The sequence below is a fragment of the Arabidopsis lyrata genome (genome assembly GCF_000004255.2).
Source record: "Arabidopsis lyrata subsp. lyrata unplaced genomic scaffold ARALYscaffold_6, whole genome shotgun sequence".
NCBI lineage: Eukaryota > Viridiplantae > Streptophyta > Magnoliopsida > Brassicales > Brassicaceae > Arabidopsis > Arabidopsis lyrata.
The window spans coordinates 20,394,999-20,446,505 of NW_003302550.1; the positions used below are offsets into that span (position 1 = coordinate 20,394,999).

Below are 51,507 nucleotides of genomic sequence, written 5' to 3' on the forward strand. Positions count from 1 at the left end.
AATTAATTAATAATTTTAGTTTTATTATAATTTTTATCCTAAACTGAATTGAACTGTAACCTTAAAACCGAAACAAAATTAGTATCTATTTGGGAATTCCAAAACTTAAAAACCTAGAAATCCAAAAACCCATACCGTTTGAAACCAAAAGTACTGAATTCCCATGTCTAAACTAAATCGAGGACTGATATGTAATGACATTACTGTTGATGATCTTAACTATTGAAGTAGTACCAATACAAAACCCTGCTTTGTTTTCTTTTTGTTTGTATATAATTGTATCATAACTGTCTAGTTCTCTTGAAAGCTTTTAACCAAAAAACAAAAACTGTCTAGTTCTTGTGTTTCTCTATCTTTTCAATTTTATTTTATAAAAATTTGCATACTCCGAAGTGTAAGTAAGTATCTAAGGATTCAAAAACAAGAATACACAAATTAATCTTAATTAGTAGTTAGTGTTTTACAAATTTTTTTATTTTTTATCATTCGTATTATATGTTTTTACTGTTATTTTTCTTATTGTAGGAAAAGAAAAAAAATAGTAAGATTAGAGGTCAAGAAAAGTAGTTACAACTTTAGAAAGAAAAAAAGTAAAATGTTGTCAAAAAAAAAAGGAAAAAAAGTTGTAATTATAACTTAGATTCTACAATTTCCATATATGACACTGATACGGCAGTTTGTTCTCTATATAAACAAACTTACAGTATTTTCTTCTCTTCTTCATTACGAAAACCCACAAAGCTTTTCAAGTCAAGTTTGATTATAGAATAATGAGTTCGTTGTTCAGTATGTTTGATTCCTTTTGTGCAGAGATTATGAGGAACAAATTTACATCTAAGTCATCCTCTCATGGATCATCTACTTCTTCCTCGGGTGTTCAAGCCGTGTCGATTAAGAAGACAACAAAGAAGGTTTTGGTGGAGAAAGAACTGAGGTTTGCGCCGGAGTTTGACGGGCTTCATTGCTTCGAAACCATAGTTCCTTCTTGATTATTCCAATACGGTTTTTCCCTTTTTATTTAGTTTTTTGGTCTTGTGTTTGATAGATTTTGTCATGAAATACTTACGAATGTGTTGCTAAATGGTTGGATTGGTTCACAAGTTTCTTTATTTGCTCCTACTCTTCGTTAATTTTTTTTTAAAATTTTTATATTGGTGACGATGTTCTTCCAGATTATTTTGTTCACCTTTTTTATGCAACAATGAACAATCGATTTACGGTAACCATCTAAATGCGAAACTAGGTAAGGTAACTAAACTTTGCAAGAGATTAGATATTTTAGTTTTACAATGTACTAGGGTTGGGAATGTAAACCTAACTTAGTTTGGTTTAACCAAACCAAACCAAACCTAAGTTTGGCTATTTCAGTTAAGATTCGGTTTATTTGGTGACCTGATTGGCAATAGGAAGAATGAAATTCAGTAACCGATTTGGTTCTGAACCACCAAACCGAAATATCCCATTTTATTTTTTTTAACAAATATAGCCAAAATACCAAAGTTGTTCTAAATGAAATCCAAATTATCAAAATTTTATCCTAGTATAATCGAAATTAATTAGATATACTAAATCTAACTGAAACTATTGACGTTTTCGAAAAAGAAGAAGCGAATTTTGTTTTCAGTTAGAAGTGTCAGACAGGCCGGCCCGCATCCATCTGGGCCGGCCCGTGATGGGCATTTAAGTTTGTGAGACCGCGACGGACCGGCCCGCTAGGACAGCGGGCAAAAATGATATGTCCAGACCTAACCCGCTAAGCCCAACAGGTTTGTCCACGAGGCCCGCTATTTTATAGACATGAAAAATTATGTCCAAGCCTGCCCCACCATAGAATATTTGGACAAAGCCCGCAGGCTATCGGCCCGCTTGACACTTCTATTCAGTTCTATTTCAGCATTAATCTTTTACTTTCAACCGAACCAAAATTTGTCCTTCCCAAACCGAACCTATCTTTTTTTTTTCCAAACTCAAACACCTAAATTCGATGAAAAAAAAGAAAAAAAAACCTAAATTCCAAAATTGCCGAACCAAATTGGACAGATTCTTTCTTCCAGGATATGCAATATGCTTAGAAAATCAAAGCCCAACTTTATATCATAGAAAAAGCCCAATAAACTTCGGCCCAAAGACACTCTCTTTCGCCTGACAAAATCTTGGAGGTTGTTGTAGGCTCGACTCTTGAGTCTTGAAAAGAACATTGTGTAGCAAACCTTGACCGATAAAATCTTTTCCATTATTTATTTTTAAACCATAATCTGCATACGAGATTCTTTTTTACTTTCTGATTTCTTTGGAGCTAAGGAATCAGCATGAAACATACTTTGGTTTGCTCTGATGATGTGTTTGTTCAATACATTGCAATAAACTAGATTTTAGTTGACTAAGCACACTATGTTTGATATATTCCTTAGCCATTGTGTGTTGGATTAAATTAAAACTTTGTGACTCTGACGATATGACGAAAGATAAGAAATTCAAACAAGAAAATCTTACAACAATTCCAAGAAATGGAAACATTCTTGGTCAAGCTCATCTAAAGGCCACATCTGTATAAATGTTTAAGGTTCCCCATTATTAGTCCCGAATTACATTCTCTTGTAATGAGGAATCATAGAACATCAATCTTTTTGGTGCTAAGTTTGGTTATGATTCTCGATGGGCAGAGCGGTTTCTTGGCGCGAGCGGGTGCTGAGAGAAAGGTACTCGATAGACAATTATATATTTTCATAGTTTTAGTAAGAAACATGAACAGAGACCAATAAACTAACAAATTTGGTTCTGGTGTGATAATCAATAGGTTCATATAGTGTATTTAGGTGAGAAACAGCATGATGATCCCGAGTTGGTCACGAAATCTCATCATCGGATGTTGTGGTCACTTCTTGGAAGGTATGTAAGTGTAGTTTTCTCCATTGCTATAATGTCTCAATTTATATACTCATGGTTCTTGGTTTTGCTTCATCATTCATGTTAACAGTAAAGAAGATGCCCATAATTCAATGGTGCATAATTTTCGACATGGCTTCTCAGGTTTCGCGGCCAAACTTACCGAGTCTCAAGCCAAGAAAATTGCGGGTACTCGGTCCTAATCTCACATTTTCTTGGCCTTTAAGGAACCAGACACATATATGTACATGACATATTGACTGTCTCAACATGCTAACCTGATTTTGTTTTCATTGCCAATGCTTTTTGGAAACAGATTTACCTGAAGTTGTTCATGTCATACCGGATAAATTCTACAAACCGGCAACAACTCGGACTTGGGACTACTTAGGCCTTTCTGCCACCAATCCAAAGAATCTTCTAAGTGAAACTATTATGGGTGAACAAATGATCATCGGTATTATCGACACAGGTATGAGTGTATATGTGTACATTTCTTAACTTTCCTATTCCTATTAATTCCTTTGAGGCTCTGTCTTAGTGTTTCAATGACTAAACTGTTTTGTGCCAATGTAGGAGTATGGCCAGAATCTGAAGTATTCAACGACAATGGGATTGGACCGGTGCCAAGCCACTGGAAAGGAGGCTGTGAATCAGGAGAGGATTTTAATTCCTCTCACTGCAATAAAAAGCTCATAGGAGCCAAGTACTTCATCAACGGTTTTCTTGCGGAGAACGAAAGCTTCAACTTCACAGAATCACTTGACTTCATTTCCCCTAGGGGCTATAATGGTCATGGAACACATGTTGCAACCATCGCGGGCGGCTCATACGTGCCCAATATAAGCTACAAGGGCCTAGCTGGAGGGACTGTGAGAGGTGGGGCACCGCGTGCTCGTATAGCAGTGTACAAGACTTGTTTGTATCTTGATGATTTAGACATAACGAGTTGTTCATCCGCTGACATCTTGAAAGCAATGGACGAGGCAATCCATGATGGTGTTGATGTTCTGTCTCTCTCTCTAGGCTTTGAACCTTTGTATCCAGAAACCGATGTTCGAGATGGGATAGCTACTGGGGCATTCCATGCGGTCTTAAAGGGTATTACAGTTGTTTGTGCTGCTGGTAATGCGGGTCCAGCGGCACAGACCGTTACAAACTTGGCTCCTTGGATCATCACAGTGGCTGCAACTACTCTAGATCGGTCCTTTGTCACACCTATGACACTTGGGAACAATAAAGTGATATTGGTAACAACAAGATATTCGCCATATATATTAATGATCCTCCTCAAATTAGATGTTTCAATGCATTTACTTTGCTAATGTTTTGATGAACTCTTTCTTAATGCAGGGTCAAGCAATATACACAGGTCCAGAAGTTGCCTTTACTAGCTTGGTTTATCCAGAGAATCCAGGGAACAGCAACGAAAGCTTTTCTGGGTAATATCAACTCTCTAGTTTTTTAGTGTTCACCAAATCTTGAACTATAAAGAAGATCGATTCTCTATATTCACCCTGGTTCTTGTAATGCAGTACCTGTGAGCGTCTTCTCATTAATTCTAACCGTACAATGGCGGGGAAAGTCGTGTTGTGTTTCACAGAATCACCTTATAGTATTTCTGTATCAAGGGCTGCACGTTATGTGAAGAGAGCCGGTGGTCTCGGTGTAATCATCGCAGGACAACCAGGCAACGTTCTCAGACCATGTCTAGATGATTTCCCTTGTGTTTCTGTTGACTACGAGCTCGGGACCTACATACTTTTTTACATACGTTCAAATGGGTATGAAAAAATAGACTAACATCATTACTACTTCGAGAAGTAAGAAAATAAGCAACATTTTGTTGTTTGGCAGATCACCTGTAGTGAAGATACAACCTTCTCGGACACTCATTGGACAACCAGTGGGTACAAAGGTAGCAAGTTTTTCATCAAGAGGACCTAATCCAATTTCAGCAGCAATCCTTAAAGTACGTCAGAATCTTTACATGTTCTGTTTTGTTCAGACTCAAGATATGATCTTGCCTTAGATGTTATCAATCATATGAATGCAGCCGGATATAGCAGCACCGGGAGTGAGCATATTAGCGGCTACAACCACCAATACCACTTTCAATGACCGAGGATTCATTTTCTTGTCAGGGACATCAATGGCAACTCCAACTATTTCAGGAGTTGTTGCACTTCTCAAAGCTCTGCACCCTGATTGGTCTCCTGCTGCCATTAGATCAGCCATTGTCACTACAGGTTCTTATCTTCTTCATTCAAGATAAATTAGACAAAACAAGAACATACTAATCCCAATAATCGTCTTTACTCTGTGTAGCTTGGAGAACAGATCCATTTGGAGAACAGATTTTTGCGGAAGGGTCACCTAGGAAGCCAGCTGATCCATTCGACTATGGTGGAGGTCTTGTGAATCCAGAGAAAGCTACAAAACCAGGTCTTGTATATGACTTGGGACTCGAAGACTATGTTCTCTACATGTGCTCTATTGGTTACAATGAGTCATCGATCTCTCAACTTGTCGGTAAAGGAACCGTCTGTTCGAATCCCAAACCATCTGTTCTTGATTTCAACTTGCCCTCCATCACTATCCCAAATCTCAAAGAAGAAGTCACTCTCACCAGAACCCTCACGAACGTTGGCCCACTCGACTCGGTCTATAGAGTAGCGGTTGAGCTACCTTTGGGCATTCAAGTGACTGTCACACCGGAGACTTTGGTGTTTAACTCTACAACCAAAGGGGTCTCTTTTAAAGTGAGAGTCTCGACCACACACAAAATCAACACTGGTTACTACTTTGGAAGCTTGACTTGGAGTGACTCTCTGCATAATGTCACCATTCCTTTGTCTGTGAGAACTCAACTTCTGCCATACTACTACGATGAGAATTGAACAAACAAACAAAAACTAACCATTTGTGACTTGTGAGTTTGTACTTATGAAAGCATATACATTGAAGTTATTAAACATTAAATTTGTGGAGCCTATAATTGAATAAGAGTGAAATTTCTTTGTTCTTTCCACGGATGAATTATTTCAGACTTAGCCACATAAAGAAAAATTACCTAAAATCAACAAGTATTAACAAATAACCTACAAAACAGAGGTTGGCTCTGTTTCTTCGTATACAAAATTTCCAGTGTTTGAGTGTTGATTTTTAAGCTGAACTAACTTAATATTTGAAACTCAGTGTTTGACACTATTCTAGTGTTATTAATATCAGTAGAGAAATATTCAGTGTTTATTAATAGGGTATTATAACTTTAAGGTTTGAAGTAATTAAGTAAAGAGCATACTTTAGTGTTCTTAATCTGATCAATTAGAAATAATTTAGCAAAGAAAACTATTCTGTATTCTTAATCTGAATAGTTGTAATCTTTGTAGAGAACTATTCAGACTTGCTTACTATATTAGAGTCAATGTTTGAAGTAGTACTCTCAATTTGATAAGTTCTAATGTCAGTATATTAGCTATTCAAAGTTACTTATATTTAAAATAATGTTTGAAATAATATTAAGACTTTTTAATGCAGGTCTTATATTAGAGTCAATGGGGCTAATTAATCGAACAAGGCATAGCCTTGACGGCTTATCCATGACAACCCAAACGAGATCAGCGGGTTAATAACTCATTGCACAGAAGTTGGAAGCTTCACCTTGAATACTACTTCATACTTCGTGACAGAAACCTCCAAGTTTGTTTTAGCCTAGCGATGGAATGACCGTGAGAGAAACGTCCGGAGATACCGAGAATAGAGTCGACGTTAAGGTCTCTTTAATCAATACAAACACACAGAATAAACTTCTTTGGTCCGCTCGAACTTTCCCCCATTCATGTGAATGTGATAGCCCATATCATCTTTTTGAAAATAAGTATAAGTGGAGGAAGAAAAATGCGTTTGTTAAAGATGGCGGTAAGAGCCCAATGGAATCTGTGGAGAAGGGTTGAGTCCAGCAGAGGCATGTCTTGGAGAAGAAGAACAAGAATATTAATAGTTACTAGTTTTGTCGTATTTCCATATTGATATATATTTATTTTTGAATGAATGTTAAATTTATTCCCACCAAAAAATACTATTGTTTACAATAAATACATCCTTGTTTGAATTAAATTGAAAGATATTGATGATGAAAGATTTCCATATTGATATTCTTTCTTTGTGTTTTGCTTGTGTATCAAGGTCGTTTCCTATTTAACGGAGGCCTTGAGCAGCTCCAACTGGGCTTCTCATCATGGGCTCTTAAGGTTTATTGAACCAAAAATAATCATAAATGGGTAAATAGGAGAAGAATCGAGTCTTAAATAAGAGTCGGTGTCGGTGTCGTGTCACATTGTGGTTGGTCGAATGATTTATTTAAGAGAGGGGAAAAAAAATGCCTGTGTTTCTCTCTCCATTTCTTCGACATTTTTTTTTTTCGTTTCGCGATAATCGACGAGATCAAAATTGGAAGAGATTTCGATCAAATCGGAAGCAAACAATGAAAAATCGGAGGGGTTTATGTACCAATATCATGATCTGCATGAGTATCAGCATCTGGGATTCTCTCCATCGTCTCTGGTGATTTGGTGTTTTGATCATAAGAACTTGATTTCCAGCGTTTCTCCATTGAATTAGTGATTCCTACTTCATCTTTCTCAAAATTTTCATTGATGAATCTCATCTAATTTTTTTCACTATTTTTATTTGCAGCCTTATAAATTGAACACGGACTATGAGTTATTGGTTCCCTGACTCTGCTGATGTTTCATAGACTTAGATGACTTGGGAGGTTTGATTTGTGAAGCTTATCGTTGCAATGGAATGATAGCCATATATATGTGATGTGCATTCTTTCTCCTTCTCACGTCTCTTTCTCTCTTTCTTTGGTCAAAGTTTTGATTTTATGGTTTTGTTATTGCAGCGTGTGTTGCAGAACAAGCTTGGTCTCCGTCGTGAGCAATGGCTTTCTCAAGGTAATAACGGCAGTGGCTTTTGCTCTTGAAAATGTAGATGATGATGATGGGTGTGTAGATGAGGTACATCTCTGCTTTTCGATTTCAGATTTCTCAGTTCCCAATTGATATTAGAAATTACCATAGAAGATCTAATACACTTTGTAGATGATTATAGCTCTTCGTGGTTTCATCTTCTTGATGTGCACATATATAGAATTCAAATACACTTTGTTTCTGAAAACCAAGTGGCGACTTATTGTGATCTTCAATGTGGTTTTGTTTGTTGTCTTGGTAAGCTATCTTTAACATACATAAAAAAAAATCCAAGCTTTATCTTCTTAGAACAACAGTTTTGTTCTTTTTAGAGGTTTGATGCAAATAACTACACAACCATTTACAGATTGCTCAACCACAACAATCATTAAACAATTTTCTCGACTTTGATCTTGAATTGTTCTTGTGAGAACTGATTTATTTGTTTTCTTTGTTAAAACACCTAACAGTCAATGGTTTTCTTAGTTTTATTTTCGTCTTTTTTGAATGAGTTTGATGTTCTCTTTTCAGGTTTGGAAATGGACTAGGACTCTCTATTCTTGTCAAACATAGCATCTTGTCGGTCTTGTATAGAATTGGAGTAGGACTCTCTGTTTTGGTATATTTGTACCTTGTCGGTCTTGTATAGAAATGGAGCATTGCATCTTGTTTCACATTCTTGCAATTGGTTCTTTTTTTTTGTCAATCACTTGCAATTGGTTCTCTGTTTTGGTTTATATCTATTGTAACAAAACCATATATTGCATGATTGTACATCTTCTTTTTGTTTTAACACATTGTTTAACAAAAAAAAAAAAAGTATTTCTTAAGAACCCCATTAGCTAAAGATTCTACCATTGGAGGAGAAAAAAGTTGAAAACTTCTAATGAAGTTCTTAATTTTGAACAAAGCAAAATTTAAATTAAAAAAATGGTTAAGAATCCTTCATGAGAATCTACCATTGTAGATGGTAATATAGATCATCGATTAAGATCATAAAAGAAAATGAGTGTTTCGGTTTCTCGAATTACCGAAGAACGACCTGAACGGAGATTGGTTAGTGTTCTCGAATTCAGTTACACTTTGGTACACGATTAGTCGGATTTTTTCATAAGAAAAACTTAAAAATTTAATAATTTAATAAAATTTAACACTACTCTTAATAGCCTAAACAATGATTAGATTATTATCTTCAAAATTCCTAAAATTTTATAAAATTATCGATACACAGTTTTGGGTACCGTCGAGAATTTGTGATATTTTAAAAGATGTGCCAAACGACCAAAAACAATACTTATCTACATGAAACTAAGATTACATCTTTTTTATTTAATTGCAGCTGTTATATGTTTTTTTTTTTTTTTTTTTTTTTGAAAACGCAGCTGTTATATGTTTATGCTAATACATTTGAGCGTGAATGCGAGCTATGAACTAGTCATAAACATTTCATTAAGTTCATATGTGTTTGTAAAAAGATTTTCCTAAAATTAGTTAAATTTCATCAATATCCCCTATATATTAATAGAGAAACATTTTTTTAAAAAAACCTTACCATCATGTGTTATGAACAAGATTGCCACGCTGATGTGTCGTTCTCACAATGATTTGGCTTCTATTTAGATAATTACCCAAGATTTATTAGACTATTTACAGAATTTGCCATTAGTCTCATACATCCTTATATCCTATTAATAATTAAAAACATACACTTTTTGTTTATCTTATATTACTATATTTTTATATTTATATTTTTATTTATATATATTTATATAAATTTTCTTTAGCGGATGGGTAAACAATATTTTTATTTATATTTATATATATGTTTATATTTAAATGATAAAATATATACATTTGATTAAAGAATCTCGAATTCAAAACTACAAAATCTTTACATCTTTCATAATTTTTTTAATTAAATAAATAAGATAATCTTCATTCTATATATGTTACGAATACTTAAAATCCTATTTTTTGGAGGAGTTCTAAATTTTCAAAGAAAAACATTATAACCACATTTGTATATAAACCAAAATCTGGCCACATTATAACCATTTCGTAAATAATCCATTCATAATCTAAGAATCTTAGATTGGAACACTACAAAATCTTAGCTTGGAAACTATCAAATCTCATCTTTGCTAAATTTTGGATTTCTTATACTTATTAAAAAAAAATAAAAAATTCTTTTTATACTACAAAATCTCGAAATCTTTACATACGGAAAGACATATTGCCATAAATGGTAACATTTCGTCAATACTTTTTTATCACGTTGAAGCTTTATTCAAGGTTCAAATATTTCACGGGTAAAACATATTCTTATATGAAATAGTCCCAAATTTGAATAAAACAAAAAAAAATTTGTAACATGTTTCGTTTTACACAAACGGATCTTGGATCCCGGATAATAATTTTACTTGAATCACTTCATCCCGCTCATAGTGCGGGTTGTTATCTAGTTTTCTATAATGAAGAGCCATCAAAATTAAGTCTTATTAGCACAATAAACAATATATTGTAGCAATCTAAGTGTAACTATGAAAATTGTGATTTCATAAACATTTAAACAATTTTGTGTAAAAGCTTCAAAACATACAAATTCTTTCATTTCTCATAAGCCACATTTATTCTTATATTTTCTGAATTAAATATATTAGTAAGTTATTTTGCACTACCAATTATATTATAGTTGTATACACATTTGTTATTTGAACATATAAATAAATATACATGTATATTAATGTACACATATATCATACATGGTATAAGTGTTCAAAGATTATCTAAGAAATTTGCACAAAAGATGCTCAACATCTACCTAAAACATATATAGAACATGCAAAATGCAAAAGTAAGTTATATCTTTTTATCTAAATTCTAATCCATAATTTTTATATCTAAGATGAGACAATAAATCAAAATTCTCCATGAAATAAGTAACTCAAACACAAAATTAAATCACAAAATCAGAGAATCTTACCTTAAAACTTATATATATATATATATATATATATATATATATATATATATATATGTAGGCAAGGATTTTTTTTCTCCAAAAATTACAACCGCGAAACTTTCGAAAGTTGGAAGTAGAGTCTGTATTTGTTCTACTCAATCGATGTTCTTATGTATCCAATTCCTTGCATCACAAAGTTGTTTTTGTACTTAAGATCAATAATCATTTTCCTTACAAAACAAATCTCACATTTCACATCAAAATATTATAAGGAAAAAGAGAAATAACCTATAGATGCCCAAATGAATGAGGATAATTGTCTTGGTTAAACTTGAACCCAAACTTGCATCATTATCACCTTAGGCCCTTATAAAACTTGTATAACCATCAAGTGACACATATAATACCAAAGTGTATCCTTTAGTTGGAAATCTTGAAAAGTGATCACACGTTGAAGAAAGCAGCAAGTCTCTAGGATAGCTATTTTATCACTCTAAACTTAATATTGGTATGCACAGTACATTACAAACAATATCTTTTTTCTATTTCTTTTATTATGGATCTTGGTTCAGTTCTTTGACATAGACCATATCCCAAGTTCATTCGATTTGTTGTCTCATCTTGCACATGATACTTTTCACACTACTCATCTTATTTTGGTATCTATTTTTATTTATATAATCTAAAAAAACAAAATAGCATAAATATTGTTTTTACTCTGTTGAGTAAATTTTTCAAATAAATAAAAATTCTGAACTTTTTTCTGAGAAAATTTCATAGCGAACTAAATTATTAACACACTACATAAACAATAGTTTTATATATTTTTATAAATAGTTTTTGTTTCTTACAAAAAATTGAATTTGAAGAACATATATACATGGTACTTTTAGTTATAAAAGTGCGGTTTGATTTAATTAGATTTAAAATTTTGATTTTTATCCGGTATAGTGAAATTATTCTCCCATGATTAATGTTGTATTTTATAAGCTAGGGATCAATTTTTTTATATAAATGTTTTAGAGGTTTTGATCAAAGAGGTTTACAATGTATGATTCTACAAAAAAAAAAAGAGGCTGTATATGGTATCATGTTCTCTGCCTCAATGAGCTTCCCAAGTTGTGAATCCATCATGATCCACATATGCTATTCTTTAAGAGAGTCGGCTTCTTTTACTTCAAGACATATAAGATTGAAATATGTGTGATGTTAACTTTAATTTGCACCTGTTATTGACCAAGTTCTAACATTTTTTTGTTGTATCCTACTGTTCGGCCAAAATTGAACCTGAAGTTTTTTTTTTTTTTTTTAAAGCATTAGGACTGTCTTCCCCTATTTCCTCAATAAAAACATATATTTAAAAACAACTAATGTACTCTTTTTTTTTATAATATTCCTTAGTTCCAAATTATAGACAACCAATACGATCTCATGATATATAAATAGTTGTTTACACTTAAAAAAACTACAACTATTTCGAAACGTATAATAGTCGACTATATATGATATAGATATATGAAGATTGACAAACTATTTCGTAAATAATACTATATCATCATACAATAAAAAGTCTACATCGAATCATTTAATAGTTGTCTATTCTCTGGAAAAAAAAAACAATCTACTACCAAGTTGGCCTACCAAACTAGAAGTAATATATAATCTGGCTGCGATGTTTGTGTTTCAAATCTTTGGTTTGAACCGCCTTTTTTAGTTTTCTTCCAAATAGAAGATTATTTTAAGTGTGTATATGTTATTGAATCAAATGGTCGTCTATGTTCGTTTCTCCAAAAATTATTTTTTTTGCCATAATTTGCGCCGTACCACATTTCTTGACATTCTTCCTATACCCATAATTCATCATTGGAGGAGGTATAATAAATTAGAGGTTTAGTATCAAACAAAAATGCAATATGAGTAAAGCTAAGAAGCTAAAGGAACATGGTTCTGAGATATGAATTACAATCCATTCAATAAGAGAGAGCGCACTGGTTCAAGATATGTTATCTCCGAGATTGGAGTCGTTCAATAGTATTACTTGTATTAAAATAGCCAGGAAACTAGTCTAATCTTGGTAGAGATATTTGGAGTTACTTTATATTTAAAATTCAGTATTTTAAGTAATTTAGCCAAGAACCTAGTCTAATCTTGTCTAGTGTTCATAATCTGACCAATTCTAATCTAGTCATTTCGTCAAGATACTTCTTTACTCTTTTTAACACGAGTTTTAATCTCTGGTAGAGAACTATTCAGAGTTTCTTAATATTTACAAATATTAATAGAAGAAATTTAGCCAGAATATCAATTCCAAAATTAAAAAATAAAATAAAAAATATTTAAAACTCGATGTTTTGAAGTAGTAGTATAGCCAAAGAAATAATTCTAGTGTTCTTAACCTAATCAGTTTTATTTTCAGTAGAGAAGTATTCAAAGTTGCTTAATATTTTTAAATTCAGTGTTTGAATTAAGTTAACTTAGATACAACTCTAGTGTTCTTATTTTGATCAGTTCTAATCTTATTAAGAGAACAACTCAAAGCTGCTTAATATTGAAAATCCAATGTTTGAAATAATTATAGATTTTTAATTTGAACTATGTCAAGATTGAAACCTTGACTCTCAAAAACAAAGCAACCACATGACACCACCATACCTCTTCGGAGAAGGAGTCCTCGAATGTTATACCTTATATAAAGCCTTTTGCTTCATTGCTAATCTTAAACATCGAATCATATTTCTTTCTAGAGAAAAAAAATGAGCAAAACCATAATTCTCTTTGCGTTATTTCTGTCTATAGTTTTGAATGTTCAGATCAGCTTCGTCGTCGCTGAGAGCAAGGTAATTGGTATTTATGAAAGATCTGTCTTAATCATGAAATATAACAATATCTAACATTGACTATTGTTTTTGCTTTGTGACAAAATAGGTTTATATAGTTTACTTGGGAGAGAAGGAACATGACAATCCTGAGTCTGTCACTGAATCTCACCATCAGATGTTGTCGTCACTTCTTGGAAGGTATCATTTAGTACTTCTACATAGGAACTTTTGGAAGACGTATATATATATATATATATCGAAATATCGTAGATAGTTTACTTTCTTGATTTTCACGTTACAGCAAAAAGGCTGTCCTTGATTCAATAGTGTACAGTTATCGACACGGCTTCTCAGGCTTTGCAGCCAAGCTAACAGAGTCCCAAGCTCAGCAAATTTCTGGTACTTTTAGAGTTGAAATCTTCTCTGTTTCTTGACTTGACTTAAACGAAGTATTTATTTTCCTGAACAAATCAATGCCCTCTCTTGAGAACAGAACTGCCTGAAGTAGTGCAAGTCATACCAAATACATTATACGAAATGACAACAACAAGAACTTGGGATTACTTAGGCATATCTCCAGGAAATTCAGATAGTCTCCTAGAAAAGGCCAGGATGGGGTACCAAGTAATCGTTGGAGTCCTCGACACAGGTATGTGCATATCGAAAAAATGTTTGATTCTCTTCAAAACAAGTTTACTAATAGAAAGCATAAATTATGATTACAGGAGTGTGGCCAGAGTCTGAAATGTTTAATGACAAAGGCTATGGACCTATACCAAGCCGTTGGAAAGGCGGCTGCGAATCTGGAGACCTCTTCAATGGCTCAATTCATTGCAACAGAAAGCTGATAGGAGCAAAATACTTTGTTGATGCCAACAATGCCGAATTTGGAGTCTTGAACAAAACAGAGAACCCAGACTACCTTTCCCCAAGAGACATTAACGGTCATGGCACGCATGTTGCCTCGACCATCGGTGGTTCTTTTCTACCTAATGTAAGCTACTTAGGCCTCGGACGAGGAACTGCAAGAGGTGGTGCTCCCGGTGTTCATATAGCTGTTTATAAGGTATGCTGGCTTCAAAGAGGGTGTTCTGGAGCTGATGTCTTAAAAGCAATGGATGAAGCAATCCATGATGGTGTTGATATTTTGTCACTCTCTTGCAAACTAGTGTTCCTTTATATCCAGAAACCGATTCGAGGGAGCTGACCTCTGTTGGAGCATTTCATGCGGTCGCAAAGGGAATTCCTGTTGTAGCTGCAGCTGGTAATGCTGGTCCCACGGCTCAGACCATTTCGAATGTAGCTCCTTGGGTTTTGACAGTGGCTGCAACCACTCAAGACCGTTCCTTTCCTACAGCCATAACACTTGGGAACAATATAACAATACTGGTATACATATTATCCATGACAATAAAACTATAAGACAAACTGTTTTTTTTTAAAGATCTAATTAAACCTCTTTGCTTAATGTAGGGTCAAGCCATCTTTGCCGGTCCAGAACTCGGTTTTGTTGGTCTTACTTACCCAGAGTTTTCCGGGTAACATTGAATTACATCATATTTCATCTTTTGATCATTTGCTTGTTGAAGACGTTAAACCCTCGATATTGTGACTTTGTGACATGATATATCCTTCAATTTGCAGTGACTGCGAGAAGCTCTCTTCTAATCCCAACAGTGCAATGCAAGGAAAAGTTGTGTTGTGTTTCACAGCATCTAGACCATCAAATGCTGCTATAACCACAGTACGCAATGCGGGTGGTCTCGGGGTAATCATTGCAAGAAATCCGACCCACTTGCTTACTCCAACTCGTAACTTTCCATATGTTTCCGTAGACTTCGAGCTCGGGACCGACATTTTGTACTATATACGCTCCACAAGGTATATTTTCAAAATGATCACAATATCTTTAACAAACACATTCAACTGAACATATTGGGTTTTGTTTTTGTTTTTAGATCTCCCATTGTAAACATACAGGCTTCAAAAACACTTTTTGGACAATCCGTGTCGACAAAGGTTGCAACTTTCTCATCAAGAGGACCTAATTCAGTCTCTCCAGCGATTCTTAAGGTAGATCATACCATTTCATACATTTCTAACTTCTAAAGATTCTCTGTTCCGCCACCAGGGTTCGAGGCACGGCCACTGGCAGGTTTACATAGGGGAATTGCCAGCCTCGTGAGATTAGTCTTTGGGCCTAGGAAGCCTTTGGGAAACTCGCGGTTATTCAAAAAAAAAAAAAGATTCTCTGTTTTGTAACCGCTTCTCGATTTTATAACCGCTTCTCTGTTATGGCAGCCGGATATAGCAGCACCTGGTGTGAACATACTAGCAGCTATTTCTCCAAATAGTTCTATAAATGATGGAGGATTTGCTATGATGTCAGGGACATCAATGGCTACTCCTGTTGTGTCAGGAGTTGTTGTACTCCTCAAATCATTACATCCTGATTGGTCTCCTTCTGCTATAAAATCGGCTATTGTTACAACAGGTTCTTGTTATCTTCAAATGTGTTGGTTATAACAGTTTTATTATCAGAATAACTTAAATAATCCGAAGTAACACATTTTAACATTGAAGCTTGGAGAACTGATCCATCTGGAGAGCCGATTTTCGCAGACGGGTCAAGCCGCAAGCTAGCTGATCCATTTGATTACGGAGGAGGCCTCATAAATCCCGAGAAAGCTGTAAAGCCAGGTCTCATATACGACATGACCACAGATGACTACGTTATGTACATGTGCTCTGTTGATTATAGTGACATTTCAATTTCTCGAGTCCTCGGAAAAACAACAGTCTGCCCTAATCCCAAACCTTCTGTTCTTGATCTCAACTTGCCTTCCATCACAATCCCAAACCTCAGAGGCGAAGTCACTCTCACAAGAACAGTCACTAACGTTGGACCCGTTAACTCAGTATACAAGGTTGTAATCGATCCTCCAACTGGCGTTAATGTGGCTGTTACACCAACAGAACTAGTGTTCGACTCTACAACCACAAAGCGATCTTTCACTGTTCGGGTCTCGACTACACACAAAGTAAACACTGGTTACTATTTTGGAAGCTTGACTTGGACTGATAATCTTCACAATGTAGCCATCCCAGTATCTGTAAGAACACAGATCTTGCAACGGTACTACGACGAAAACTGATTTAAGCTAAAAACCAGATTTGTTAAGGAGAACTGCTCAAATACTTTTTACTATATTGTTGTGATGAAGAAATATGTAAAGCATCATGCTAATGAATAATAATATTATCTAAGTTGTGTTATATTGATTTGTTGACGAATATGTAAAGCATCATACTGATAAATAATACTATTATCTAAATTGAATCTTGTTAAAATACTTTAGTGTATCGACTGATATTCACGGATGATGTGCGTCTGAGCAAATGACTTCTTGCTGGTGTTTAGGCCACTAATTCCTTGATGATCAAGAATCACTACTAGGGATGTTAAAAAGGGGTTTTCTAATCTAGGAATATTTCATGAATATAAATAGAAACTGTAGAATGTTCTTTTCTTTTGGACCTTTAGCTTATAATCTCCCTTGGTACCAGAGCATGCGTTGTTAGTGCATTTGGATTTAAAGAATGTGTCTCTGTCCGAAAGAGAGTTTGAACCGGCCCACAAGATAACAACCCCCTTGTACTAACTAGGCCACCACCCTTTGTTAACTACAGAAAGTTTCAATAACATACCTAATGAAAAAATCTGAAAAGTAGGGATTGGAGGAAATTTGGCAATAAGAATACAAAAGTAGATTATTCATCATTATTAATCATCAACGTTACATAATGTTAAATAGTTTGATACATACAAGTATATAGTATAAGTACAATTTCACGAAAGGTTAAGTCTTTATAGGTTCAGTTTTCATCATAGTAGTTCTGCATGAGTTGAGTTCTCACAGAGAGAGGAATGGTGACATTATGCAGAGAATCACTCCAAGTCAAGCTTCCAAAGAAGTAACCTGTATTGATTTTGTGTTTGGTCGAGACTCTCACTTTAAAAGACACCCTTTTGGTTGTAGAGTTAAAAACTAGCGTCTCTGGCGTCACAGTCACTACAACTCCCAACGGTGGCTCGATCACTACTTTATAGACCGACTCAACTGGTCCAACGTTAGTGAGGGTTTTGGTGAGAGTGACTTCTTCTTTGAGATTTGGGATTGTGATGGAAGGTAAGTTAAAATCAAGAACAGATGGTTTAGGATTCGAACAGACCGTTCCTTTACCGACAAGCTGAGAAATCGATGTCTCGTTGTAACCAACAGAGCACATGTAGAGAGCATAGTCTTCAAGTCCCAAGTCATATACAAGACCTGGTTTTGCAGCTTTCTCTGGATTTACAAGGCCTCCACCATAGTCGAACGGGTCAGCTAGCTTCCGAGGTGACCCTTCCGCAAATATCTGCTCTCCAAATGGATCAGTTCTCCAAGCTACAGAGTAAAGACAATTATCGAGATCAGTATATGTTCTTGTTTTTTTTACAGCAATGGAAGAAGAAGGTAAGAACCTGTAGTGACTATGGCTGATCTAATAGCAGCAGGAGACCAATCACGATGCATAGCTTTAAGAAGTGCAACAACTCCTGAAATTACAGGAGCAGCCATTGATGTTCCTGACGCCATAATGAATCCTCGGTCGTTGAAAGTTTTATTGGTTGATGTAGCCGCCAATATGCTCACTCCTGGTGCTGCTATATCCGGCTGCATTGTAACATTCACATGATCATAAACATCTTGAAGCAAAATAATCTAATATATCTGAAAAACAGAACATATTCATATACTTTGAGGATGGCGGGCTCAATTGAATTAGGTCCTCTTGATGAGAAATCTGCCACCTTTGTACCTACTGGTTGTCCAAAAAGTGTTTTAGAAGGTTGTATCTTCACAACAGGTGATCTGCAAATTACAAGTCCACAATGAGTGGTGTGTTGATTATATTTTTTTTCTCATAGTTCATATTTTCATTTACCCTGTGGAACGTATGTAGAAAAGTATATCGGTCCCGAGCTCGTAGTCAACAGCAACACAAGGGAAATCATCTACACATGGTGAGAGATTGTCGCCGGGGTTTCTTGCAACAATTATGCCAAGACCACCAGCTTCCTTCACATAAGACACAGCACTTGCTACAGTGGTGTAACGTTTTGATGTTGTGAAGCACAACACGACTTTCCCGGCCATTGTACGATTGGAATTAAAGAATAGAAGCTCACAGTCACTGCAGAGAATGTGATGTCAGAGAAATGATGTCATCCATATAGAAAAGATTTGGTAATGAGAAACTAGAGATTTGATCTTACCCAAAAAAACTTTCGTTGCTGTTCCCTGGATTCTCTGGGTAAACCAAGCTAGTGAAGCCAAGTTCTGGACCTGTGTACATTGCTTGACCCTGTAATACAATTACCAAACTCACAATAAGACACAAATCATCAAACATTTTGTTTTGAAAACATTATGGTGTATATCTTGTTGTTACCAATATCACTTTATTGTTCCCAAGTGTGATAGGTGTGGGAAAAGACCGGTCTAAAGTAGTTGCAGCCACTGTCAATATCCAAGGAGCCGTGTTTCCGACAGTCTGACCCGCTGGACCAGAGTTACCTCCTGAACAAACAACAGTGATACCCTTTAAAACAGCATGGAATGCTCCTGTAGCTATCACGGCGCGAGCATCAGTTTCTGAGAAGTAAGGAAGACGAGAGCCGATAGACAAAGACAAAACATCAACACCATCATGCATAGCTTCATCCATAGCTTTCAAGAGGTCAGCAGATGAACAAGTCGTTATGTCTAAATTATCTAGATACCAACAAGCTTTGTACATGGCTATACGAGCACGTAGTGCCCCGCCTCTCACAGTCCCTCCAGCTAAGCCCTTGTAGCTTATGTTGTGCAAGGGAGAACCACCTGCTATGGTAGCGACGTGCGTGCCATGTCCGCTATGGTCTCTAGGGGAAATGAAGTCAAGCGATTCCGTGGAGTTGAAGCTTTCGTGCGTCGCAAGAAAACCGTTGATGAAGTATTTGGCTCCTATGAGCTTTTTGTTGCAGTGAAAGGAAGTGAAATTTTCTCCTGATTCACAGCCTCCTTTCCAGTGACTTGGCACAGGGCCAATCCCATTGTCCTTAAAGACTTCCGATTCTGGCCAAACTCCTGCAACCTCAGAAATAGATTTATTAGTTGAGATGCTAATTAAGTTAAAGGAAACAAAAGCAACAAGAGTTTAAAACATTGTAGGAAGAAAAATTTGCACAAAAATACACTCATACCGCTGTCTACAACGCCAATGATAACTTCTTCACCCATATTAGTGTCATTTAGAAGATTTTTCGGATTGGCGACAGAAAGGCCTAAGTAATCCCAAGTTCGAGTTGTTGCTAGTTCGTAGAAACTATCCGGGGTGACATGAACAACTTCAGGTAAATCTGTTGTCAAAGAGGATAAGCAATGAAAATGATTTCACATGGGTTTGTTGAGACAAATGAAGATGTCATGTAAAATAATTGCCCTATGTTTCCTAAAAAGCCAAGAAAATATAAGATTTAAAAACTATGTACCTGCTAGCTTCTTGGCTTGGGACTTGGTAAGCTTGGCTGCAAAACCTGAGAAGCCATGTCGGTAACTGTGCACCATTGAATTATGGGCATCTTCTTTACTGTTGAACATGGAACAAAAGGCAAGAAATCTGACTAACATTTTGAGAAATTATTATACTTGAGAAAGACAAAACTACCCCATAAATACCTTCCAAGAAGTGACCACAACATCCGATGATGAGATTTCGTGACAAACTCTGGATCGTCATGTTGCTTCTCACCCAAATAAACTATGTGAACCTATTAGAACAGAACCAACTTTGTTAGCTATTTATGTTGCTCGTAAAAGAATGGCCTTATATAATTTTAAAGTACCTTGCTCTCAGCACCGGCCTGAACCACTACCACGAAAGTGCTCAGCCCGTTGAGAATTATTACCAGACTTAGTACCGCAAAAACTGAGGTTTTGCAATTCTTCATTCCAAGAAGAAAAGGGTTTTTCATTTTTCAATCTCAAGCCACAAAGAAAGAGATGTAATATAATTTGGAGTCTAATATCGAAGAAGCTTAATTAAGCATTTATATAGATGTCTACTCAAGAAGAGTTTGACCAAGAATGTTTCCATTAATCCTTGGAATTGTTCTGACTTTTGCTTGTTTGAATCTCTTTAGTTTCATCATCATATATAGTCAGAATGTAAAACCCACACACATTAATCTAAAGAATATATCAAACTGTGTTGCTTAGTCAACTAAACTCTAGTTTATTACAAATGGAGCAAACACACTGATCAATAGATTGATGACATATACCAATAAGTAATTGTAAACATAGCAATCGAAAGATTTACTTGGTAATATGCTGCAAAAGGATTAGTTTTACACTCCTATACCATAAACTCATGTGTTCATGCTCAGACAAGTTTGCTTTGCTACTTGACTACTTCGGTCGGAAAAATTTAAACTTGAGGTGTAAGCAAGCTGGAATTAGTATGAGTTTTGACCAAAGAAAAGGCAGATTCTTTAGCTAAGTTTAGAGCTTTACTTGGTAAGCTCCATGCTGATTCTTTAGCTCTATAGAAATCAGAAAAAGTAAAAGTTTGGTCAAAGTTGATTTAAGAAAAAGTCTCTGCGACAATCTCTGAGCTTTGTCAAATCATTAGTTTCTTAGCGAATGTTGAGGCAACTAGGGCAATTTTTGGGAGTTTTCCCTTCTTTAATTAAATTTTACAAAGAGTCAAACAGTTCAATACATACATGTATTACAGTATAAGTACAAGCACACAAATGGTTAGTAATTTTTTAGGTTTAATTTTCATCATAGTAGTTCTGCAGGATTTGCGTTCTCACAGACAAAGGAATGGTGACATTGTGCATAGAGTCACTCCACGTCAAGCTTCCAAAGTAGAAACCTGTATTGATTTTGTGTTTGGTTGAGACTTTAACTTTAAAAGAGACCCTTTTGGTCCTAGTGTTGAACACTAGTGTCTCCGGTGTCACGGTCACTTTAAAACCCAATGGTGGCTCAACCGCAACTTTATAGACCGATTTGAGTAGTCCAACGTTAGTAAGGGTTCTAGTGAGAGTCACTTCATCTTTGAGGTTTGGGATTGTGATGGAAGGCAAGTTGAAATCAAGAATAGATGGTTTGGGATTTGAACAGACTGTTCTTTTGCCGACAAGCTGAGAGATTGATGTCTCGTTGTAACCAACAGAGCACAAGTAGAGAATATAGTCTTCAAGTCCCAAGTCATATACAAGACCTGGATTTGCAGCTTTCTCTGGATTCACAAGGCCTCCACCATAGTCGAACGGGTCAGCTAGCTTCGGAGGTGACCCTTCAGCAAATATCTGCTCTCCAAATGGATCTGTTCTCCAAGCTGCAGAGTAAAGACGCTTATAGAAATTAGTATGTTCTTGTTATTTCCTAGTTACATCTGATGAGAAGATAAGAACCTGTAGTGACAATGGCTGATCTAATGGCAGCAGGAGACCAATCACGGTGCAGAGCTTTGAGAAGTGCAACAACTCCTGAAATTGCAGGAGCTGCCATTGATGTTCCTGACAGCATAATGAACCCTCGGTCGCTGAAAGTGGTGTTGGTTGTAGCTGCCAATATGCTCACTCCCGGTGCTGCTATATCCGGCTGCATTCATATAATTGATAAAACCTTAGACAAGATATTTAATGGGTCTGAAAAGAAATGAACAAGCAAGGATTATGTACTTTGAGAATCGCAGGGGCGATCGAATTAGGCCCTCTTGATGAGAATGTTGCCACTTTTGTACCCACTGGTTGTCCGATGAGTGTTTTAGAAGGTTGTATCTTCACCATAGGCGATCTGTAAACAACAAGTGTGAAATTTAGTCTTAGATATATTTTCATTCATACAAGCGGTTGCATTCATTGTACAAACGGTTTTTTTGATGAATATAATTTTACATTCATACAAAAAAGAAAAAAGAAATATTTTCATACCCACTGGACCGTGTGTAGAGAAGTATATCAGTCCCAAGCACCCAGTCCACAGCAACACATGGGAAATCATCTTGACATGGTTGGATAGCGTAGCCTGGGTGTCTTGCGATGATTACGCCGAGACCACCGGCTCTCTTCACATAACGTGCAGCCCTTAATGCAGCACCACCATAAGGTGATGTTGTGAAACACAACACAACTTTCCCTTCCATTGTACGATTAGAATTGAAGAGAAGCTCCTCACAAGTACTGCATTACAGGAACCATGGTGATGTCTGAGAATTGATCTTCTTCACAAGAGTTGATAAACACTAAAGTACAAGAAATATAACATTACCCAGAAAAACTTTCGTTGCTATTCCCTGGATTCTCAGGATAAACCAAGCTAGTGAAGCCAAGTTCTGGGCCTGTGTACATTGCTTGACCCTGCAATATAGTGACGAGACTCACAATAAGACATAGATGTAATCTGAGTACTGAGTAGAACAATTAATAAAAAGCGTATATCTTTTGTTACCAATATCACTTTATTATTCCCAAGTGTAAGAGGTGTGGCAAAGGACCGGTCTAAAGTAGTTGCAGCCACAGTCACCATCCAAGGAGCTGTGTTTGTCACGGTAAGAGAGTCTGGGCCAGAGTTACCACCGGAACAAACAACAGTAATACCCTTTAAGACTGCATGGAAGGCTCCAGTAGTCATCCCATCGCGTATATCAGTTTCGTCAGACAGAGGAACTTCGGAGCCTAGAGAGATTGACAGAACATCAACACCATCATGCATAGCCTCGTCCATAGCTTTCAAGATGTCAGCAGATGAACAAGTCGTTATGTCTTCATCATCCAGATACCAACAAGCCTTGTACATTGCTATACGAGCACGAGGTGCCCCACCTCTCACAGTCCCTCCAGCTAAGCCCTTGTAGCTGATGTTGGGCACGTATGAACCGCCCGCAATGGTGGAAACATGCGTGCCATGACCATCAAAGTCTCTAGGGGAAATGAAATCAAGTGAGTCTGTGGAGTTGAAGCTTTCGTTCTCTGCTTGAAAACCATTGATGAAATACTTTGCTCCGATGAGCTTTTTATTGCAGAGAGAGGAAGTGAAATTCTCTCCTATCTCACAGCCTCCTTTCCAGTGGCTTGGCACAGGCCCAAACCCATTGTCGTTAAATACTTCAGATTCAGGCCATACTCCTGCAACCACCACAAACAACATTTTAATCATAGAGGCACTAAGAAGAGGAATCAAAAGAAGCACAAGACTTAAGAAGTATACTACAATAAGTAGAGAATAAAATGTACAAATAAAGATTCATACCCGTGTCTATAACACCGATGATACTTTGTTCACCCATATTAGTTTCATGTAGAAGACTCTTTGGATTGGCAGCAGAAAGGCCTAGGTAATCCCAAGTTCGAGTTGTTGCCAACTTATAGAAACTATCCGGTATAACATGAACAACATCAGGTAAATCTGTAGCCAAAGAGCATTAGCAATGAAAAAAAAAAATCAAATGAGCTTGTTGAGACAATAAAGATTTCATGTAAGAAAATGTGAGAAGAAGAATGAGTACCCGCTATCTTCTTGGCTTGGGACTTGGTAAGCTTAGCCGCAAAACCTGAGAAGCCATGTCGGTAACTGTGAACCATTGAATTATGGGCATCCTCTTTACTGTTTAACATAGAACAAAAGACAAGAAATCTGAGTAACATTTTGAGACATTATAAAACTTTGAAAAGAGAAAACTACCCTTTACATACCTTCCAAGAAGCGACCACAACATCCGATGATGAGATTCCGTGACAAACTCGGGATCATCATGTTGCTTCTCACCCAAATACACTATATGAACCTATTATTGATCATCAAAAACAAAAACCAACCAATTATGTTAGTCTTACTTTATGTTGTCTGATAAAAAGAAGTACCTTGAATGATTCTCAACTACCTTTCTCTCAGAACCAGCTCGTGCCACATTGAGAAATATTACCAAACTAAGTACCACAACAATTGATGTTCTATAATTCCTCATTCTAATCACAAAGTCAAAGAGATATGTAATACTAATGGAGGAGATTAAACATTTATATAGAATCTCGTAAAGACGTATTAAGGACAAGAATGTTTCCATACCTTGGAATTGTTCTTAGTTTTTTAATTAAATCCCAGTTGCTAATAACAGACATAATTCTAAAGAATATATATATCAAACACTGTTTGGCTTAGTCAAATAATGTCTTGTTTATTGCATTTTATGTAATAAAAACACATCAAACAGAGAAAATGAGATGCATGATTAATAACCTTAACAAGTAAACCTTCCTAAGGTATGATTCCTTCTCAATGCTACTTTTTTGGTCAAAAAGATTGTTTCTTTGGCTGATTTCAGAGCTTTTACTTGGTATGCAGTTACATGTTGTTTCTTAAGAAAAAGTCTCTGTTGTTCCAAGCTAAACTTTCTTAACCGGAACTTCATTTTAAAACGGAAAGTAGACGGCGAGAACCAGAGAGGATTCGTGAAATTCTCTGAAAATGAAGAAAAGGAGAGAAGAAGATAAGTCGCAGAGACGTGTGAAGAATGTTTGTTATAGTGAACGAGAGCTTATTGGGTTTTGGGCTTCTAGAATTGATAATGGGCTTTTTATGATCCATTTGTAGACTCGCACACTAAACATCGAACCATAACATACCGAATTGATGACTGATTTCTCTATTACAGAAGTGAACTCTTTAGTAAGATAAATCAGATGATTATGATGTCTTAGTTCAAAAAATTTTCTGAAAACAACTTGTTTTCGTTGGAGATTTATTGAGAATGAGAACGAGATCTAGGAATCTTTCCATGGTGATAATATTTACATATACAAGTTTATCCATCATAATAATATATTTTTCATGAAAAAATTATCAATCTAAGTTTTTCACAATTTTATATTGTCTACTAAAAATTTTCAAAATTGTATAATTATGACTTCATGGACAAATATAATTTTCAATAATAACTCTCATCTATTGTTCACATGTAAAAGAAGATGGTTTTTAGGAATTAGCTAGCGTCGACGGAAAGAATGTGAATTTAGTTTTTGAGTCTAAAATAAATTTTACATAGGCTAAAATTATTTAAGTAATATGTTTTTAGTGTAAGACACTGTTTAGTTCACGATAGAGGAAACCAGCAACATCTATGAAAGAAGTGAACTCTTTAGGTAGCAATTATGGTTTGTTGACCCCAAGTATTGCCTCTACAAAAATAGTCAAAGTTACAGAAAACTTGAAATTATAACTTGTTTCTTTGCCTTGCTCGTATAGTTTCCACACTTGGAACCAAAGACTAGTACACCAAGGAATCAGTATATAAATGTACATGCTTTTAAGATAGTTTCTGCAACACAACAACATTGTTATTGTACCACGGATGAATCAACGTTGAAAGGACAGAGTGCTCAATCCTGTTTCAAAAGAAATGATCTCCGTAGGAACGATCATACGTACAACGAGAAATACACCAACAGTTAGAGCTTCAAAGAACACCAAACTAAGAGTTATTTTTACAGAAATTGTTAACATTTTGAGCACTTGAGGAACATACAAAGAAATTTGGTTTCAGATTTCAAAAAAAAGGATCCATATCAGAAATGGTTTGAGAAATGATGGTAAGGGTTAGACTTAACCAAGTATCAAAGAGGCCTGAGACTTTGAGCAAAAAAATTTAAGGAAAAAAAAAACAGAACTCATTCACTCATGTAAAGCAAAATAAAGTAAAATTTCCATGGAAATATCTCATAATAATATTGGACATATGGGTGTTTGACTAATCATACAAGATAATACAAATTTAGGAATATTTCTCACAACTACAGCAATGTCCATCAAGCTATTTGTGTGTACAACGTTTCTCGCAAAAGGAGCAAATAGGTCGAGTTAGATGAAAATTGTTGGGAAGAACGTGTACCTTTTCCTCAGACCTCCCAATGTGAAACCAAGATGAACCAGGCTTCATGTATAAGTCGTGCCCAAGTAGACATTCAATGTGTAGGGTGACACAACAATTCTCATCACACACATAAAATCGTCCTTTGGGATTTATTTTTCCTTCGCAAACTTCGCACCAATACTTCATGGTACTTGTCTCCTTCCCATAAGAAAGGGTGAGTATATGCTTATCATGCTTATACCTCACCTTTGGAGGTAAAGTAGCACACTTAAAGAATTATAAGTGAAAACATTTTAAAGCCAAAAGCCCAAAACAACAAATTGTTCAAAATAAAGACGGAAATCATAAAAATCACGGCAACTTCGCGCGCATCTCATTCATGAACATTTCCATCTGGTCATCCTTTTTATTGTACTCCGCATCCCACCTCATGTTCTCTGCTTTTTGTTCTTCTATTGCCGCTTTATGTTCTTCCATTTCTTTCTCCAAAGTCGCAATCCGCTCATTCTTGTCTTCCATAGCTTGATGATAATCGAAATGCGGGGCATGCGAGAAACCCGAGAAACGAGAAGAAAACGATATTTGGGATAGATTTTCTAACCTAAAATTCCGTTTCTTGGATTTGTGAGTTTCCTACAAGTCAAATAAGAAAAATTAGTCAAACAACTTTAAATGAAGCATATTGAGTAACCCAGATTATCTTAGCTTAAATAAGTAATCTACTTGCGAGTGAAGCATACGATGCCCTTATTACAGTGATGAAATCCAGAGAGCATACAAATAATGTGGGTGCAAGCAGAAAACTTTTTGGTATGTGTTGGCTTTTAGCGGTGGATTTTTTGGCCATGTTTTTATAAGTAAGTAACGGTCATTGAATTCGATATTCGAAATTCAGATGGTGACCAATTGCTTTGTTTCCAGACTTTCAGAAGAGGAAAACGCGCTAGCTTTAATGTGAGGAAAATGTACGACGAGTTTCTCAAGCGCGAGGAGGAGTATAATCGCCTATATACCTCGGTAAGATTGCGGGTTTACCTATCTTTTTTCTCATTACACTTTCTATAGGTGATCAGTATGCTTGACTAGTTTCTTTTGGGACATGGCTTTGGCCTTGCCTTTTTGAATCTACTCACAAATGCACTTTTCTCAGTCGTTCAAGTCCAGAGACGATCCTGAGTCGAGTTCTTGAACATGCAGGGAAGCAAGACATACTACTAATCAGGCAGTCATTGTCTTTGCTCAAATCTTTCTCTTGTGCTTTGGATATTGTTAGACTTCAAACTTTGTAAACCCCTGTGAGATGGGTTGTACGTTGATGTTATTTCCTCTTGTCTTCAACTAATTGGACTGATCCATCATTCCTATGAACTGAAATGTTTCCTAAGATTGGTTTCTTTAAGAAGTACCTCGTTTTTATCGACTATCAAAATCGTGTTTAATTCACAAGTAGGAAATTCACAAACGTATCAATCTTGTTCTTGAGATATTTGCTATACAACGTGAACCGATTTAAGTAGAACACAAGAATATCTGGCAATATCTAAAAACATGTTCAAGAAACATGTAACACTGATGCAAAGAAATATTTTTTCCTTTTTGAGTAGACTTTCAGTGAAAATCTCTCACAATAGTATTGGACATCTCAGTGGTTGACTAATCAATACAACAAAATACAAAGTTAATAATAGTTTTTACAACTAGAGCAATGTCCATCAAAATATCAGGAAGGTAAGAATACAATACGACGAACAATATATTGATCCAGACCACTCCAAAAATATTTTGTATGGACAACCGTCTCACAATAGCAGCAAATAGGTAGAGTCATATGATGATTATTAGACAGAACGTCTACCTTTTTCTCTAAATAAAACGAAGATGAACCAGGCTTCATGTATAAGTCCCACCCAAGCAGACATTTAATGTGTAGGGTGAGACAACAGTACTCATCACACACATAAAACTGCTTTGTTGGATCTATTGTTTCCTCGCAGATTTCGCACCAATACGTCATGGTACTTGTTTCTTCCCCATAAGAAAGAATGAGCACATGCTTATCATGGTTATACCTCACCTTTTGAGGTAAAGTAGCACATACAAAACATAAAGCAAAGTCACACTCAATGCAATTGAATATTTCATTTGTCCTAGCATATCTGCTCTCTTTGCAAACCGAACATCTTCGTGGCTCCTCTTCTGGTTTGGATGTTAGGAATAAAGGATGCATATGGCTTTCATGTACTAATGGCTCAGATATTGTGGCGAACTGCACGGGTAGCTTGAAATCACATCCTTCTTTACCACACTCGTAGAAGAAACCATCTGTCCACAACGAAGGGTAAGCTGCACACATAGCCTCATGGTCCACAATATTGTCATATCCTAGAGTGAGCATATGTGGATGTATAGGATGGTATATTTGGCGAGAAAGATTTGCATATTCTTCGTGGAGGATGAAATCACATTGCATACATGAGTAGAAGTTACCAAAATAGATTGGCCTGATGCATGCTTGACACTCCTTGTTCTCATCGTAATCTCTATTTGTGTTATCATCAAGTCTCAAATGATGATGTTGATGACTAAAATGCTGTATGATTCCATCGCATATCTTGACAAATGGCTCGATCTCTTCAATTTCTTCTTCTGGCTCTCCCTCAAGTTCTTTACCATCCCACACATTTCTTTGTGTAGCACATTTTGAATGTGCTGCATACGAACAACCGTCCTTGATGCAAGAATAGCCCCAGTAATCATTGTCGATGTTTCTTTGACAAACACCACAAGACAATCTTCCTTGGTCAAAAGAAGAGGTAAAAGAGATACGATGGTGATGCCGTGAGATCCTTATGACACGTGGTAAGTCGATACATCTTAGATGGACCACAAAGTCACAAGGGGGACACATATAGAGAGGGGAGTTTGAATCGGCCAAGGCGCAAAGGTTGCAAGTTAAGAAAGCGTGTCTTGGAAACAAAGCAAGAGTATATATGCTCATGCCACTTCGGATGGTCTATAGATAAGACTGGTGGTTTCTTCGCACAAGCCATATTCATAGCAAAATCGCAGGACAAACAACAATAAATTACCATTTGGAGATCTTCTTCACAACAATAGCATTTCCTCTCTTTGCCTTCACTGAAAAAGACAAGCTGGAGAGAATGTTTTCGATGGAGATGGTATTTGATCTCATCTCTAACCTGTTCATATTCTTCATGGTTCTTGCCGTTGCATCCTCTACAGCCAAAATAAGTAGCGTCTTCTCCTTTAAACTTGAATTTCACCCAGTTTCCAGGGAGACAATGCCACTTGCCCCTCGGCGGGAAGTATTCACTCACATGAAATTTTCCTTTTTTCAAATTTACACGTAATTGAGGACACAAGGAGATAAATCTCCCCAACTTTGAATTGATAGAGCTGACGAGGGAGAAGATTTGATAAACGAGGGACATGAGTTCTGGCTCCGGCTCACCAAATAATGTTTCACATAGAGATCTATCGAGGTCCTACTCCAGCTTCCTATCCGAATCCGAGTCCGTAGAGATTATTTGAGAAATAAGTGATATGAGCTCCGACAGCGGCGACACCTCGGGATCCAAATCCATAGAGTCAAAGACAGAGATTGCTTGAGTAATGAGTGACATGAACTCCGACTCCAGCTTCTGCTGCAAATGCAAATCCATTGAGCTGACCATAGAGATTATTTGAGTAATGAGTGATATGACCTCTGAATCAGTAACTGAATCCCATTTCCAATCCAGAATCTTGGGAAGACTTATTACTTGATAAATGAGTGATATGAGCTCTAACTCTGAATCCATAGTGTTGCCGAGAGAAAATTGTATCTGAGTGATATGAGAAATACTTTGTTTTGCCAAAGCATTGAACGATCAGCTTTGAAACTTATTGCTCTCCCTCCACATGGGTTGTCACACATTTATGTATTACCCACAACCTGCGGATCTTGCTTTAAACATTAATATATAACAAGATAAGATTCAGATGCACCGATCAGATCATGTGTAGATTGACAATGAAACATAAATGTATAACAAAATATACAGATGTATTATCTATATTTTGTTCTTACACAAAAAAAAAAAAGAAATGGACGAGGCTTGATAATAAGCATCTCTTTGTCATTTACTCTCAGGTTCTTTGGATCAGTTCTGATTTCTGAAAACGTTGTTCTTATCTTAGTCGTTTATGATTTCATGTGGTCATGTTTGATCTGTCTACTAGTTGGTGTAATTTTCCGATTTTAAATACTAATGTTTCTTGTGGTTATATGCGTAATAGTAAGTGGTAAGTGGTAACCTTCACTATCAATATGACTATGTTTATTGAGCATTAGTCATTTTCCTAGTCATTAATCCAGACATCAAAATTTCCTCATAGCCGTATCAATATATGAGCTTCACAAGCTACAAAAGTTTTTTTTTCATGACTTCATCTCAAAATCAATGAGTACTTCCGAAGAACAAACATATACTTGGTGTTGATAACATCACAACAAAGACTTCTATCTCTACACTTCTAAATCTGTTCATCACTTGATTTACTACCCAAAAAATTACCCCCTCACCTAGAAATTTCACTAATCAAACAATTTTCCGTACCTAAATCCAACATTCCATAACAACATCATAAAACCTGAAGCAGAACCCTTCAACCGAACCACCCGATTTAAATCAACAAAGAATAGAGGTGTCATCATCACCTGAGATGAGAGTAAGTGAGAGACAGTAACTTCGTGTTTGTTTTGCCAATTATGAGAGTTAAGGCTTGACTAATCCATATCACTCCTCGACATCTCAGCTGTTTGTGTCTCTGTTTCACTTCCCACTCTTCGGTAGAACAGTACATATGCAGCTGAGTTTTTGATTTCAGATTCATTTACTGATGAAACGTGACTATCATCGAAATGATACCATTTGTTGTCATCAATCAACTGCAGAAACAGTGACACATAAGATTAGATAACAAACTCATAAGAAGCACTGTCTAGTAGCAAGCAGAATGGGACAACTGTACGGGTGGATAGAAAGTCTAGTCTATTATACCATGATTAAGATTATGATGCATTTGTGCATATGCAAAGTAAAAAAAAAAAAAAAAAATAGTCAAGTAACCAACCTTCGCGTACGCAGTGTAATGACCACCACCAAGTCCACCGTAATGATTACTAATGGCATATAGTTCATATAGATATGACTGGCCATTCTTGTTTTTCACGTACTTGCTCAAGTCTAGATCCTGAATTGGGAAATTCACAAACGTATCAATCTTGTTCTTGAGATATCTGCTATATGTGAACCGTTTTAAATGGAACACAAGGATATCGGGCAACTTCCACAGGTCTAGCTTTTTGTTCGCTTGTCTGTGTTCTTTGCAGCTCGGACAAAACCTGGTTCAGAATGGTGAGAAAGATGGTCAAAGCTAAATCTTCAAATGAATCTATCAGTTTGTGTGACTTTAAGTTCAGGCAACGAGCTATACCACATATCATCTGGTCCCAGAGGTTCTTCTGCTAAAAAGGCCTCCAAACACGAAAACAGGGATATCGCTTCTTGTCTTGTCTTCTTTGCAGAGAAACTTGTTTTATGAACCTCCGGAAGATCATTCAAGTAGCTGGAATCATATGTTTCATGCTCACCCTCATTCCACTCGACTAAAACTTTTGTAATGGTACCCGGGCTCACAGAAGATTCAGACTGAAGTGGTTTATAGTTCAAACCACGTTCATCTGTCAAGAATATCCTGAAGGATAACTGTCCATCAGATGCATCGTCTATCTCGGTATCTGGGGATGATAAACTTGCGGATGTTTCGTCAGTAGTAGCATCAGCAAGGTGGCCATTGTCACTTCCGTTATGAATCTTAGACGAGGCATGGACCCTGTGCAGAGGTGACAGAAATCCAGAGATAACTGCATCAATGTCAGTTCCACTTAGTGGGTCTGTGTTGACATAAGTCACTAAAGGAGTTCCAAAAAGCTTCACGTCTCTGCCTCTAACACTCTCCAGAACATCCCTGTGGAACCCAATAATTATGATCCATAAAGCTTAACAAAAGGAAAAAAGAAGAGTTCTTAAGTAATCAATAAAACCAAGCATGCTTACCTTTCCAGCCCTCCATGAAGAATCTCGAGTTTTGCATTTCCTGATCCTTTCGGCATCTGATTTAACCGATACGCCACAATATGCTCATCATCTTTTATCGCGCTCAGTGAATCCAGGGGATTCTCAAAATATCTAAAGATCTTGTGATCATATACCTGAGAGGACAATTACACACAATCGTCAGGGATTTCAGCCCAAAAAAAAGGATGAAGGAAAAATATTAATACAAGAAAGGTACATGCCAAAAATCATACCTCTGCAAGTAATAGGCTCTCATCATCGGCTAGACAGCAAGCAGTACCTAATGCGGTAATGAGATCTCTAATAGATCCATGTTTAGGCACTGTTACCGTATATGGCATCGGAAGACGACTTCCATCACAATAAAACACCGTAACTGTCATGGATCGCGTAAGTGTTGATGGCAAAGGTACAGACAAGTACATGAAGGGATCAAAAGTGATTGATATTTTTCCGCAAACTGGACAAACCAGAGTTGACTTGTATTGGCCCTGAAAGAAATCGAATACCTATAAGAAATGGTCGGGAAAATAAAATACAGAAACTTGTAGTACTTGTATGAAAAACTAGAACAGTAGAACCAGATGAACATTCAATGGAAGAAGCGATTAGGAAACCGTAACAGATACTTACTTGACAGACGTTAACTATTACAGAATCATTTCGGGCCTTATGATAATTCCAAAGCTCTTCAGCAACTTCATCATCCGGACGACTGTCAGAATCTTTAAGTTCAATGTAAGGTTTTCGTTTGACCTTATTCAAATCTTCATGCAGCCCATCCAATAAGAAAGCAAGCAGTTCCTGAGACAACAATTTAATACATCATACACAAACAAAAATGAAATATTGTTTTCCTGTCAAAGAGGATAGCATAGAACAACAACAATGCCAGGAACAAAGAATCTGCTCAATTATGCACCATCATACATATTAGAGGAAATGACTAACTTGAGAATCATGCTGATTGTAACCACTAAACTGTGGAGCAAATCTAGCCAATTTTGTCTTAAAAGAGCGTGGTGCAACTGCGTTCCTTGATGACCATAATTTCTTCAACAAATCACCAAATGCGATAGCAAGCTCACCCTGGAAATTAAAGTATTAGAATAATATTCAGAACGCATGTGAGTACCATCAACTGAGGAAATAGAAAAGTATCAAGCACTTACACACATTCCCAAAGGATTATCTCTATTTATGTCATCACTGTAATCTTGCAAGAAGTAGTCAACAATTGGAGGTGTGTGGGCCAAACACTGAAGAGCGCTATTCATAAAGCAGGTATTTCCCAAATTACTCAATCCTGCTAATCCTCCCTTTTCTCCTTTTCCAAGAATACTCAAAGAATTGCAGCCGTCGTCTTCAGAAGTTATTCTCGGAAAGAGACTAAACTTGGACGAAGTGGAATGACCATTTGATAGGGTAGGCCCCCCAGCAATTGTAACACGCGACCTTGACGGTTCCAGAGGTACCAGAGCTAACTCATTTCCTGCCGAGCTAATAGCATATTGAGAGGAAGACGACCCATCAACTTCAAGAAGAATCTGCATGGGATGCACCAGTCAATGTCGAACAGAAAAACGAACATTGATATTAAGTGAGTTAAATGCGATTCGGTTTGTCTCAATAAAAGAACTCAAGAGGCATGCATTATCCAACAAGATCCTCTCAACAATATATTTGTCAACAAAGATTCAAGACAATGACCCAAAGTCAAGCTGTGACAATTGAAGTGCAAGTGACAAAGGTGATTCCTCAAGATTTGTCAATATAAGTATCACAGATCTCTAGATACTTACATCTTGGTCCATCTGAAGGCTAGACTCTTCCAGGCTCTTGTTAGATGAAGGATCCAAGAGTCCGTTTTTCCTCTTATGGAAATAATCCCATATGTGAGCCTGCTTATACATATCAGTGTGAATTAAAGAACACATCTCCATATAAAACAATGCGTATTTCATCAGAAAAAAAAATCTAGACATAGAAATGAAACACACCTTTTCTTGCGCTACCCCTGTCATAGTGCAAACCTTCTCACAAAGTTCCCTTATAGAGGTCTGAAACACGAACAACCCATATAAGAAAGGGACCAAAGTGGGGCCTAATAGTAAATACACAAAGAGTCTCTCGCTATGCATAAGCACAACAACTAGGTCGAAGCAAAACTAAGGGCCTGAGTAGTATGATGGGGCATACTTGTTTTCCCAACCGTATTGTAGTTCTACTCTCATCTCGTCCGTCTGTCAACATAAGGCAGAGTGGGTAAACCTCTACACTATAACTCCTACTATAAAAGCCTTGACAGATCAACTTTCTTTCTATCGGAGGACCTCCGCTATACCTGAAAGAGATATAAGACCAGGTTATGCCATTGAAAGCATATTTAACTAACAGTTGCACTGGAAGAGCAGGTGTATAAAACTAAACACAATTCAATCAAATGATGGCATAATAGACGAAACACTCACCATTCAACAAGTCTTTTCCAAACTTCTTGAGGAACTAAAACGTAGTCAACCCCTTCCACCAACAATCTACGAAGCTGTGGATCATTCGCGTCGCTTTCACTTTCGATAATATCATGGTTATCAATCGCTCCAGGCCTCGAGGACTCCCCACTTAGACATTCATTTGTCGATTGCTCAACATATTTCTGCCAGCTTGCATACCACCTGCACTCACACAACCATTAACTACGACTCAGACCAACACTCATATTTTAATTCCTCACCTAAATCAAACAATAGATCAAGATTCATGCATAACACTACTTGGATCATCATCATCATCAGCTAATCCAAAGAAACAAGAACCTTTTAGAGATGACAAAATACAAGTTTCCTTCTTTCAAATTATCTTCCGATTCGGTAATCAGCTCCGATACAATACGTTTCTCTTCGGCAGGAGTAGTCGGAAAATCACAGACTCCGTTTTCAATCATGAAATCGGAATTAGGGATCGTCATCTTCAAAAAGATGAACCAATTTGAAACGAAATCAAGAGAATCGGAGAAGATTAGAAGAAGAATTTGAAGGAACCCTAAATTGGAGGAGAAGAAGGAAGAAGAGAGAGTCAGAGAAAGGTCTTGTTGGTTGGATTCACGATCTCTATCAATTTTTATGGTCTTGTGTCTGTCTCATGTTTCCAATTTCCAAAGAAGTAGCAATTTCTTTTCTTGTAAACAATGAATTACTCTCGTTTTTCTATTTTCGAACTTGTTAAATTGTTAAAAAATATATATAATATATATATATATTCTGATTTCTAAATTAACTTTGTAATATGTATTTGGTTCAACAAGGAAGAGTTCGACGTTGGTTTTCATTCTTTTGATGTTGTTCCGGTCTTTGTTGAACCGATATTAAGTGACGACGTTATTGGGTCTGCGCGCCCAAGGCGAGTCCGTTTGTAGTTTTTCTTTTTTTCTAATAAATGGGAGACAAGTCTCCCTCTTTCACACCAAAAAAAAAAAAAAAAGGAAGAGTTCGACGTATTCTCATTATCTTTAGTTTCTTAAAATGCGAATGTGAAAACGGATAAATTGGCTCGAACTGTTCGAACCAAGAAACATCTTATCACCTATGTAAACAATTTTCTCCAACATTAGCTTATTTGAGCTAATCTATTATAATTGTTGACAAAAAAAAAAAAAAAAGATTGCGAACACCAAAGAAAGCAACTAGCATTTTAACAGCGAATTGTAGAGAAAGTATATATGATAATTCGACGGAAGATCCATACATTAAATTATCAGAGGCAAGAACATGAACGTAGCTTGCCACAAGCGAGAGAATGGTGAGTCGAAGATAATTCCGCGAAGACTTCGGAAAATTGAAAATTGGTTACGATCCAAAATAGGCATAATGACGTTGAAAAGGGTTCTTAATCATGGGTATCACCGGCTTGATACACGCTTCTTCTAAGGATATTGATAGGGTACATACATGGTTTCGCAAAGAGGGGTTCGGAATCTAAATCAAGGTTCTCTCTATCAAAGAGGATGATTGTAGCATAGACTCTTAGACACGTTAAAACGATTAGCAGCACTAAAGATATCTTTCTCCAGGGATAATAAAAGATTCTTAGCTATCCTAAGTTCCTAACTATCAATGTCAAAACAAAGTGGAATTAGAGTCTTTGGCCAATCTCAGCAAAGTTAGGAAACGTCAGTAGAATAGGGAATGCCAAAGATTCATAATCAATCATAATGAGAACGGTCTTTGATTTTTTTTGTTCAACAACATTTTATAAAATGTTACACTCCATCAAAGGAGGAATTGATTACAACCGAAAAAAGCGAATTCATCAAGACTAATAGAATCGCTACACCAAACGCCAAGCGAATTACACAAAAGCAATAGATAAAAGGATAGACTAGCAATCTTAACAGTACTCAAGCAATAAACATCCTCGCGGAATCTTTAAACCTTGAGAAAATTAGAGCTAAGAAGTGGAGCTCTGCCATTGGAAGGAAAGAGCACAAATAGTGATCTGTTGCTCGTGATTGACACTGCAACAAAGGCAGAATTAACAACCCTAATTTCGGCTACCAAAGCAGAGGCGATAAAGCACCATTTTGAATAGTATCACACCAAATTAGTGTTTATTGGTGAGACTATTGCATTACACTAAAACAGTATCATTTTAGTGTCCCATTGGAGAGGATCTTAACATTTTTTTACCGCTCGGTAAACCAAACAAAAATAGAAACAAAAATTACAAAATGATTTTTACTATTTATAAAAAAAAAAAACACAAGTAAATATAGAACTTCTATAATATAAATAACATTATCTCTAATAATCTATCCTTAAATCCAATGAAGTTGTTATTCCAAACAGTTTACTACCACTAACCTGCTATGTTCATAACTAATTTAATACTATTCTATTTTTTTCTCGAATTTAATATTTTCCATTTGAAGCCACCAATTAAGCTAATTTAGTAAGTACCATTTTAAGCTTTCAGATATCTTGAGTATAAATAAAGTGTTTGAAAATACCAAATAGATTTGTTTCTTCTCAATATGGCCACAATGTTCATCAAACACATCATGTTTCCTTTGTCGTTGTTATTACTCTTGTTCATTGCGTCTCCAACTACAAACGCGATGCTTATCAAAGACATGTATACATTTTGCAAGGAGACAGCAGATGTGGACTTCTGCTTGAAATACATTGGAACGGACAAACGTATATTAGCCGCAAAAGACTTCAACGACGTTCTTTTAATTGCGGTAACGTTAGATAATAGCTTGTAAATTTCGTTAACTATTATGTATTTTTTATTTATCAAATAGAAAGAACAGATCATAAATTGAAAACATGAGACATGGAAATCTACTTAATATATTTTTTGAGTTCTAATTAAAACATTTTATCAGTTTTCTCAGTGCAAAATCCAAGTGAGCGAGGCAACCAAACAAATCAACAAAGTCCGTCAAAACTTTAGTGGTCCGAATGGGAAAAGACGAATCAAACGTTGTGAGATAAACTATGGGCTAGCTTCAGCTTTATTCGATGAAGCTTATGAAATAGGAATACTAAAAGGGGTACAAAACAAAGCTCACAATGCCGCATTGGATGGCTTAGACTATGTGCGTGCATGCGAAGACGAATGGAAGATCAATGGTCCAGTACAAAAGTCTCCTCTCACTTTCTATAACACAAATATTGACAAACTATTTTCTATTATTTTTATTATTGTCCAGAAGCTTAATGGCTAGATGTCCTCTAGACGGGGTCTTGGAGTTGGAAGGAAGCAACTCCTTGTTATGGGCAAATAGTTTAAGGCAAATACTATATCGTTGAATGCTACACTTTCGAAAAAGAATTGTTTAGAGATGGTTAAGATGAAGACAAATCCAAATGACGACAAAGTTCCCCTCAACGAATTTTGTCTCCTCTATAGGAACTTTCCTAATTTGTTCTTGAAATTTATGATTAAAATTTGCTAATTTTTGTTTACAATTTTTGTTCTTTATATTATAAAGCTTAAACTTTGATATATCCCTAGTGATTGATATTTCCAAACTTATGTAAATTTTGTAGAATCTTCTCCACCGGATTTGTTAAACTTACCGGATGTTCAATATTACATTTTGGTTGACAAATTTTGCAACTTGAAATAATGAATATAGTTTTTGGGGTTTCGTTTTATAGTTTCATCATTCTCTCCAATGAATAAAAAGAGAAAAAAGAGCAAATGTACAACTAAAATATTTAAAGAAAGATGCTAAATTATAAGTTTAGAGGATTAAGTCTCATTTTGTTTCTGTTTTTCATAACTTTTAAGCTTAGAGCCATTTTTGTATCTTTTTGTCCCTAGAGTTTCTCTTTAAGTTCCCATGGTTGATGGTTCTCTTTCATTTTCCAGTTTCCATCCCTTCTCTTTTCATACTCTTAAACCCAATAACATCTCAAACTATATATATGACCATCCAAAATGCTAGTTCTAAATCATTAGAGTAGATTTATTCCAAATACAATCAACTTTAATATGAGGAGCATATTGGATCAATGATTTGAGATGATTATAATGTTTTTTTTCAAATCTCCCCTTATTGGATGGATGATTATTTAAAATAGTTTAAAATCCCCTGTTATTGAATCAAATATTTGTTAAAACTATGGGGAATTTTGAAAAATGCCCATTTTGGTGTGCCATTTTTCATAAATGTCTCCTTGAGCTATCCATTTTCAAAAATATCTCTCATTAAATTTTAAATGTATATAAAGTTTTATAAGGTTTATACACATACAAAGGTAGTTTGTTATGCTTTTATAAGATTACACACATATTTGGGTATATCTCAGATTTTAGAAGCATTTTTGATAATGTTTTAGGGAGAGAGCATTTTTGAAAAGTGGTATTGGAAAATTACCTATTAAATTTAAAACCCTTGAAATTGCTTATTAAAAGGTGTATATTTGATCATGTTTTATGGAATGCGAATTTTTTTAGATGTTGTATTGGGAAATTAATTATTAAAGCCCCTGAAATCATGTTTGATATAATTTAATAAAAAAAAGATTTTTTTTTCCAATAACGCATGATTTAAAGTAATTGTTATAAAATATTAATTCAATAACCAAGGATTTTGAATAATCTTAGGGGGCATTTCAAAATTTTCTTTTATCCAATACTACTTTTCAAAAATGCCACCACCTTAAAACATGATCAAAAATATCCTAAAAATCTGAGATCTACTCATATATGTGTGTAAGCTTATAAAAACATACACAAACTATTTTTACAAGGGTGTAAAACCTTATAAATTGTAAAATCTTATAAATACCTTGTAAAACCTTAAAAAACACCTTATAAAATTTATAAACTACTCTATAAATACTTGGATCGAGTCTCTGAGTAGTGGTTACCATCCAGAAGTACCTTATAAACTTTATAAACTTTTCAGATTTAACGAGAGACATTTTAGAAAATGGACAGTTGAAATGACATTTTTGAAAAGAGACACACCATAAAGAGGATTTTCTAAATGGACAGTTGAAAGGACATTTTTGAAAAGAGACACGCCATAAAGAGGATTTTAGAAACCTATTTCAATTGTTTCGTTCTAAATTAACTTTCCTTTTTAATGAAAACCAAATTGCTAATTTTGAATATCTTTGCCATTTTTAGTATATATACTTTAAATTAGATATGAATTTTATGAAGTCAGTGTTTTTACTTTATTTGGAAAATAATTTCTAAAAATATGAGCCACTCTAAAGCTTTTAACCTACCAAATGAGCAGAAAGCTGAACCTGAATTTAAGGAGATAAATAGCTTAAGATAGATATTCATAATGAGGGATACACCCAATTTCTTATATTTAAATTTTCGTCTTTTTTATTGTATTCTTTAAACATAATCAATTTTCAGAGAAAAAAACACAAGATAATTATTTATATCATCTAAGATGAAAAAGAACTTTCTTTTCTCGTTACCGTTCTAACTCTCTTCATCCTTTTTGTGATAGGTTTGTCTCATTTTACATTTAACCTGATCTTTTTAAGAGAAGTAAATACAAATACCTTATGTTAAGAAAATAATCATTTATGTTATATAAAAAAATTTTCAAAATGAAAATTTATTATCCAATTACATTATATCGAGTTTTATGCTAGACCTAGAAAATAGATACCCAAAACGTATATTTGAAACTTTTTTACATATTTTGGTTAATTCCTTCATTTTATAAACATACATATGAGCTTATTATATTAGCAATAAATATTTTGATGGAAATTGCTTCAACATATTTTCTTTGCTTTTTTTTTTCATTATCAATGATAGTCGTCTTGTGCCGCATATATAAATGTATCACACTCTTTTTTCATTTAGTAAATATTAATACTCTATAGTTTTAGCTTTTAAAGTAATTTTATGTGATACCTCTATATTCTTTTTAGTTACAATTGTATCTATTTGTCAAAAATATTCAAAGTTTTTTTTTTTTTGAATAAATATGTCAAGATATATTTTTTTGTTTCATTAATATTTATTTTTTAAGTTAAATGATATGAAAATTTTAAACTACCCCTTTGTAAGAGACTTAGTTCTTATAATGTTATGTATGAAAAATAATAAGATTTATTTTTTGTGAATTTAATAATCAAAATTTGAAAAACTGCAATTGTAAATATGTTATTAATATGCAATATATAAAATCTGCAAAACATCTATATTTTACTAGAAAATGTTCTTCACTTTTAATTACTAAAATTGAGATTTTATGTTTATATATAACAGTATCAGGAGTGGATCAAAGAAGACAAGTGAAACAAACATGGTGTTCTAGACCTTTACCTAACCAAACTGGGAAATGTATCATCGAAGAATATGAGTCTAAATGTAGGCAGAAGTGGAAAGGGAATCGTACAGAGGCTACATGTCGTCACCAATGCACTTGCCATTTTCGTTGCCCCTGGCTTCAAGGTCAGGCCTGACAAATATGAGGCTAAGTGCAATGTTGAGTAAAAATTTTAAATTTGACCTAATTTGTTTATCATGTAATTGTGGACTCTCAAATATTTTGCTTTATTTACCTAGAAAATCTATTGAAATTAATTATTTTTATATAAATATACAAGACTGGCTCCACAAATCTTTTCCATATCCTCATACCCCAAGCCTCGGAAAATTAGAGGTTTAATATGATTGTTTGATGGGTATATATGCTCAGACCTGCATGGGCGTTAATGTTTTTTTTAATTCCTTCCATCTATTTTGCCACGACAGACTGATGCATTAGTCTAAATGAGAGAACATTCGATCTCATATGAGCATGTCTGGCTCATGGCTCAAAGTTGATGAAGCTAGAGTTTAATTTAAGCCATTGTGTCAGAGTGGTTAAGTATTTTACTTCCCTTCGAAAGGTATATCAGGCCTGGGCGTTCGGATATTCGGGTTGGGTTCGGGTCGGGTTTTTCGGATTTAGAAAACTAAGACCCGTTCGGGTATTTTAAAACTTCCGGTTCGGATCGGGTATTTCGGGTTCGGATTCGGATTTATCCGAAGTATCCAAATATTAAAAAATTTGTATCCGATTCTATGCAAAGTATTGAAAATACTCAAAAAGTCTTTAAATTTTAAGTACTTTATACCTGAATCTAACCAAAAGTAGCTAAAACAACCGAAAATATCTTAATATCCAAATAATTTAGACACTTATGTTATTACAAGTATATATATTACTAATATATTATGGTAGTGAATGGTGAAAGTGTTTTGGCGTTTTTCATTTTTTATTATTGAAAACCGCACCTATGTTACCATTCAACACCTTCTCAGAAATATGTGTTTTAAAAAAAAAAAAAAAAAAAAAAGTAAACTGCGGATTTCAAAAAAGGGATAAAAAGCATGGACCGCATTTCAAAGTGAAGTCAGGTCCTTACCCTGCGGTCCAACCGAAAAACGCAGTGGACAATAGCCACTTATTTACTTTTGATTTTTTTAATGTTATAAATCATTATGTACATATTGTTATAATAATTACTTTATTTTATGGTGTATATAAATATAAATAATGGAGAAAGAATTTATACCCTCAGAAGGATCGGGATACTGAAAATAAAAAGATGAGAGGAGGAGAGAGATTTCTTATAACTTCTTATTGTTGAAGTATCAATTGTGATTTTACAATGAACGTTTAACGTTCTATTTATAGAGAAAAAGATAAGTTACTATGCACGCATAGTGACGGTGGGCTCCACACATTTTACGTAAACAATTGCGGCTGCCTGACTTCTTTGATTGTGGCTGCCTGACTTCTTTGACATTTGTAACACTCCCCCTTGGAGACCAGTGTCACTATTGTCTTGTGTAATGTCTTCTGTTGTCTCGTTAAAAACCTTTCTAAGTAAACCCAGTGGGAAAAACCTTAGTAGGTAAAAAGAGTACAACGACGTAGTCTCCCCCTCGAGTGATCAACTTTACAGATCTCGTTGGTGGCGCATTCCAATAGCATAGACATGCTTCTTGAACACCGAGGTAGGTAGTGATTTTGTGAAAAGATCTGCAGCATTGTCACATGATCGGACATATTTGACTTCAATGTCTTTATTCTTCTCAAGTTCTTGGGTGTATGAAAAGAATTTCGGAGGGATATGTTTGGTTCTATCACTTTTGATATATCCTTCCTTCGTTTGGGCAACGCATGCAGCATTATCTTCATATAGGATGGTTGGCTCTTTATTTGTGTTGATCCCACTGCTTGATTGTATGTGTTGGCTTATTGATCTCAACCATACACATTCTCTACTTGCTTCATGAAGTGCAATGATTTCAGCATGATTTGAAGAAGTAGCCACAAGCGTTTGCTTCTGGGAACGCCAGGATATAGCAGTGCCTCCGATTGTAAAGACATATCCAGTCTGTGATCGGGCTTTATGTGGATCTGATAAGTATCCCGCATCTGCAAAACCAACCATTTGCCCTTTTGAATTTTTTGGATAAAATAATCCTAAATTTATCGTCCCTTGAAGATATCGGAAGATATGTTTAATCCCATTCCAATGCCTTCTCGTAGGAGATGAAATGAATCTTGCCAAAAGATTAACGGCAAATGATATATCAGGTCTTGTATAATTCGCAAGATACATAAGGGCTCCAATTGCACTTAGATACGGTACTTCAGGACCAAGTATCTCTTCATTTTCCTCATGCGGTCGAAATGGATCACTCTCAACGTTAAGTGATCTAACGACCATAGGAGTACTAAGAGGAGTTGCCTTATCCATGTTGAATCGTTTTAGCACTCTTTTAGTATACGTGGATTGGTGCACAAATATACCCTTTTGGGAATGTTCAATTTGTAGGCCAAGACAAAACTTTGTTTGTCCGAGATCTTTCATCTCGAATTCCCCTTTTAAATAGTTTGTTGCTTTCTGTATTTCATCTTGAGTCCCAATTATATTTAGATCATCAACATATACCGCGATTATCACAAATCCGGATTTTGTTTTCCGGATGAAAACACATGGGCATATAGGATCGTTTACGTATCCTTCTTTCGTTAAATGTTCACTGAGACGATTATACCACATTCGCCCAGATTGCTTTAACCCATATAATGATCTTTGTAACTTTATTGCACATAACTCTTTGGGTTTAGATTTCAATGCTTCTGGCATCTTAAACCCGTCGGGAACTCTCATATAGATATCTGTATCTAATGATCCATACAAATATGCTGTAACAACATCCATGAGACGCATTTCTAAATTTTTATCAGCCGCTAGACTCATCAAGAATCTAAACGTTATTGCATCCATAACGGGGGAATATGTTTCCTCATAATCAATCCCGTGTCTTTGAGAAAATCCTTGAGCTACTAGACGAGCCTTGTATCTCGTAATTTCATTTTTCTCATTTCGTTTTCTAACGAAAACCCACTTGTATCCAACCGGTCTCACATCTTCAGGTGTGAGTATAATAGGTCCGAATACATTTCGCTTATTAAGTGAATCAAGTTCGACTTGGATGGCATCCTTCCATTTTATCCAGTCGTGTCTCTTTTGACATTCATATACAGACTGTGGTTCTGGATCTTCGTTTTCCTCATTTATTTCTTTTGCTACTAGGTATGAGAAAACGTCATCGACTTCATCCATTTTATTTCGATCCCAGATCTTTCCATTATGGATATAGTTGATAGAAATCTCATGATTTCCTTCAGGCTCATGATGCTCATCATTGTCATTAGACTCATGATTCGTTTCTAGCTTTTCAGCTTCCTTTCGCTTTCTAGGATTTTTATCCTTAGAACCAACTGGTCTACCACGCTTCAGGCGTGTTCTAGACTCACGTGTATCGTCTGCTTTTCCATGTTCTTGTGAAATTTCAATCCGAGCAGGAACATTTGCAGCTGGAATATGTGATTTGGTTATCGTTTTAGTATCTGCAAAAGCATCAGGTAATTGATTTGCTATACTTTGTAAGTGCATAATTCGTCGAACTTCCAGTTCCGACTGTTTTGTAGGAGGATCAAGATGTAACAAAGATGGTACACTCCACTTTATATCTTTCCTACTTGTTTGCTTTCTCCCCCTAGAACTGGGAACTCTTTTTCATCAAAATGACAGTCAGCAAAGCGTGCCGTAAAGAGGTCACCAGTTCGAGGTTCTAAATACCTTATAATGGATGGAGAATCATAACCCACATATATCCCTAACCTTTGTTGTGGTCCCATCTTTGTACGTTGTGGCGGTGCTACAGGCACATATACCGCACAACCGAAAATCTTTAGATGAGAAATATTTGGTTCACGACCAAATACTAGTTGTAATGGGGAATATTTATGATATGCACTTGGTCTCATTCGGATGAGTGCTTCAGCATGCAAAATAGCGTGTCCCCATACAGAGGTTGGGAGTTTTGACCTCATGATCAATGGTCTTGCAATTAATTGCAGGCGTTTAATTAAAGATTCAGCCAAACCATTTTGTGTATGAACATGAGCTACAGGATGTTCTACTTCAATTCCCGTTACCATACAATAATCATTAAAAGCTTGGGATGTGAATTCACCAGCGTTGTCTAGTCTAACTCTTTTAATAGGGTAATTAGAAAACTGAGCCCTCAGTTTGATTATTTGAGTTAGAAATCTTGCAAATGCCATATTTCGAGATGATAATAGACAAACATGTGACCATCTGCTGGATGCGTCAATTAATACCATGAAATAGTGGAATGGTCCACATGGTGGATGTATTGGTCCACAAATATCTCCTTGAATTCGTTCAAGGAATTTTGGTGATTCTTTATCAATTTTGGTTGGCGATGGCCTTATGATAAGTTTTCCAAGAGAACATGCGGCACATGTCTTTTTATTCCCATGATATATCTCCTGGATTTTCAATGGGTGTCCATGTGTGCTCTCTATGATTTTTCGCATCATCGAGGTGCCTGGATGACCGAGGCGATCATGCCATAATGTGAAATCTTCTGGATTTCTTTTAATCACTAGATGCGATTCGATTGCACTTATATGAGTATAATGCAATCCTGAAGGAAGTTTTGGAAATTTTTCCAATATAAGCCTTTTTCCCGATTTATCAGAAGTTATGTACATATACTTCTTTTCATTCTCAGTTGCAGACTGAGTATCATATCCTTGAAGGTATATGTCTTTGAAACTCAACAAATTCCTTTTAGATTTTGGAGAATACAAGGCATTTTTTATGGAAAACTTGGTTCCATTAGGCAACATAAAGTTGGCCATACCAGTTCCTTCAATCACGTCTACAGGACCTGATATTGTATTGACAATCATGTTTGTCGGTTTTAAGTTAGAGAAATATCTTTTGTCCTTTAGAATAGTGTGTGTTGTCCCACTATCTGGTATACAAATTTCTCGAGCCATTTCCTTGGAGATTGTTTTATCCATTTCTGTGATTAAGATAAACATCAATAAAAAGAAAGTAAATTTTATTCATAAAAGGAAAACACACAATAATTATACATTAAATTGTTGTTAAAACAACATTATTTTTCAAAATAACAAAAGCATAATATTATATATATGACATAACTAGAGACTATTTCAGCAGTCTCAATACAAGCTCTTTAGTTAACCGTAAAAGCGGTCTAATCCAAATCATTTGCAAAGGAGGGAGAATCGAGATACGATGTATCCTCGAAGTTTTCTGCTAAATTGACTTCTTTCCCTTTTCCTTTCGTGGAATTCATGTACAGCTTACAAAGATGTGGAGGAGTTCGACACGTACGGGCCCAATGTCCCTTAGATCCACATCTATAACACACATTCTCACTCTTCTGGGTGGAATTTTCTTGGTGTTCCTTCCCTTTTGAATCATTTTGAGGACGAACCCATTTGAACGACCCCCTTCCACGTGAGTTGTAATTTCTTCCACGCCCACGATTAAAACGACCACCACGACCCCGATATGATTGATTCCCTTTCTCAGGATAGTTTACATCCTTTTTCTCCGGATTTTTTACATCCGTTGCATTCACTTCAGGGAATGTTTTGGTTCCTGCAGGCCGAGCATTGTGGTTTTTGATGAGAAGTTCATTATTCTTCTCTGCTATCATAAGCGCCACAATCAGCTCGGAAAACATTTTGTACTTGCAGTTCCTGTATTGTTCTGCAAGAACATAGTGCTCCTTATGGAATGTAAGGTAGGTTTTATTGAGCATTTCGTCTTCGCTCACTTTCTTACCACAGTATTCCAATTGAGCCACGATTCTTAACATGGTAGAATTATACTGTGCTACCTTGTTAAAATCTAGGAACCTCAAATTTGCCCATTCGTCAAGGGCATGTGGGAGAGTTATTGCTTTCTGGTTGTCAAACCTATTTTTTAAAGCTTTCCACAACTCCGCGGGGTCTTTTACATTTGCATAATCATGCATCAGATTTTCATCTAGATGCTTTCTTAGAAAAATTATCGCCTTTGCCTTTTCATTGGCAGGTGATTCATTTTTCTCTTTTATCGTCTCCAATAGATTCTGCGAATCTAAATGAAGTTCCACATCAGTGGTCCATGCTATGTAATTTGCTCCAGTGATTTGAAGAGCTTGGATCTTAAGCTTTTCAATGTTTGTCATTTGTTTTCTAAAAATAAAAACATGGAATATTATTAGAAATCTTTATTTAATTTATTTTAAAATATATTTAAAATGAACCGTTTACATTAATAATGCAAGCGATTACAAAAAGAAAAAGCGTACAAACAAGTAAACTAATGGTCAAACGAAATTCTTGCGGAGTAAAATCTACAACGCAAAGATTATAGATACACATAATAATGATTCCAAAAACAAATATTAAAAATAATCGAAACATTCTTCAAAACTTCAAAACTTCAAAATTCTTCTTCTTTTTTCGGAGAGAGTTTTTAGAGAGATGAAAAAATTTTGTTTTGATGAAATGAATGAGAAAATGAATGAATTTATAGATTGAAAAATACTATTCCTAGCCGTTGGAAAAAGTTGAATTTTTTGAAAAATTTTGAAATTTTTCTTTGAGACCGTTGGCGGAAAAAGATTTAAACAAAAAAATTAATCTGAAAAATTAGAGATCAATCAGATAAAAATTATCGATTCAGATAAAAATATTTATACAGGTGAATAAACCATAATATAAACAAATAATTCACAGTGATATTATGGTGACAAATTATCCACATAGAAACAGTAAATATATATGTGGCGGCTCAGCCGACCGGTAGCAGAAATAAATATTTTAAGCAGTGCATAAAATTAAGGCGGCTCAGCCGACCGGCAACAGAAATAAATATTTAAAGCAGTGAATAAAATTTCAGGTGGCTCAGCCAACCATTTACAGAAAATAATTAATTATGGTGCATGAAGTAACATATATATACATATATAGTTTCTTTTCTTTATTTATATAATTTTCTTTTCTCTTTTTTTTTTTTTTTTTTTCTCATATTTTTTCTTTTAGCGAGGCGACATCCCGCCCGGTATAATACCGTATTTTTTTTTCAGCGATCATAGAATGATCGTGCTGATAACGTGTTATAATAATTACTTTATTTTATGGTGTATATAAATATAAATAATGGAGAAAGAATTTATACCCTCAGAAGGATCGGGATACTGAAAATAAAAAGATGAGAGGAGGAGAGAGATTTCTTATAACTTCTTATTGTTGAAGTATCAATTGTGATTTTACAATGAACGTTTAACGTTCTATTTATAGAGAAAAAGATAAGTTACTATACACGCATAGTGACGGTAGGCTCCACACATTTTACAACAATTGCGGCTGCCTGACTTCTTTGATTGTGGCTGCCTGACTTCTTTGACATTTGTAACACATATATATTTTTTACCATATATATATCCCTTCTCTCACTCTTTTCCCTCACACTCTTCTTTCACAAAAAATTTTCTCATAACCAGATACATCTCTTCTCCCTTAGATAATAGATTCTCATACTTGGTAAGAAAAGTTTAAAAAAACAAACTTTCTATATTATTCTCTCTTTATATTTACTTTAGCTATATTCTACTAAGTGTTTTTCATTCATCTTTTACAGGTTGGTTCATCGAATTTTAACGATCCAAGGTTAAATATTTTTTAAGAATTTGTTTCATAATCACATTTTCAATGTTATCATAATTATACTCAATAAGTTCTTTCAGCAAAACTAACTTACTTAAAAAATTTTATGACAAAATTTTATAGATTCCATAAAATTGTAAGTAAACTTACGTATAGGATTTTATTGTACTAATTACTTATTTATAAGATTAATTTAATTATGTTCAAAACTTTTATTTTAACAATAACTGATTTACAAATATTACAATAAATTAGTTTACTTATTTTCATAATATAGTTACATACGTTGAATTGTTTTTTATTTATTTATACAATATTACTATAATACATATATATATATATATATATATATATATATATATATATAACATGTATATACAAACATATAACATTTATTAATATCACTATTTTTATTTGAATAATGTTTCAATATTTACAAACATATTATGTTTACTAAACATAAATATCCATAAACTAATTGAGTTTATACATCAAAAAATTTCTTTTAAAAATAAAAGAAAATAGTTAATAGATTATCAAAATATTTTTTTAAAAACTATAAAATAATTGTTGGATTTTAATGATTGTAGATATGTCATCTAATCGTTGATGGAACACAAATCCTTCCACAAGAACAGGTTCAACTCATCCCAACGAAACATCAACTCCTCCTACAGAAACAACCGCAATTAGTTTTTTCACCAATCAAATATTATTCCGTACCGCTTATTTTGTACAAACCGCACTTGTCCCGCAAATATTTTTCTCTCGCACGTACCGCAGTTGAACCGTACCGCACTATAATACCGCTTTTCCCGCACAACAAAAAACGCTGTTACCATTCGGACCCTATATCTATGTAGTTATATTTCAGATATGTTCGGGTACTTGTTCGGTTTCAGGTTCGGGTTTTCGGATTATGAAGTTTAGAACCCGTTCGGGTATTTTAAAACTTCGGGTTCAGATTCGGGTCGAGTTTTTCAGGTCGGGTTCGGTTCGGTTCTTCGGGTTCGGATATTATACCCATGCTTAGGTATATGGTTCAAGTCCTTTTCATTATAATTAATTTTTTTTTAACTTTGTTTTAAGTTGGGCCAAATTTTTTCTTTTTGCTTTAGGCATTTAATTAAGTCAGGCCAACCCTACATATGAGATGATATCGGTTCTTTATGGATGCCACTAAACTGCAGCATTTTTCTTTTAAAACTATCTACATTGGTTGCAATATTAAAACACCATCTTTTTACCTTTTAACACTCCACATAATCTTCTTTCTATTCCACATCATAATTCAATACTCACTATACATTTTTATCATATACAATAGTTTTATTTATTAAAATTACAACTCTTATCCTACCATCTTTATTTCACATTTATTTTGTGTTTTTGTTTTTAATAAATACAGATTATTAATAACAATTAAAAATCGACTAAAATATAAAATAAGTAAGAGTTGAATAATTGAAAAGGTATGGTGAAAAAAGACGGAGCTTTTTTCTGTGTCCAATCAAAATTTGACACTTATTAAAGAAAAGCACCCACAACGGATGTTGAAAACTTTTAACAACAATTTTTCCACATCATCTTCTATTTATTTTCAACATACCATTGTTAGGTATTCAATATTTGAACAAATATTTAACAGTCGAAAAATACCCTTACATTAAGTTTCTCGGGGAAAACTTCATTTAATTCCTCAAATATTTGTAATTGGTAGATTAATACCTCAACTATCGTGTGCGCACATCAATTCCCTTAATTCTTGTTGACTACACAAATTGAAACTTGAAAAAGTTAACGTCAAATAAAAAAACCTATAAGTTAACGTTGAATTTTGTTGAACTTAATTTTGCGTAGTCAATGCAAACTTGGAGAATTAATTTGCAAACATGAAAGTTTAGAATAATTTTGCAAAATTGCACATCATTTTCTTTTACATATTTAATTTTATTACAAGTGATTCCTATGAAACATTCAAGTGCTTTGTACCGATAGAAATATAAATGCTTACTGATCTAACACGAGTGTTTTCACTAAACACTTAGTCTTTTAGTTGGTAAAGCTGGCTGATGTTAGTTACCATAACCACCTCAAACTCTCATGTACTTTATATGAAAAAGCATATCTAAATAAAGCAGACTCAATGCAATGCACTTTGGTATTCATTTTAATCTTGTTCCATCAATCT

The 51,507-nt window shown here is 35.2% G+C and overlaps 7 protein-coding genes and 2 long non-coding RNA genes across 15 annotated transcripts; 6 read left to right on the forward strand and 3 right to left on the reverse strand.

Moving 5' to 3' along the window:
• The first annotated feature begins 2,084 nt into the window (after positions 1–2,084).
• On the forward strand, positions 2,085–6,088 carry LOC9308590 (subtilisin-like protease SBT3.7). Of its 2 annotated transcripts, none has more exons than XM_002872475.2 (10): positions 2,085–2,718; positions 2,798–2,889; positions 2,978–3,075; positions 3,203–3,358; positions 3,463–4,136; positions 4,240–4,328; positions 4,422–4,670; positions 4,744–4,858; positions 4,943–5,135; positions 5,215–6,088. In XM_002872475.2, the coding sequence occupies exons 1-10, from the start codon at positions 2,656–2,658 to the stop codon at positions 5,784–5,786; spliced, it is 2,301 nt and encodes a 766-aa protein (XP_002872521.1). In that variant the 5' UTR covers positions 2,085–2,655; the 3' UTR covers positions 5,787–6,088. The 2 variants fall into 2 exon arrangements, with proteins under 2 accessions (XP_002872521.1, XP_020876295.1); XM_021020636.1 differs by having other exon boundaries at positions 2,085–2,699.
• A 1,203-nt stretch (positions 6,089–7,291) lies between these two features.
• Positions 7,292–8,655, forward strand: LOC110227145. Of its 3 annotated transcripts, none has more exons than XR_002330932.1 (4): positions 7,292–7,452; positions 7,585–7,717; positions 7,796–8,120; positions 8,394–8,655. It is a non-coding gene; the product is annotated as an uncharacterized LOC110227145 (long non-coding RNA). The 3 variants fall into 3 exon arrangements; XR_002330933.1 differs by having other exon boundaries at positions 7,796–7,910; XR_002330934.1 differs by having other exon boundaries at positions 7,585–7,712.
• A 5,277-nt stretch (positions 8,656–13,932) lies between these two features.
• On the forward strand, positions 13,933–16,983 carry LOC9308591 (subtilisin-like protease SBT3.10). The gene is given in 9 exon segments (XM_021021592.1): positions 13,933–14,042; positions 14,137–14,292; positions 14,369–14,800; positions 14,803–15,032; positions 15,117–15,181; positions 15,288–15,524; positions 15,602–15,716; positions 15,945–16,137; positions 16,227–16,983. Coding segments are annotated over 8 exon segments (1,956 nt in total). The 5' UTR covers positions 13,933–14,042; positions 14,137–14,180; the 3' UTR covers positions 16,799–16,983.
• Positions 16,984–17,395: 412 nt separating this feature from the next.
• On the reverse strand, positions 17,396–24,940 carry LOC9308592 (subtilisin-like protease SBT3.8). Of its 4 annotated transcripts, none has more exons than XM_021021589.1 (10): positions 24,627–24,940; positions 24,439–24,530; positions 24,252–24,349; positions 23,996–24,151; positions 23,195–23,871; positions 23,015–23,103; positions 22,678–22,926; positions 22,426–22,540; positions 18,169–18,361; positions 17,396–18,091 (listed from the first exon to the last, which is right to left on the reverse strand). In XM_021021589.1, the coding sequence occupies exons 1-10, from the start codon at positions 24,807–24,809 to the stop codon at positions 17,520–17,522; spliced, it is 2,424 nt and encodes an 807-aa protein (XP_020877248.1). In that variant the 5' UTR covers positions 24,810–24,940; the 3' UTR covers positions 17,396–17,519. The 4 variants fall into 4 exon arrangements, with proteins under 4 accessions (XP_020877248.1, XP_002874634.2, XP_020877250.1 ...); XM_002874588.2 differs by lacking the exons at positions 22,426–22,540; positions 22,678–22,926; positions 23,015–23,103; ... (3 more) ...; positions 24,439–24,530; positions 24,627–24,940 and adding exons at positions 18,445–18,559; positions 18,633–18,881; positions 18,964–19,052; ... (3 more) ...; positions 20,408–20,499; positions 20,575–20,811; XM_021021590.1 differs by lacking the exons at positions 17,396–18,091; positions 18,169–18,361 and adding exons at positions 21,377–22,079; positions 22,156–22,345 and having other exon boundaries at positions 24,627–24,933.
• Positions 24,941–26,478: 1,538 nt separating this feature from the next.
• LOC110227464 lies at positions 26,479–30,925 on the reverse strand. The gene is given in 3 exon segments (XM_021021593.1): positions 26,479–26,858; positions 28,687–29,598; positions 29,600–30,925. Coding segments are annotated over 3 exon segments (2,052 nt in total). The 5' UTR covers positions 30,434–30,925; the 3' UTR covers positions 26,479–26,552.
• LOC110227465 lies at positions 27,285–28,035 on the forward strand. The gene is made up of 2 exons (XR_002331164.1): positions 27,285–27,629; positions 27,763–28,035. It is a non-coding gene; the product is annotated as an uncharacterized LOC110227465 (long non-coding RNA).
• A 112-nt stretch (positions 30,926–31,037) lies between the features above and the next one.
• LOC9310704 (ubiquitin carboxyl-terminal hydrolase 9) lies at positions 31,038–35,931 on the reverse strand. The gene is made up of 13 exons (XM_021021588.1): positions 35,572–35,931; positions 35,227–35,430; positions 34,955–35,099; positions 34,756–34,815; positions 34,558–34,656; positions 33,928–34,302; positions 33,707–33,844; positions 33,389–33,559; positions 32,989–33,246; positions 32,735–32,889; positions 32,112–32,645; positions 31,749–32,019; positions 31,038–31,563 (listed from the first exon to the last, which is right to left on the reverse strand). Exons 1-13 carry the CDS (start codon positions 35,721–35,723, stop codon positions 31,402–31,404), a joined length of 2,724 nt encoding a protein of 907 aa, XP_020877247.1. The 5' UTR covers positions 35,724–35,931; the 3' UTR covers positions 31,038–31,401.
• A 1,853-nt stretch (positions 35,932–37,784) lies between these two features.
• Positions 37,785–38,764, forward strand: LOC9310705 (pectinesterase inhibitor 5). Its single transcript, XM_002872477.2, has 2 exons — positions 37,785–37,994; positions 38,142–38,764. Exons 1-2 carry the CDS (start codon positions 37,785–37,787, stop codon positions 38,481–38,483), a joined length of 552 nt encoding a protein of 183 aa, XP_002872523.1. The 3' UTR covers positions 38,484–38,764.
• A 1,435-nt stretch (positions 38,765–40,199) lies between these two features.
• Positions 40,200–41,834, forward strand: LOC9308593 (putative defensin-like protein 145). The gene is made up of 3 exons (XM_002872478.2): positions 40,200–40,206; positions 40,680–40,739; positions 41,513–41,834. Exons 1-3 carry the CDS (start codon positions 40,200–40,202, stop codon positions 41,707–41,709), a joined length of 264 nt encoding a protein of 87 aa, XP_002872524.2. The 3' UTR covers positions 41,710–41,834.
• The last annotated feature ends 9,673 nt before the right edge of the window (positions 41,835–51,507 follow it).

Coding starts and splice junctions, on each gene's coding strand:
- LOC9308590 (XM_021020636.1), top strand. CDS start 2,601: ATGAGGAATCATAGAACATCAATCTTTTTGGTGCTAAGTTTGGTTATG. Junction 4,137..4,239: donor GGAACAATAAAGTGATATTG/GTAACAACAAGA, acceptor TTCTTAATGCAG/GGTCAAGCAATATACACAGG. Junction 4,671..4,743: donor TTTTACATACGTTCAAATGG/GTATGAAAAAAT, acceptor GTTGTTTGGCAG/ATCACCTGTAGTGAAGATAC.
- LOC9308592 (XM_021021589.1), bottom strand. CDS start 24,809: ATGGAAACATTCTTGTCCTTAATACGTCTTTACGAGATTCTATATAAA. Junction 24,531..24,626: donor GAGCTGGTTCTGAGAGAAAG/GTAGTTGAGAAT, acceptor GATCAATAATAG/GTTCATATAGTGTATTTGGG. Junction 23,104..23,194: donor GGAATAATAAAGTGATATTG/GTAACAAAAGAT, acceptor ACTATATTGCAG/GGTCAAGCAATGTACACAGG.
- LOC9310704 (XM_021021588.1), bottom strand. CDS start 35,723: ATGACGATCCCTAATTCCGATTTCATGATTGAAAACGGAGTCTGTGAT. Junction 34,816..34,954: donor CAATACGGTTGGGAAAACAA/GTATGCCCCATC, acceptor TTCGTGTTTCAG/ACCTCTATAAGGGAACTTTG. Junction 34,657..34,755: donor CAGGGGTAGCGCAAGAAAAG/GTGTGTTTCATT, acceptor ATGTATAAGCAG/GCTCACATATGGGATTATTT.
- LOC9310705 (XM_002872477.2), top strand. CDS start 37,785: ATGGCCACAATGTTCATCAAACACATCATGTTTCCTTTGTCGTTGTTA. Junction 37,995..38,141: donor ACGACGTTCTTTTAATTGCG/GTAACGTTAGAT, acceptor ACATTTTATCAG/TTTTCTCAGTGCAAAATCCA.
- LOC9308593 (XM_002872478.2), top strand. Junction 40,740..41,512: donor CTTCATCCTTTTTGTGATAG/GTTTGTCTCATT, acceptor TATATATAACAG/TATCAGGAGTGGATCAAAGA.